Source organism: Seriola dumerili, unplaced genomic scaffold (assembly GCF_002260705.1).
Source record: "Seriola dumerili isolate Sdu_G_001 unplaced genomic scaffold, Sdu_1.0 BDQW01001124.1, whole genome shotgun sequence".
Lineage (NCBI taxonomy): Eukaryota > Metazoa > Chordata > Actinopteri > Carangiformes > Carangidae > Seriola > Seriola dumerili.
In genome coordinates this window covers 3,131,968-3,204,056 of record NW_019175379.1, presented here as the reverse complement: position 1 = coordinate 3,204,056, position 72,089 = coordinate 3,131,968, and the positions used below count along the sequence as shown (strand labels likewise).

The following is a 72,089-nucleotide window of genomic DNA, read 5'->3' as shown; positions in this document are numbered from 1 at the left end:
AAAATTCCAGCTGTGAAGTTTAGCCATTTGTTTTTGAGGTGCACCCGCCTACCGCATCTTCCTGCCTCCTGCATGTCAACTCGAGTTTGTCATTTCTGACATTTACTGGGATATGTCTTTTGAAAAGCGCCAGACAGCATGCTACACGGAGCTGTTAGTTACATGAGAGTAACAGTCAAGAAAAAATGGGAGTCATGTAGTACGCACATGTCCTGTAGCTGTATGGCATCGTGGTCAACTGAACCCACTGTTTGAGAAATTGGTCTCTGTCTTACAATGGATTTTTCTCAGTTTGATGCTTTAGATGGCTGAAAATGTTATCTTGCTATCAGTTGCCACTGCAGTTGGGATATTTTTCCAGATCAAATCATCAACACCGTTATCTGCAATACATGAATAAAAAAAAAGCAAAAAATCGAGACAGTTCAGTGGAGAGGTTGAAGTGTTTTAGGATGGACATTTTTCTATAGATGACAACATATTATTTCAAAGATTAGATATAATTAGGGAAATAGCTGCAGGCACAGAGCTGGTTTTGTGATTCTAACCTACACTCCAGCAAAACACTGCGTCCCTTCCTGTTTATTCTCTGGTGTGCAAAGCAACCAAAAACAGCAAAATTAATAATAATAATTTTCCTGTTTTTTTTTTTTTTTTCCTCCATTAGTTTTGTGATGGGAATTGCAAGTGCATATAATCACAAGAAAAGTCCTATTTGCAAAAGCAGTTCAAACCTTCAGAGTCATGTTTTATTTGCTTAGTGGACACTCTAATCTGTCATTTTGACACTGACAGCTTTACACATTTGGCATTGCCGCATGGATTTGTTTTTATGACTGAATGTTTATTAGAGCAACTGTAAATTACTTCTCTTGAGGGAAACGCTATAGCTCAGTCTGTTTACTGCTAATTACACAGCTCCATACACAACATTCACCGCGCTTTTTTTTTTTTGTTTGCAGCTCTGAAATCATAATCTGCAACTTTACACTGTTGTAATCAGTTATTGATGATTTGTATTCAAACAGAAGATGAAGAGAGAGACAGTGTGTGATTGTGGTTGTCGACAAGCCTTGCAGTAAAAGAGCAAAAACAAAAAAGTGAGTAAGAAAGACAAAGCAAGACAGAGACAGACGTATGTAAACAAAGCAGGCAGAGAAAAAGCGAGGAGGAAGCCTGCTGAGTGTCGGACTGTGGATTTGTCTCCTCAGTTGCTGGCTAAGTCTGTCATCTGTTCAATGGTTGAATCAACATCTGGTGAAACCCACATAAACACAGCTCTGTGAGCCACCGGCAGAGAGGCAGTGAGGGAGAGGGAGAAGCTTATACACTCGGATGGGTGTCACAGTCGTAAGACACCTATAGAGAAAAACACAGAATCCAGTGGTGGCACAACATCAAGCCTATTTTGTTGGAAGTAATGCATTATAAAGCAGATGTCTTACTGTAATCACATCACTGTTTCCTGTAATAGAGTAATGCTGGATATTTAAGTTCTAATTTTAGTCGTCACATTACATTTACTGATCTTATCAACAGATCATAACTCTTATTACACATCCAGTATTCTAAGTAATTCTGAAATATCATACCTGTTCGATTCTTGTTTATGTAGAGGATGCGTGCGAGAAAGACGAGAGGCAGGGAGATGAGAAAGAGATCAGACGTGATAGAGGAAGAGAGAGAAACTTCTATTAGCCAGAAGATGAGATTTAGCTGTGCTATCCTGTCATCTGGCAAAGCTCAAAGGGCATTTTCGGCATTTGCAAGGGTTAGGGGTGTGGTGTGTGGGGGTGTGTGGACTGAAATTACTTTGCTGTAATTAGTTCAAACCTGATCGGACAAAAATGTGATACTGTTTTCACACTGGGCTCATTTGTTTGAGTCAGGAGATGAGTTTAAATGTCCACTCTCCCTCCTTAATTTCACTCTGAAAGAAAACCAGTAGGGACAATAAGGCAGATACTAACTTATAAAGTGCATTAATTTATTGATATTTACATCATTTTTTCCCAGATGTAAATACAAATTATCCTATTCTTAGTAATATAATTAATCAATTGATATGACGTGGACCCAGATTAGCAGGAAATCAATACTAGCTGCTGAGGCGAGAATATAGGCCTACGTCCACAAAAAACTCTTCCCATATGGACCAGTACAACGTCTCTCAACACCCTGCCACCACATACCAAAAACAGTTCAAGTTAATGCGCTAATGAAATCTACAGCAGGCAAGATTTCTTTTTGAGAGAGAGAGTAGAACTACTTTTCAGACTTTTCAGATACCCTGCTTAACAATGGTATCCAATGTGGAAAGTTACAATTGTAATAATTATTTTTTGTCTCAACCAATATAAGGTGAACTGTATAATTCTTCCTTTCCTTACTTGCATTACTGCATCTATGTCACTATCTGGGAATATAGCAATTTACATACCTATATTGTAACTGGGAAAAGTAAGACAATAAAAATTAAACTAAAAGATAATTGAGTTTAGTTCTTTGGCTGAAGTCAGACTGGTTACAGGAGGTGATTTACATTTCTGGCAGCAATGGCAGCCATTTGTTAGAAGAACTGCATAATTAGCCTGAGCAGGGATAGCCGCCATGGCTGAAAAGGCAGAGTGCTATCTACAGAAACTAAAATTTAAGACAATAGATACCAGACCTCCACCAATACGGTTTGTTTTTTTGAGTTACTGTTGGTAATTTTGGTGCAGAAACAACAGAGATGGCAACAAGCCACCAAAGATGGTGCCCAAAGTTAAACAAAAACAATTCACAGATTAGCACTTTAAATGAGTGTGCAGACAGTGTTTCAGTCAGCCATCACGGGCCATCCTCAATGCATCAAGCTGTCATTCTATTTCTGGGCAGTGGGAGAGAGACGTCCTATATCAGTGCCTGTTCAGGCTCGCTTTATGGGAGACCTCCTCCTCTTGCAGTTCAAGTCAATTGTCAACATGATTTATGGAGATGTGAGCTATCTCTAGACGGGCTCCTCAATCTTCCCCTGACGAATTGGTACCATCAGCCCATGTAACTGCCGTTTGTTTTCTTCACTGGCCAATTTTCATCCTAGCTGACAAATTAAATCTGCCATGTTTTTGAGGAAGCTATTTTTTCCTCCCTTCTCCTATTCTCATATATGACCTGCTCAACAATTACCAGAGATGTGAGATTGACACCAAGGAATGAACTTCACAGAACAGTCCGACACGTATTTTTTCCCACTCTGATATGAGTAATATCCAGAGTTTTAATAGAGGTATAGTGTCATAATGTTTAATGGTCGGGAACTTAGTTTGGATGACACGTTCAGAGTCTTGCATCTCACAAAGACATGCATCACTTATTGTCCCAAATATCTCATATAGCTCTCCACCACCAATACAGCTTGATTAATGTGACTGGCTTTTATGAGCGGGATAAAAGGCTCTGCATATTACTGAGGCAATTATAATACGCCGGCAAACTCTTCTAAAAACAATAGAAAGCTCATGCAATCACTGTAAGTGGTGGTAACTTTTTAAAGTTTGGCTGTTTAAGTTCATAATTGACTCCTCTCCACCACCACTAAAAGGAAATGAGGGTCCAGTGAGCAGTCAGCCGTATCGTTATCCAGGAACTTTGTTGCCCTGACCTGCCTGCAGATTAAGGGAAATTAACTGCCGGTGGCAAGGTGGCTGAAAGGTTGGGGGAAAGTGAAAAGGCAGCAGCAGGTCTGATTCATGCAGCGGCCAGTGTGTTCATCTACAGTCTTTGAAATTGATCAACACATCTAAAATGTCAACACAGCTCAGGGGTTTTAATGCAGAACCATGTCAACAAGTTGTTGTCAGGAGTCCTATTTAATGTTACCTTAATGTAGTTGAGCTGTTATCCACAGAGAATTACAACGATACATATAGTGGTATGTAATTAGATAAGTGAAATCTCTTACCTAATGGTGGCACTAAAACGAAAGGTCTTTGGATCCTGAAAGTTATTAAGATTCGTCATATGGGCACTGGATATTTATACTACATTTCACTGAAATCCAACTAAAAGTTGTTGAGATATTTTAGTCTAGACCAAAGTACGCAGGCACAAGAAATTTAAACTAGAAAGCATGCACCTAATATGTCAAAAAAATTACTCAGTAGGTCGGATGTATGGTTCGACCAGACTGGGGCTAGCTGGTTACAATGCTAACTTCAGTAGAACAAAATAGGTGATAGAAATAGAGGCAAAACAAGTTTCCACCGCTGGAGACAGCTCTTGATGAATAAAGGAATGAAGTTTGATACTGAACTCATGTTTCTTCTGGACTGGTAAGGGAACAGCTTTTTAATGCTAGCTTTGGCTATGTAGCGATAGCAAAACTTTAAAATGGTTCCTTCAAATACAGGTTATACATAATGCTTTTAAAGTGATTTCATATGAAGAGGCTCATATGAGATCAAACATTTGCAGATATTAAATATTCAAACCGTTCCTGACCTTGTCTTCGGATTCAAAATTTACAGCCAATATAGCGCACAGTAGTTTGCCTTGCAGTCCAGCAGAGGGCGCTTTTACATTCAGTGTTAGCTTGATCTAATTCTGTCCTTTCAAAACAAAATTGGAGGATGCTAGCAAGCTGGTCGTACTAGTCGCATAATCACTACACCTAAACATCTGAAAAGCATTACACTATACGGGTTTAATTCAAATTAATTCAAACTAATTATATGTTAGTTCAAATTCAACTTTATATTTATGTTTGAGGTTACTGAATCAGGAAAAAATTATAAAACAAACTAACTGCCCAAACGCTCACTTTCCTACAAGAGGTATAATTTAAGATTCCAGATTCATGTGAGACCAACACAGCAAACAGAATTACAGAGGACATGCTTTGGAGATAATATAAGTTTTATTTCCCATTAGATGTTCCTGATCCACCTGCAAATATTTTCAAATTGAAACAAGATGCTACTTGTCAAAATTCCTGATGTTTTTCATGTTTTTGCTGCCCAGTAAACACACACTGAAGCTCAGCTGTGAGCACCAAAGTCTCAAGTAGGAATTGAATAAGATGTGGAGCACTGAAAGAAAGGTAATCAGGCTAAGAACAGCAGCGATGGTGATTCATGGGAGCTGGAAATTTCAGGAAACAGGAAGCAAAGCTTAAGGTTTTTAAGACACTTCATTTCCCCTCCCCAACCCCTTCTTTCCGCCTTCCCACAAAACAAACACATGCACCTCCGCACACAATCACACTTTGGAGTATTACCACCTCCAGTGCCAGCTGAGAGATGGATGGGGTGGCAGTGGGTTCCGATTTAGTCGGCACAATGTGGCTGAGTGATTTTCTCTGTGGTGCATATCTTGCTTCCCTTAACTCTGTGACGAGGAAACTGGTTGGTGAATCTTGCTTTAACTCTGTAATAGGCAAAGAATACTGGAAAACATGCTTACCTAGTTCTATGTGGTCTCTATCAGGAGCAGATGAGCGTATCATATGCTTTCATTCACACTGTATATATTGTGCTTCAAGGAAGTTACATAAACCAACTGCTGCCCTCCTTCATATGTTTCTATAGAAAACCCATGAATGAGTAAACAACAGCTAAGCAAAGGGAAACCATAAAGATATATAATAATAAATTCATATATTCAGGCACAAACACAAACAAATGTGTACCAACACTGGTGCGCCTGCACAGTGTGAACTGTACACAAGCATTTTTCAGCTTGCCTCGGGGTGGGAAACCCTCATTGTCATCTTGAACAAATGTGCCGTCAAAGCTGCATTTTGAAGATGAGACGTGTCACAGGGGGCATGTGAGAAGCCCGCTCGCCTAGAGGCAACACGGACAAACAGTCGGAAACAGAAGGATGGGAGGAGGAAGTAAACACAACAGGCGGCAGCAGCAATCCTTGACATTTCGCTACGAGCACTCGTCTTAACTGCTGCTGAATACATCATCTGAGAAGAAGAATGATAAATATGCTGATAAGTGAGAGCGTAAGCCAGACTTCCAGAGGGAAGAGTCACTGGGTTTGAGGTGAGGAGCTTGAGGCTCATGTGGAGTCCATCTGACTTTCGACCAAACAGAACCAAACCAGCTTTGATAGCTTTGTGCTCTGGGGCACTAGTCCACAACACTCCTCTAACTTTATAAAAACACCCATCTGAGCATGTTGATTCTTCTTCAAGGGGCATTAACTGATCCCAGGGTTCATTATGTTTGAGTTTTATGTATGTGAAACAAATCCGGGAATTTAGCAGTGCTTAAGAAAATCCATGAAAATGTGAAAAAGTAGTCCAAACTAAATGACTAAGTAGCTTCTTTGTCAATCTGTGTCATTTTCTAATCTGGCATCTGCATCAGGAGAATGACATCATTTGTCATTTCCTACCAAAAGGAAAGGTGTGGATAACTTTGACTGTTGGTAGGAATGATATTTTGTGTCAAAGTCAGACACTGTGTTGATCCAGCCATTCACCTTAACCTCATCTCTTAAGTTGTAATCAGAATGAACACGATGCAAAATTTTGCCTTGTTTCATTCATACAAATTTGTGTGTGGACTGTTTGTGCAGCATCTGTTTCTTGGACTTTTTTGTTATGGTCCTCCAATCACTTCTGTTTCTTCTTGTCTTGATTCATAAAGCATTTGGATGAACACAAATAATTTAAATGCTAACTAAAACGGCGTCTCAACTTGCACTTCCTGGAGCAAATTGTCATTTATTTGTTACAGGTTCAAGGTGGCGTTATTTGCAGCGTTACAACAAAATCATGCTACCAGTATAATTTTTCTTGTCTAGCCCTGTATCCCTGGGAATTGAGCCAACATTGGATGTAATTCCTCACAGTTCACAGTCTGCAAGTTTTGATGTCAGGGTGGTGTATGGGCATACAGCATAGAGTGTGTGTGCTATTAACATTAGCATTTTCAATAATCATAAAAATGATCTTTCCCAAACCTTAACCTGTGCAGATAACACAACACGTATATAATTTCAGTCTTCAAAAGCTTTTATATAACAAGTGACATTATCTCGCTGTGGCATCGAGATTGCAAACAATAATAAACCAGTGACATTTTTCTTATTCTACTGGCTGAATATTTCACTTGTTTTAAGAAAAGTTTTAAGGTTCAGCTGCTAGATTGAACTGTTTGTTGAGATGGGTGTTTTTTTTTTTCCCAGGTCTCCTTCTGTTATCCTATTCTTATGCCCCCTTTGCACCTCTCTCTATTTTGTCTGTCTAACACTCTGCCTCAGAGGGCTTTCATGCTTCAGTAGAAGCCTCCTAGATAGGGCTTCTTAAATGGGAAGATAGGTCAAACACTAACAGAACCAGAAGTGTAGTCGACGCAGGGCTTAGAACTGGACGCACAGGCAGTGTGGCCAATTATTTTACCTCTGCTCCATGTCAGCTTCTTTTCCTTTTCTTTTTCACATGTTCAAACACACTGATAAGTCCTGCGTCAAAGTGAAAAGTACCCTTCTCTTGTTAAAAGCTTTTAAAACGTGTTGAAGGGAGCGGGAATGTGTGTTAGCAAGCTGGAAAGGTGTGGGTGGACAGCTTTTTGTGCCTTTTTTTATCAGTTTTATCCATTCTGACAATTTTCCTGGCTATTCTGTCAGATGCTTTGGCATCCGAGGAGGAAACCAACCCGTGCTGGCCCCACTAAGAACGTGTGAAAATCGATGATGTTCAGATAAGCTCGCTATCAGTCCTGACATCTGCTCTGCCTCCTCTTCATCTTTTTCCTCCACGGAGCACAACAACAAGAAAAACAAGCCTCAGAAACACTGTGCTTTGTGTGCATGCATGCACATGTCGGATCGGAGCGTGTCGGGGCGAAATGGGGGTAGTTCAAAAACGTAGGGAAGCTAAATATTGGAGAAGTTTGGGGTTAAGTTAGCAGGCTGGGGAACTCTCACTTTAAATTATGCTAATTTCACTCAAATCCTAAACCTCACACCAACAGCGGTGGTGAGGAGTGGTCGAGATCTGAGGTGCTCAAAGTCTGGGCTGCAAAGTTTGCAAATATCACTGTAAGAGGAATGTTGGGTATACAGGAATGGACTGTAGGATGGAAATATTCACACGTTTTTATTTATTTTATCATTTTATTTTAATGTGTTTAGTTTTATTAATATGATTGTTTGCTTATCATTGAGAAAAATAAAATGAGAATAAGATAATATATATAAAATTTTATATATATTATCTTATTCTCATTTTATTTTTCCCTGTGTCTATCATGTATGAATATTTCAATTATAAAATACAGAATGATTGCCTTACATAATAACTATAGCCTTATTTAATAACATATTTATATACTTTGTATTCCATTTTTATATATAATTACCTCGGATATTAGTCTGTCCGTTTTCTAACTAGGATGATTGCATCACAAACCAAACAGTGTCCTTGCATCCCAGTCGAGTCACGTCTGCTGGTTGTACAACACGCTGCAGTCGAGGATCACAGAACTTATCGTGACATTGTGGTCCAGAGTTTTCTTTTATTCATTTGCTCTCCTTCCAGCCATACTCAGTTTCAGACGTGCTGTGCAGGGATTGAGACCCAAGATTCCCTCACCCCACCTTCCCATCCTCCCCTTTCTTCTACTTACACAGGCTAACATGAGACATGACAGGAGGCAGGAGATGGAAGATTCAGCTCCTGTGCAACAGGGTAGGCCTCAAATTACCAGATAGATTAGGACCAGCATCATAGGGGCACAACAACCCTCTCAGGGATCGGAAATACTGGTGTAAGGGGGTACAGGTCAACATCCGTGCATCCTAGAGCCACAGCTGTATATGGGCCTTGTTGTCAGTAGTAGATGACATGTGTTGTTACGTGTAATGAGGGATGAGAAGTACGTGGTGCAGGCTGGATGATAGGTTCTGAGGTTAAGGTGAAGGCCCGCAACCGGAGAGCAAGGCAGCATACTCATGTCTAATTTGGAGCTCAGTGAAACAGCAAGCTTCTAGAGGGGAGATAGTGTCCTGTTTTTTTCAACATGAAGAATGCAGCTTTTGTATGGGTGTGTGGAGAGGGAGGTGGACAAATGAGGAGTGAAAATGTAATCCTGGATCTGGATCTGAGGAGGTAGATGACACTACAGCTGTATTGTCAGGGCACTTCAGTATCTTTTTTTTTTTTTGAGGTGTTTAGTTACAGATTGTTAGTTTAACAACTTTCTCTCAGAGACAGAGCTACTCATGGGGGAAGAAATTAATTCTTTTTATGAAGTTCCCAGAGAGCCAAAGTTTTTACGTAATCAGCAGTTACTGTATCGCTGTTGGTGCAGAGGGTGAGCTCAGCTTCCACATGATTGGTTCAAAGGTGCAACAGATGTCTCACACCACACCCTCTTGTGAGTTTATGGTGATGTACTGTGCCACTGAAGTTCTCCAGCAAATGGTGTTCCTCATAGGACAGGCCGATATTCATATGATCATACTTTTAGTTATCGTATTATGATTGAACACGATACTATCTATATATATATATATATAGGATGACCCTGATTATAAGACAAACCCCTTGTCCACCAGCTGTTTCTGAGATAAAGACTTTTTGAGGAAAGTAAATACTTCTAGTCTTGTTAATCCAAGTAGAAGAGAGTCCTCATCATTGAAGCCCTGTCTCTTGTATAAGTGAAACATAAAATACAGTAATAACCTATGTAAAACCCACATTTGTGTAGCTTATCTATCAGTCACAGACTCGCACCCTCCTGTCAGGCTTTTGAAGCAGTCAGTTAGCATTTTTCAGACTTCAGTCTTTTTGGGGCTCATCATCTGTGACAGTCGTAATTCTTGGCTGTTTGACAGATTTTCTCCCCGGTTCATTACTGCAGTAAAGACGGCCGTAGACACTGTGAGCTCGTTTTCAGCCATCATGAATTTTTTTTCAACGTGGCAGAAAAACGCGTTACGCAAGCCTTCAGAAACTCCTGCGGATTAAATTGGGATAACAAAACACTTTTGGGGCTGACTGACTCTGAAAGACTAACTATAAACAGACTGAGAGCAGTTGCTAGCCTAGCAACATAAAGGCTAAAGAAAAAACATAATTTAACACTGGTATGCTCCCTGTTCAAAAAGAAACATCATCCATCAGCGAACGCTTCCGAGGGCAAAAAGTGGGCATTGGCGGGAATTATTTACTTCCAATTTCCATTAATCCAACAATGCTAAATTAGCAATTTTTCGCTTCATTTGGCAACCTTTTCGCAACTTTTTTTCCTAGAGTATTCTCAGTGAATGTGCTCTAATGTGGCTCTGTGGGTTGACTGTTCAGTAACAGAAGCAGCACCTTCGGTCGAACAACCAAGCAGCCAGACAGAAATGTGAATGAGCTTTGAATGTGTGTATCTAATGACCAGTCACTGATTTCTATCGACCAGAACGCCTTCCTCTTTGTTTTTAATCTAAATGATTTAACTTGACCATTTTCTCAAAATGCACAGATATAACAAGTCGTTTTTTATCTGGATCCATTCATGGATTCAGTTCCAGGTTTAATTTGAACATTTAGAGGTAGTTTTAGATGTATATTACGACTAATAAAAGCAGAATATTGCTGAATATTGCACATGCCAGTGTATACTCTATTATTCGCTAAACTGAAACAGTAAAGTTGTGGGTCCTTAAACCAAAATAATGAGCTGAAAAATGATAAAACGTTGCATAGAGATGAGGGGAATTGTAGAGTTGGTGATAGTTTTCTGTGGATTTGTTACCATGAGTGCCCCTTTTACATTACACATAATTATTTGATCCATTGTTAATGTACGAATTTTGATTAGAGTACCTTTAAATTCTTAAATTCTGTAGAGATATCTAACAAAGGGATTTAATGCTGTGAAATCAGATTAAATCTTAGACATGAGAAAGCTGCTCATGGACTAGAGGGGATGAGAAATAGGAAGAGGAAAGTAGGAGGCACCCTGTGGGGTTTGAGTTGTGTCATTTTGTTCAAACCCTGCTTTGTGCCACTCCTCATTCCCTTTGGGCTCTATTACGGCCTCTACCAACTCCTCCTGCGCAGCCAGATACAAACATAATCCCTTGCTGGTATAGTGAAGCCAGGAGCCCAGGACAGGGAGCATGTTTAACATCTCGATTCTTCTTATTTCACTGTGGGGGAAGCAGCCCTGGCAAGACCGGGCTCCAAGATCAACAAGAGGTTAACGGCCATCTGGTCTACAGTGCTGAAAATCCTGAAATGGCAAATACCACCCACAGCCTGGGCTCTGTCTCCCAACAAACACAGTGGCAGCAGGCTCCAACAATCAGTCAGGCAGGCCAGCCCCAACAGCAGACCAAACGGCCCCAGACCAAACTAGGGAGATTAGATCAAACAAACGGTCCCGTGTGTGGGAAGGTGGCACGTCTCTTTAAACAGAGAGGTGATTGGTTTTGTACTCTTTTATTTATAGCAGCGTTTATCTGAGGGAGAAATAGACTTTGTGAAGGCCAGGAGGCTCAGTCATCTGAGGGAGCAGGGTTTGTGAGCCAGTCAAGGCTGTGTTGCATCACGCTGCATGCTGGGTGGGAAGGAGCCGTGCACAGGGGTACTATTATCCTCCTTCGCTAACATGCCCTCTCTGGATCATCATTTCTATGAGAGCTGCTATAAATCATTTTTACTGCTATGGAAACATCTATTGTGATTGCCTGCCCTTCTATTGGCAAATGTCATTGTCATAATAATACCTGGGAGGGTTCGCTTTACTGTGATTATGAGTGCCACCCTGATGCGGCTAGGTGGGCAGCACCGAATAATCTGCGTGAAGAACATCCTCAGGGGAAGGATGACTTTTAAACAGTAGTTAGTGGCTCATGTGTTCTGTGGGAAAAGTTCAGTGTGAGAAGTTGAGTACAAACAGGAGGAATATCAACAGAAGCGCAGTGGTTACATCTATTAAATGCCCCGAAAAAACGCTATATATTCTCAGTTGGCCTCTTAATATGTGCATTGGGGTCCGACTGCAGATGGATACAAATTCTTGGCCTGTTAGAGAAGTTTTGGTTAGAGGTTTCTGCTTATGTTGTTTTTTTCTTCAGTGCACCACTCAGGATTTGAATCAAAATTTAACACTTGTTGGATTGTTTGCTCATGTTGCCGTGTTGCCACATATGTGTGTGACTCAATTCCAAGATATTAATAGTAGGTTATACAATGTTGAGTACATACTTATCATGGCAAAATTGTTATTAATTTTAACAAACATTTGTTTAAATTTATCTTTACTCTCAATCTTGGAAATAGTAGTTTGACAAAGAAGAAAAAAAAGCAGTGCATGATAAGAGCCCGACCGATATTGGATTTGTGTGTGTGTATATATATTTTACTTGAAAACAAAGGATCAAATATGCATAAAATGCTGCCTATAACTTGACTTAACCTGAGCATTTCCACTGCATTATTGATTCTTGATAAAAGTATTCATATCTGCGCGTATCGGAGAATATATAACTGTATCAGTTCAATGATGCCGCTGGGTTTTGTTATCCTTGATCATTCTCTGGAGCTTCCACTGACTCCTGTTCTGCTGTTCTGGTATTATTTTTTTCTGTCTCAAAGAGATTTTCCTGGAGCTGTTACACCACCATCAACAGCTTGATTTGTTTTCAGCTGTGAGTAGCTCTGTGCACTGCATTGTGGGACAATATTGTCCACCGACAACAGTCAAGCAGTGCTAGAGAGCAGTCTGATCATCTTTTAATCATCTAATTCTGTCACACCATTCTCTGCTTAGAATTAGTATGTGCTATGGTACTATAGGTAATTGCTGAAAAAGCTGTTATTTGCTTAAGTGCAGTGTGACACATGAAAAAGGCAAATCATAGGAGCTGTATGCAAAGAGAAATAAGTTTGCATTCTGCAGCGTGCAGAAAACCAGCTCCCAGCAGCTTTTTGTAAACAACATCTTCTGGGAACCTATATGTCAAACATTAGCATGCAGAGCTAGTGACGAATGCACAGAGAAATTCTGTTGTTTGGGACCTGGGAAGTGTCATCCTGAGTTAAGGATATGTCAGCCATGAGGGTGGCTTCCTGCTTCCCCATCACCCTCCACTGCATTCAATACATCTATAACTCCTTTTTTTTGCTGACTTTTCTTCTTCTCTTTCTGTCTTTGACTCCCAGCCACATATCTTGTTTTCTTTACTTAGACTTCCTTGGACAGAAGATCCTCCCTGTCTCTCTGTTCATAGATCAATCCTCCTGCCTGTTTAGCTAATTGTTGGCAATTGTGAACGGCGTGTAATTCATCCCCGGGCGTGATCCATCAACCAATCGATCGTATTGACGCGCAGAAGTCTCCACGTCTCGACATGTGTTTATCACAGTGCCGTGGAGAACACATGCAGAGAGGGGTTGATGGATGTTTGTCATGCTGATGAATATGGAACAATTCACTCTAGCAAGCCAAAAGTCAACATGATTATTGGTCATACTCAATATGATATAATTTCTAAGTTCATTTTTAACATTATTAGTATTTGTCACCATTTGAAAAAAGATATTTCTTATCTACTGCCTTGAGTATCCTTATCATCTTGGTTGTGCCCGATAAAGCACTAGTATGTAGTTTAACAAAAAAAAAAACCTTCACTTCAGGTCCACTTACTAGCTTTTTGGAGCTTAAGGCTTTGAAAAGCACTGAAATCTTCAGTTTGCAAGATCAAGCATGAACTTTAATGCTCAACTCTACTGTATTTATCTAGCTATGTATCTGTTTATGTACTTTATATGTTTATATTTCTATCTCGCTGTTTCAGTTTCTTTCAATCCACTCATCCTATACATTTATGCATGAAGTTTACTTTGTTCAGCTGGATATTAGGGCGGTAATGATATCAGATTTTCACTACACAGTAACTGTGTCCGATAGTTTTCATGATAAAAATATTATCATGATATTCATAGAAAATTTGAAAGAAAATAATAATCAAATTCTTCTTTGACTTTGTTTGTGTGTTTTTTTTTTTTCCTCTTTTTTTGGTAAATGATTCAGACTCAGATATGAGTGTAAGGAGGTGGAGAGTACGGGGCCCAGACAGAACAGCACAATGCAAAATCCATAACACAATGCAAAAGCCACAACACGAATGCAAAAGCCTTTGCCTGCTTTTGCATTCGTGTTGACCCATCTTGGTCACCGTAAGACAGAGTCTGTAACCATAACTGTACAAAAGTGAAAGATTACATAGAGATAGAGAAAAGGCAACCAGATGAACTGATGAACAAAAGATCCACAGGGCCAAACATCTACCCTCGCAATATCATTATTAAGACAGTATCACTATTTTCTACAAAAATGTCAACATTTGCTTGTTTTAGCTTCTCAGTTATGGTGATTTGCTGCTTTTCTCAGTTTTACATCAATATAAACTGATTGTTTTGTTTGACCAACAGTTCAAAACCCAAATATATTCGATGTGAAGGCACCACCTCAGAAAACTTATGCAAGCATGTTTGTACTATTTCATTACATTACAGTAAATAATCAATTGATTAAACACAAAAGTAATTTATAGATTAATCTTTAATGGAAATAAACATGAGCCCTAGTACAGAAGTCCTATTGTCTTTTAGGTTTATGTAAAAAGCCTCATTCTGTAGACAATACCAGATGCAACAGACAGACTTACAGGGCTTTAGAAACCTCAAATAGTTCCCACAAATCATTGTGTGTAATGAACAGCAGGCCCAGGACTCATTTTTTGATGGAGATGAATTACCAAGAAAGAAAGAAAAGAATAGAAGACAACACAAAAGCAGCCCAGACACTGACTGACAACACAGCCTCAGCACTCAGATCTGAAAGTCCAAGTCTCTGACAACAGCGATGGCAGCGCCTGCATTGGGTGACAGGCCCGATCCATTTGGCGCCGGCGAAGACACAAACACAAGCTGTCTAAAGGGAGTAAGGTAGACTTCAATCAGCTAAAAGGTGATAAAACATAATTAATTCAATCACCCACTCACCCTCTCTCTCTTTCTCTCCCCCCTCTCCCTCTGTCCTCTGAGAGAAAAGCAATGGAAAAAAAAAAAAAAACAGCAGTGAGCTTTTCCTCTTGTGGAGATGCATTCACACCAGCAAGTTAATGGGAAACCGCATTCACAGTTTCTTTCAAAGAAGCCTGCCCTTTCTCCCTATTTATCCAGAACTCAATAACAAGCTTGCAACTGATTCTGTGTGGTTTCACAAGATGGCTAACAATACACTCCATGCCATTAAACACACACTCACACACTCACCATTACCTGTGCACACAGATATAAAGAGAGATCATTCTTCATACACAGCATGTTGAAACCCTCTTTACACTTTTGCCTCCAGTCATTAACTGCAAGACCTCCAAAAACTGACGGGTGATAGACTGTCGAATGAGCAAGTGTATATGCATGTGTGTGCACTCATGCATCTGTTAAGCGCAATGCAAAGTAAAGCAGTGACCGAGCGCCATTAGTGCAGCTCGGTGGCTTCACACTGTCAGAGAGACCATTAACACTTCAACTAGTCCAGCCTTCGTCCATCAGGGTCAAGTTGGGCATGATTACACCTCTATGCCACGCTCCACATCTCGAAAAAGAGGAAAAGGCTGGGAGGCTGCGAAGGGTGAGACAGGGGGTGTAGCCTCTGAAAATGAGTTAGCATCAGATTTCTTGTCAGGCTGGTGTGAAATGTACGCTGGTAAAATTAGCTGTTTGTCTGTGAAGATCACAATGGCCTGAAGGTACATGTGGAAGGGATCAAAGCAGTGTGTGATTACTGTGTGTGCACATATTTTTTCTTGTGAGTCAAAATGAGTTAGTGAGCAGGTAAAATGTATGAGTGAGTGTGAGTGGGAGAGTGGATGTTCATTTCAGGCCATGCAGGCCGTATATCCCTGAGAACTGGTGCACGGGTGAAAGCAGAATCCACTTCCCCGAGGCGCTAGTGTCCCACTAGCGCAAGGTGTGAGGAATGAGAACAATAGCTGTTGAAGGCAGAGTCATGTTTCAGCACAATTCCTGCCCGCTGTAATACAAGGCCGCTACATCCTGTCTCCCATGACAACCAAGCCCTTCGCTCCAGGGACTGATTGGTAACATAGGAGAAGGTTTTTCCTCTCTGGTGTTACCTGACCAGTGGACAGTTGCCACTGGAGATGTTGTGGTAAAATAGTACCAAAGAGGAAAACAACAAGCTCCTCTTAATAAGGCAAACAAGCTAGTACAAGAAAAGGCATTAATTAAGGCTCTTTTTCCTGAGACTCTAATCACATAGCTGCCATCAGTCTGACACTACTTTCAATCACATTTTAGTCAATTTGGGTTTTTACAGGCCTAATGTTGCAGCTGTTATATGAGTTTCTTTTCATCTATTTTTAAAGCTGCGCTAATCAATAAACTGTTATGATCAATAAACATGAAATGACTACATGTAGTATGAAAGGGGTTGCTTGCAGCTGATAAACCTGCAGTGAATTTAGGCTATCACTCACCTCAACAAAGCTTTTTAGACTTTATTTTTAGTTGTATTTCACATTATCAGCATCTTTAGCTCGCATCACGCTCATTAAACAGTTTAACAAACAGCTCAGGTAAACCCACTGCATGCTAAATGTCAGACAAAGCTCACAATAAGCTAGCAAAGAAAGTGGAACATCCAGTGGCTAAAGAGTCAGTTTTCTCAAGAGTTGGTTGAAACCAAAGCTAAACAAAAGAGTTAATACTGGATGTACTTTCCTCAGCTAGAAACGGGACTCCAAATGTTTGCTAATGTTGGTACATGTCTGCTGGTAAATAGGCAACTTTTTGTCAACACATTAGTTTAAACGTGTTAGCAACGTTTAGCTCACAACTGTTGACAATTCGACCATTTCTTCCACCGACTCTGATAACAACAAAGAGGTGCAACGTCTTTAAAACTTCCCTGCATCAGTATTTGTATGATGATTCTGCCCCATGTTTTATGTATTTGTAATAAGATAACTTTTTTGCGAGCTCATTAGCCGAAACAAGTTTACAAGGTGATATTATATGTTAGGGCTACAAGGTTGTTTTGACATCTAATAGCCAAGAACCACAAATGAAGCTTTAAGCAAAAATAATTACATGTATTCAGTGTTTTTCCCCCAGAACAAAAATTGTCATGGTCAGAAATACTAAACCATCCAGATTTAACTCTGAATTAGCTTATGCTTTTCTGCTTCTTAAAGCTGAAGACCTATTATGTTGGGTCAACAGCAGGGAACTCTCGCTTTGATAAAAGAACTTACAGCAAACAAAACATTAAAAGCAGTAAGATAAAAAAGAAAATATAAAAATTTAATCGCATCTTAAGCAGATTGATTTTATGTCACAGCTGATTAAAATCCTAGATCAGCAAACTGACTTGACACAGACTGACCAAAAAAAAAGATTTTGGAGTTCTTTTTTTGTGCAACTAAGAGAAAATGTAAACTGATTTTCAGTGGCTTTGCTCTCCAACTGATGACAGATTACCACATCATAGTGCAATGTAGCATAGGACAGTAAATTATAATCTCATTATAAACAAGACATTTAGTTAATATTGAGTCTTTTAATCTTGTTTTCCTAAAACCAGGTCAAAAACATCTGCCTGTGGGGTGATATATTGAATACAAAGTTGTTATGCCTGAATTTCTAAGATGTAATATCCGAAATTGAGGCAGGTCACACCACAAAAATCACCTTAAATTTCTTTTTAAAAACAATTAAAATTATGATTTAGATGTTTTCCAAAGCAGAGATATAAGTTCTTGTTCCTTTTTTGTGCACCAGTGGGTGATGTTACCCATCAAGAAAGAGCTAAAAGACCAAGAAAGAAAGGGAGCATAATAGTTAGACAGAAACACACAATGAGACAGAGAGTGAGCGGAAACACAGAGAGGTTTCTGTCTCAATGTGGATAATTACATTTTTTACCTTTCTCTGGCAGTAGCATAGCCTTAATGCTTGTAATTAATTTCATTATTTTTGGCCCTGGCTGTTGAGTGCAGATTAGTTCTCTCTGAGTTGTGGGGATAAACACACGGTAATTGCTTATTACTCTCAGAGCCCGCATTAGATTATACTAAAGCCAACGAATTAGAAAATATCCAATCACCTTTAGCTAAAATTCAAAACCCACTGTTGTTATTGCCGTCGCTTGTTTTCATTTGTCGAATACATCTTTTACTGTGTGCTGGACACTGTGGATCAGCTTGTAATGCTTTGTAATGCCCCTGCTCCATTTGTTCTGTCTCTGTTGTTTTCATGCTATTATCCTCATTTCATTTGTATTTTTTAAGACTGTTTGCCAATAAGACCTTCAAAATAAATTTTAAATGGCCAGTTATACAAGAAACCAGTGTTTACAAATTCATTCTCAGTACAACAAATGTGTTCCGTTTCTTCAAACTCACCCAAGTCCTTGAGGCTTTTGTCCACTTGTACTATTTTTGGGAAGGTTACCAGAGCATTGCTGTCCTGTTTTTTTTTTTTTTTTTTGACAGTCTGAAGCCATTTTCAGTGCTCAGTTACATGCCCTGCTCAAGGGGACCTCAGCGGCTGCTGTTTATCAGAAGTTTCATACAGATAATTAACCAAATGGACTCATATCAGTAGCCTTCTGGCCACAACATTGGTTCGCCAACATCTGTCCAATAATTAGCTAGTGTGTAAAGTTGGTTACTATGACAATTTTCACCTGATCCTTCATAGATAACTTTATGGGGTATTAACAGCTCAACACTCAGGCATGGCTCTTTTTTTCCATCACACCAATTAATTCTCTCTGAAATCTTCTCAACATCTTTCTCATTACTGAAAGCAGAATAATCAGTGAATTGAAAAAGACACGCTTTGTATTATTTGAGAATTTCTAGAGTGACCACTGGCCCAGTTGCACTGTATGAACTCATCAATATTATTTATCAACATTGTTCAACTTGTATATATTTGCCTGGAGTCATTTCATGGTTGGGGATGAGTAATCATTTGATACTTTTTCTACTGATACGATTTCCTTATATGAACAAAACCCAGATTGACTACTTTTTTCAAAGGTCTGTAAAATATAAACATGTTTTCTACAAAACGCTCATTTTTTAAGTTAGATAGATACAGTATGTTATTAATCCCCATGTAAAATTGCAGCAATACAGCAGCAAGGTGAATGAATCATAAAACAAACCATTACTTTCAATTTAACAGAAGAAGCCAACGTTTTTGAAATATTAAATGTCAACTAAACACAAGGCAACTGAACTTAGCCTGAACAAAATCATGAAATAATGAAGGCTTGGGGTAGGAAAATATGCTTCAGGTTGTGTCCACAGGCACACAGCATGAGTAAAACACGAGCTGTTATCCAACCCGTGTAAACAGGAGCTCATCTGTTTCGTGAGACGGACAAAAAACACACAGTAGAAGAAGTAGCTAACCCCCCCCCCCATTGATAAGGCCGGTAGACACAGTCCGGAATGACATGGAGCAAATGTTCAGCCGGCCTGGAGTGCACTCGGAGACTCCAGGCCCTCAGCTAGGGCGAATGGTTAGGGCGACTCAGTTTTAATGATTCAATTTATTGTATCAGTCCCAGGGAATTTCTGCGAACAACATGTGCAGTAATATGTCCAGACAAAGCAGAATGTCAGCTGCACTCTGAAGCCTTTTCACAGAGCTCACACCTCTAATATACGGTCATCTAATTACACACATACAGTATTTGAAATCAAATAGACTTTGTCTACGCTTCAGTTTACAGTTACTGATAGCCATAGATAATGGATCAAACCGCAGCTGAGATGGGTTTGATGTAGACCATGTGGTGAAGCAACTGATAACACTAGAGTTGAACCAAGTATGTAACTCTTAAAATTCCACCCGAGAGCAGGCGTAGTAATCCATTATAACCTCCTCCTCTCTCTTTTAAGAAGTATCCTATTATCTCACTCTACACGTCTGTTGTGTGGCGACTCTTAAGTATCTCCCTGACTCGGGGCTCTATATGTGGTTACTTGCACTCAAAGGCAGAAACCACTTCTCTGTCACCACCAGCAGAAAACTTACCTGAGTAGCACATCAGAGCGAAGGCTGTTATGAATAGATCATAACTCTCGTAACGAGATCTCTGCATAGACACCTTGTGTTCCATCAGACAGGATAAAGGCTTGACACGGAATGAGGGCAGGACTTCTGACAATGCTCTTTTGTATGTTGCCAATGTTCAGTGTGGCTCAGTGAAAAGGCAACGTAACAAGATCTAGCAGGAGTTAGAGGAGACAAGGTAGACAATGACCCAACAGAAAGATTGTAAAAGAAGGAGACGAAGCACTATGGCAACGGAAAACAGATATTTCCAAGAATATCTCTTTTATTCCATCTGCTCTCTATTAACCTATTTCTGCATCTTCACACTTTGTTCGGACATTGTTTTCATGTTTTCAACTGGTGAACTTTCAAAGCCAACGAACATAGCACTTAAAAGGGCTGGTTCAACCAAAGTACAAAAGAATTATTTTTCCACTTTTCTATTTTACTATCCAGTCATGCAGATTCAATAGGTTGGTGTTAGTTCTGAGGTTTTTATATTCATCCCTGGGATTTCTGTCACCATCAGCACAATACAGGTGAGTGGAGTTTTGTTTGCTGCTCACAGCATTGGAAAATTGTATGGAGCTACTTTCTTCTAAAGAAATATGGTACAGTAGTTGAAATGATAACTGTTGATGGCTTGTTCTATGGATTATCCACAGTAACTGGGTCATTGTTTTTGGAAATGCTGGTTTACCAAACCAAACAAGTTTATACATATTTAATTTGAAATATGTTTCAGAATATGCACATTTTAATGCTGCTCTCATCAATAACTTTATATCAACAATGGATTAAATCTTTAGTGTAACGTGAAAGGTGTTGCTAGCAGTTGCAAACCTGTTTTCGTGTTTTGCTTTGTTTCTATGAAAAGGCTGTAAAAAACCGACTGTATTCTACCTGCCACAGTTTGAAACCATGACAAAGCTACAAAGCTAAAAGAAGAGTGAATATTGTACTTACATTTTCCCGTTGCCCAGAGGCAGCACTCCAACTTAACGCAAATGTTCGAGCAAATTTTTCACACAATGTGAAATAACCCACTATTTGCTGAAACGTTCACCTTATCGACTTTATAGGGCGATAGTAGGTCAGTGTTGTGCTTACAGGTGATTGTGCTGCCCTCAAGTGGCCAAAAACATAAACTAATGCAGTAAGAGTTTAAGAGTCGGTCCTGTTACATAATCTTGAAAACGGTCCCTATGATAAAATCTAATGTAAAAACCATTATATTAAAAACCCTGGATCGTGTTATTCATCTTTGAGAAATTGTACACATTGCACAGAGTGGGAGAAATGAAGGGCCTAATAGTAAGACCAGCAGCTCATTTTTGCCCTGGGGCACTGTAGCAGATTAATAAGGCAATGCTTTGCAGAAAGGCATGTTGCGGTTGAATTTTTTAATGTAATTTTCAAAGGTCCCATATTTTACACTTTTACAGTGTTTAATTTCAAGTTTTGATATCCATATGAAGGATATATTTATAGTATTAAGTACCAAAAACCATCTCAATATAGTTTTACATCTCCTCCCTCAGGCTTCTCTCTGGAGCTTTGGCAACAACAGCCAATCAGAAGAGAGGCCCTTAGCCTGACTGATGGCTTACTTTTTTTTGAGTGATCTAATAAAAATACAGCAGGTTTCAGGTAAACACTGAGAGAATCCAAATTCTGAGAGGTTGAATGGTGAATCCAGGTGGGTTGGGCTTGGGGCATGGCTGATGGCTTTGTTGTGACATCACAAAGTTACAGAAGTCCTGATGTTGCATTTCAAGGGTCACTTTCTGAATATGGGCTGTGTGCATTTCTCTGTGGACTGAGCGCTTTGAATACTTTCACAATATTAATGAAGAACGTAGACCTGCTTTATGATCAAAAAATCCTGGAAATCTAATTTTATACAATATTGGATCTTTAAGTTCTGTGAGCAAAATTCATCTCTGCTGTGTTGGGTCGGTGACAAAAATCTCTCCAGACCAGGTAAAGATAATCACTATCTTTGTACTGTTAGACACATGGGTAAGGACTTTTGGTAACTTGGGTAAACCAACCCTTTAGAGAATATGTGTGGGCAGCTGCTTTTTCTCCCTTACTGCATCTCTATGCTAAATTGTAGGGACATTTTCTTCTAATCACTTGCAAGCAATGGAACGAATGAACATAGCAGACAAGTAAAAAAGCCTCATCTACTTATGAAGGTTGACAGGCCGAGGTGCAATATGTCAGCTTATTAACATAACTTGACTCAACACGTAGATCAAATCCATACTCTCAATTTCTTACTATCAAGTCCACATGTACGTACAAACAGACTGCAGAATGCAGAGTGCGTCTGCAGAGATGCAGAACGGTTTAAAGCCTGACTAAATTTATTCTGAAGGACTGGGGAAGCACTCCTGGGATGCAACAGCCTGGCCCTGCCACTAAAGGTAATAGGGTCAGACAGCTACATATTAACTGTGGATCATCTCCTTTGACACAACCGTTGATCTCACTGGCGGCGGCAGCACAGAGACCGTACCTGTACCTGCCAGGCATATCTGTACTCACTTCAGAGATGGGGGGTGGGGGTGGGGGGTGTTTAAGCAGCGGGCAGTGAGCGGAGCGCCTTTTCCATCCTCACTTCCCCAGGTACACTTCACGCCTCGCGACTCTCCGTGCAGTGCTTGCCTTCGAAGACATTCTCACTCTCTGCACGTGATGGATGGCAGGTTTGTTTCATGCAAAATGCACTGAAGCAGGTATTCACACACGCTTATCATCAGCTACAGCATATACACTCGCTCTAATATTCAGCACCTACTCTCCATCCATGCATTTTCCTAGAGGAGGATAACTTGCAGGGAGATGGGAGGTCAGGCCATTCATTTCACAGAGACAAGAACAGATCAGACTGAGAGAGCTGCCTCTCCCCATGGATCCTCATATGAACAAGACAAATACAAGGCCTGTAATTAAAGATGTAACAAAAGCTCTGTCAATTGTTTCTCCTCACATCTCCACCAGCGCGTCGCCTTCCATTATGGCACAGAGCTTAGTCTGGCGTGCTCTACACACAAGCCTGCTAGCTAAGGTTCAGCTGTCCTCATATCCACTCGGCTAAAAAATTCCCTTGCCCCTCCAAGAGAGGACACAACACTACTATCGCTACAAATATTTCTCGGAGACGGAGCTTCTTTAGAGGTGGAAATAATCTCATTTATTTAGTTAAACCTCAGTGGGCAGAGCCAAAGAACCTCAGTGTTTCAGAGTGTGTTGAGGTAACTCCGGTCAAAATCTGATTTGTTAAGGATAACTTGCATTTTTTCCAGTTGGGAACAGACCGTTTAGCTAAATATGCAGAAAAGGGCCATAGGTTAGAGTTGAGCTCGGGCCACTGTGGTTAGGACTACGCCGTCATGGTACGAGGAAACACTTCCGTTGTGTTGTATTTGCAGCGCATGTGTTGTCAAAGTGATGAAGATGTTTTGATAAGTTGCAGTGGTTTGAGCTCTCAGGGCCATAGTAGTTAAACTTTTATTTATACATTCACACCAAAAAAATTGTTGCAGTTTATTACAACTATGATCCCGTTTTTCTATGTGCCTTTCTATCTTAAAGGCACCATGTGGAATTTTCTTGTAAACAAACTAATTTATGTTTATTATTTATTTTTTTCACATGTACCCTTGAGTGCTAACAAATGTGTTGAATTAATTAATTCTTCCTCATAAAACATTTGCAAATATAATTTAAATATATTTTTAAATCCTTTTTCAGATCCATATTTGCAAGCTAGCAGTTTTCTTCTTCACTGCCTTTGAAGACGCATTGCTGTGTTTGTTATCAAATCACTGACACCAACTTGATTGGTGGCAGGAATGGGCAATGTGTTGTGATAATCGCTAAACATTGCTCTATTGTGCTGCTATTCATCAAAAACATGATTGGGTACCTTTAAATGCTGAGATTGAAGAACACATTGAAAAGAAGTCTAACAAGTCTAAAAACACAAGCAGCAGGATGACCAGACGGTTCCCAATTCTTATCAAAACTGATTAATGTGATGACTAAACCTGCTGAAATAAGAGCCAAGTTGTGATAAAGTGGAATTTGCCTTTAACGGTGAGGTCACAGTGTATTGACCATGCCCTGGAGTACACTTCTACATCACTGCAGCAAGGCGAGGAGTTAAACAGCTGGAGGTCAGCAAAAACAAGCTGTAAGTAAGTTGCTTTTTAAGGAATAGGTGCAAAACTGAAACTTTCACTTTAATCTGCTGTCTTTGATGTTTCTTTCATCAATACTACAAGCTGCTTCATTCATAATGTAACTTACTGATACTGAAATAGGAAAAGCAGACTTTTTGTGGGTTTGAAGCATGCACTACAAGTTACTGGGTCACTTTTTCCAGCCATGAACTTTAAAACACCCTGACATTAACTGATATTCTTCCCCCAATATTTCATATCACTCTGACTTCCTGGCTACGGCGTCTCCACTAAATTTGCAGATGTCAATTTGGTGAATGTGAATGTGTCATATTATCCCATTTTGTGCACAGGGGAATGAATTCTGGTTTAATTTTCCCCCACATAATGCCCAGATCAGTCCCAGAAGTGTCACATCTTCAAAAGCTCATTCTTAGCAGCAGCAGCGGTGATGGCAATTAATTCCAACTTTGGGAGCGCCGGCCTGTTTTCTTTTACTTTCGTCAATACCAAATGTTTCCACATTCTTGGGATGGTTTTTGTCAGCTCTGTAAATGAGGTATTAAAATTTTCCTTTGCTTTCTGCGGCTGTCTATCCAGCACACAAATGACTCTCTTTTAGAAATAACTGACGACAATGTTTCTCAGGCGCCTCCGGATCCAGCAGCCCAGAATCCTGCTTCACCGTGGGACTGAGCACAGCAGTAGAGTCATTAGAGCAGTCAGAGAGAGATGATTTCAGAGCAGTCTGTCACCAACCCCTGGGTTGCAACCCCAGCATAGCGCTAAGGGAACATTATTATATCAGCTAGAAAAACAGGTGCCAGATTTTACTCTGAATCAAGCAGCCACTTAAACCACTGCTCTCTGTTTTCTCTCTCTGTTTCTTTTTCTCTTGATTCGTCTCGCCTGTAGCAGTGTAACAATACAATCAGCTGATCATTTGATAAGATACAAGGTACAGAGTTCATAGATCAATATGTGTGATATTTTCAACAAAGTTGGAATGAAAACAAACAGTGGTTAGATGAAATCCTTTATAAATTCCTTCTTAGGTGGAATGTGTTCAATATGCAAACATTAAATAGAAATAATGATACTACAACAGCTTTATTTAGTAGCAGATCTACCTATGTGTAACTACAACGAACAATGAATAATATATGGGTTAGTGTGTCCCTGTAAAAACTGTCAATCACTCCTTAAGTCCAGACTCTCATATCTCAGCAGTATTGGATGGGTTGACACAGATATTGAGGATCCCAAGAGGATGAATCCTTATGACTTTGGTGGTCCCCTGACTTTTCCTTTAGTGCAACCATGAAGTTCAAATTTCTCAAGAACCCTTGTATGGATTACCATAAGATTTGGAGCAAGCGTTCATTCCCCCCAGGATGAATTGTCTTCAAAGACATTTCAACTGACTGTTGTTTATTGTGGTATATTTACTTTATGTTGTGGCCATGCACGATGTTTAATGTTAATACTCTCCTCTTTGTCCTGGTGGACGCACAGAGACGGGCTGTTGTAAAGTCACCAACATGGAGGTCTTCAAAATAATCACTGTAAGTGCACAGGGGAGAGAGTCATGTTCTTTGGTAAAAGGGTTCATCGTCTTCAGTCCAAGATTCTCTGACCCTCCAGATTGTGCATTTATAAGAATAAAGCCTGTGGCAAAGCAAAGGTTCTGCAGATCTAACACCTTCTGAGATGAACAGGTCCTTTGAAGCTTTTAGTTGCCAGGTGACAGAGAAAAAAAAAGTAGTAAAAAAAAAAAGTATTTTCCCTCGTACAATTTGACTGAGCATGTTGTTACAGACTTTGGGAGCAAAACTTCAGGTGGAGGGAGGACTTCATGACTATCCTAATTGATTTTATTTTTCATGCACCAGTAGTTAATGAGTAGTTAGCCAAGATTGGATGACAGCTTAATCTACAGTGTTGCACAAGTTCGACTTCTTAGTGGATGATTAAAATGGAACAAATAAAGCATCCTCTCCTCCTGCTATAACTGCTGTTCCCTTCCTGTGTTTGGATCTATCATGTTTATGTAGGTGGAAAAAAAGAAAACAAAACCGAAACTTTTCACCCACGTATGTTTGAAAGGAGCCACTGGTTTTTCCACTGTGATAAGCCAGGTTTGTTCCGAGGTGCAGGGAGTGTGGCGGATGGTGTTGTTCAAACCCCTGCTGAACTATTTCTTCCTCTGATCACTGGATCAGTGTGGAGCTACAAACACACAGAAACCAACAAAGGAGACATTTATCCTGTGTGTGTTTGTTTCTGGTTAGACGTGGCTGCCTGTGCGTACACCCCCCGCATACCAAACGTGTAATGGAGCGCGCACACTCCCCCCCCTAATTGTTATTCTATTGACTCTGGGAAGTGGGGGTAGGGAGATAGTCTCAGTCAAACCTGCTGATATGAGACGCGTGCACTTTCTACCCGGGTATGAGCCCTTTAGAACTGGAGATATTGTGTCCATTAGTTTAGGTTCATTTAGAAGAGAAAAAACAGTTTTTATGCTCGAGTTTATAAAAAAAACAAAACAACTTCCCATATGCTGCCACAGAGTGAGTTAAAATACTCTGGACCGGGACGTTATTTTTCATTTGGAGAAACATGTTTTCCTTTATTCTTTCTACGCTCATTTTTGTTGGCTACATGTAAATAATTTAGCAGGAATAACATAGCAGACAGAATACATTCATAATGCAGGCATTTCATGTTCTGCGTGCATTTGTGTTTGTTTCTTGCATCAGTCACAACGTGTGTGCTCCCCCTTAATTTCTACTTCAAAAGTTACTTTAGCCTTTCATGTCAGATTCAGCAGAACAGACAGGGTCACAGGGACAGTACAGAAGAGTAGGGGTTATGGGGAATGACAGAACAGGGAGGGGTAAATATCAGGGTGAGGCACACTGTTCCTGAGGTTTGTGGTCCTGCTGCTCCGAGGCCCCACGTCTCCTCAGCTTCTGTCAGCTCATCAAGGCCAAGTCCCTGCCTATCCCCGCTGGAATACGCATCAAACAGCCCGGGGAGCCTTTTATCCCAAACTGAATGCCGCCTCTTGTCACAGCGGAGGCTCTGCAACAAGCCGCACACGGATGGCAAAGTTTAACACGGCGGAGTGAAAGTCAATACCCTGCCGAGGTAGCGTAGCTCAGACACGAGGGGGTGGGGGGTGGGAGGGGGACGGTGAAAAGGTCACCAGGAAAATGGGATCTTGAAAGACACAGCTTGTCTAAGACAAGAGCACACAAAGCAGGAAGCCAGATGATGCCAGGCAGGCAGTTAATGTCACGGTTCACTCTTTCGACCCTGTGCCAATTCTGATGTCTCACAATTATGGCCAAACATCTTATTTTTGGCTTTTACACCAATTACTGTAAAGGTTACAGTTTCAGTTGTGAACTTGGCTTGTGTTTACAAAATCCCCCTCTTACATGTGCATCTCTCTTCAACAAAGACACAATGGCTTCCTCGTCTAATTTCCCTTTGTTTCGACCTGTAGCCAAAATCAGACATGAAAAGGCTTGACTGCGCACCCCAAAGACACAGAAGAGCTCTTTGTACTCAGGCTTGTTCTGCTCCATGCCATTTTTAATCTCGGGCAGAAGGAAAGAGAGCTGCTCCTCTTATCTTAGATGACATGGAGGCTTTGCTCCCTCTCTCTGGCGCTCTCTCATCTCGTTCTTCTGAAACCTAACCCTCTTTCATGCTTTCCCCTAGTGGTGGATGTGGTGGCAAAGTGATACATTGAATGAGACTGGCTGAATTTTGTTTAGGTTATTCCATATGAAGGCTGCGAGGGTGAAGAAGGCTAGGCGGCAAGTAGGGTATTACCGTCCTGGGCTGTGTGCATCAAGTCTGCTGCACGTAACTGTTGTCATTATTTTTAATTGCCTATTGGATGCACCACACTATTAAGAGCTTATTTAACTTTCAATCTTGGGAGTGCAGGTCATGAGTGTTTATTCAGTGGAGGATTTTCTGCTTCCTCCAGTTCCAGGCCCTTGAAATGTGGCCTATTACTCTGGTGAATGGCTGACTGCTCAGTTAGTGATACCGAGCTAAACGTTGGTGTTGTTATGAAGGTGTGCAGATTCAGACAGAGTGGGCCATCTGAAATGTAACGTTAGACGAGCTAAAGCCATGACATCGCGTCCAGGCTAGCCTCTGTTCCACTTGTAACCCAATGCAATTTTTTATTTAACATCTTTCATCTGTCTTTATGAAAAGAAATGAAACGTTTTCCTGGGATTTACTTTGCATATTCTGAGAAAAATCAGTTCCACTCCAGCTGTTGCTATAAGCAACTGAAACCATCATGATTTTAGTCAAGTTAAACAATTAGTTTGTGAGCAGTGAAAAAAAAACTACAAGCACAGTAGCCCAGAAACTTTCTAGTTGTAATCTCTGTTGTCAACTGTGTCCTGTATTACAGACATGTCTGACCTAACCATGAGTCCTTGACTCACCCATGGACTCGCATCTTCTGTCAAGCTGCGACGTTTAGCCCACAAACGTATAGAAAATTATGTACTTAAGAATATATACAAATGACAATGTAAGACTGGTTAATGGACTGGTAATTGAGAAGGTAGCTACTTGTCCATAGAGGATATGAAACTCTAACAATCATGAAACCTGCCTTCCTGAAGAGTCTGTTGTAAGTCTTAGTTAAAGGTTCTCTGAGGAGACACTCAAGTCATGGCCTTTATAAACCTACAGCTGTAAACTTAAGAGTAGGCGTACTTGATCTGATCCGTGAAAGCACCGTGTCCCTATAACATCCTGCATATTACCACAGAACCAAAGTCCGGCAACATGCAGAACATAACTGTATCCAATCTATTTCTACGGCGGATCTGGGCCATTGTGAGGGGGCCGGAGGATTTGTTTTCCCGACGTCTACCACCTTAACAGACTTCAGAGACAGAGAGAGACCCTTCCATAAGCCCTATAGGTTCAATTTGTTCTGCCAATTATTGTCCTCTACTCTGCCACAGTGATGGAAGGTGTTGTTCAATGGGCCTGAATGCCACCCTCTCTGTGGCCCGCCCCTATAAAGAGGGAGCCCCTGCCTTTTTTCTGGGGGTCCACTCAAGCATTTGCTGACAGATTGGCTGGGGCGCTAACCAGTCAGGTCTTCAAAGAGACAAAGACGATGGGGACGGCAGCGGCGAGAGGGAGGGGGCGGCAAGTGGTGAAGAAGAATGACCTGCCAAATGAGAAAGAAGACATATTGAAAGGGACAGAGAGGGAGAGAGAAAAAACATATTGAACCGATAGAGAAGTACAACCTTTTGACCATCTGGCTCGGTGGGTGACAACAGCCTTCATCTGTATTTTTAGAGCTGTACAACACACCAAATTACTCTGTCAGGAAGATTAAGGAGAGTCAAAGGGCTGTCGAGTGGAAAAAAAAAAGAGCAAAGTCGTTCCAGTGGGCTATGAATACTGGAGAAATTCAGAAGTTTGCTAGCTTACATCTGCTGCTCCATCACGTTATTCTGACCATAAATATATTATGGAAGCAGCTCAGACGATGTAATGAAAAAAATACAAAACAAGAACCTGAGCATCAGCCCAGAACACTTCTTGTTTCAGTGTAATATATTCTCATTTCTGTTTAAACATGGTTGAGTACATCTCCAATATGATTTCATTTTCCCAGTCCCTCTACTCCTGAGGACTCAACTCTGAAAACCTCTTTTTGCTGCATTAATTCCATGATTGCTTAAATGAAACACTTGCTATTTTCTCGCTCAGTGCTAAACAGGGATCAGATCTCCGTGACCATGTCTAATCTTCCGCCGCACTTTTTGTGTGTATTGGCGTGCACCTAATTTTTCAGGATCTTTTTGCCAATTTGGAAAACTAATTGCTTTGACTCTGACTGGGCAAGCAGCGGAATATAATGTAGTTTAAAGCTTCATCTTCTATGCCCATAAATCCCTCTACAGATCCAGCGGTGTACAACACCGCCTCATTAAAATGCATTGGGGCAGGTTCACCGGCATGAGAAGGGAAGGTGGGTCCCCCCTCCCTCATCTTTTGCGCTTTCTACTTAGCTGGTCAGTGATCCAAGGACCCTGCACCCCCTGGCAATCATCACACACACACTCCTGAGTTTTCCTCCCGAGTCCCCCTTCCATCACTTTATTCACTTGCAAATATACCCTAAACTGAAACGAGTTGCCTTTGTGCCGCACGCAGGAGCATTTCCCTCCGCTGCTCACTATCTACCACCTCATGTCTCCCTCTTCTCATTCCTCCATCCCTTCCTTTCCTGGTTTCACCCCCACTTCTTTGATTCCAGCCCCCTCCCCTCGCGATAATTTCACCCCTCCATCCACTGCTCCTTCCCATTCCCGAGGTTGTAGATTGCTGGATTACACTGGAGCCGGGGGAGGCCGTCCCACTGATTGTAAAGAGAGGGACATTTGGTCTTGTAGTCTGATTGGGTCCCCAGATAGGCAACACTGGGGATGAGAGTGTGCAGACAGCTATGAGAGGCAGAACGCTGTGGTGACAGAGTGGAGGCAGTACGAGAAGATACTGTGTGTGTGTATATATATATATATATATATATATATATATATATATATACAGTGTATCTATATATCTATATATATAGATAAATAGATGAAAAGAGGGGAAACTTTACAAAGAGGACAGTGAGCGAGAGTGTGGACCCAAGGTGACTTTTGGGAAACTGATGCACTGCAGGCAGCAGCTTTCACAACTTTTACAAGGGAAATTTAGTGAGCGTGCAGGGAGAGGAAGAACAAAGAGGTGAGAGAAGAAGAAAAACGACTATTTTTCACAGAAGAAGGACTGAGAAAAAGGAGTAGAGTTGAAAAGGAATAAGGTAAGGTGTTGAATTTTTTGCTAAAATAGAATAATTCTTGACTTTCACCAGTCAGGTTTTGAAACACAACAGTGCCAATGATTCTTTCAAGCTGTAAACAGGGAATGGTGACGCTGATTTAAGGGTGACAGGGGATTTTTCAGCTGTAACTGAGCGCTGAAGCACAGTGGAGATGGAGAGATGATGGGAACACTGTATCATTACTGCACCTGATGAATAGATCACGTTTTGTGTGTGTGTGTGTGTGTGTGTGTGTGTGTGTGTGTGTGTGTGTTAATTGATAAACAATGTTTGCAGAGACAAATGTATCGTGTGTGTGTGGCTGTCAGAAGTAGGTCACGTTGAATGTTTGGAGAGCCTTGCCTCAGCCAAGAGGAGGGTTTGGTGGCACATTAAAAAACTTTTGTGAACACGAGCTCTGGCTCAAAGCGTGGCTCCAATTCTCAGCACGTCTGCACTGTCGCTACTTCAAACAAGTCATGCTGAAGGAGAGGAATGCCTATCTGCTTTACGGACTTCTGTTTGGCATTCAGACCTCATTCTTCAGCCAGAGCCAAGGTTTCTCAAGATGAGGACAGATTCATTTTTTTTTTTTCTATCAAACCCATTAAGCTATCGCCTGTCTTGTAACCTCGGGCCGACAAATAAGACACGAGATTGGCGTGTGCGCTCTTGCCGGGGCAGAAAGACTTTTCTTGCTATTATCAGTGTCAGTGAGAGGCGATGAAGAATCCTCTGAAAGGTGAGCATTGTGCTCGGGCCTTAATTATTAACAGCACCTTGAGGTTTCTGGTATGGCGTTTGTGGTTGAGATTCCTTACATGACATTCCAGCACAGGAAATGGTCTAATAGAGAGGAGGATTCTCCAGCTGCAGCCATGTGGTGGATGAAGACTGTACAAGAGATTCTCCTTCTAGACAAAACCACAAAATTCAAAAGAGATTATGAGTTCGATATTAATTTGAAAGGATCTGTCTCCAAGTCGCCGCTGTTTAATTTGCAACGGAGTGACACTGATTGCAAACTTTTCCAGATGACGCTTATGCATGGTGACATCATTTCCATGCACCAGTGCCTGGGATGAATGCCAGTTTGTGTGATTTAATTTCTCCATAAATGACAAGGCTCCTTTTACAGCTCCACCGAGCGATGAATGAACTAAATGTGCATTGGGGAGAAGGAGAGGGAGCGAGTCCAAAACCAGAGAAAGGATTAAGGAATTGGAGAGAAAACTAAAATGAAGTGCAGAGTTCAAATGATAAATGAACAGAGATGTAACACAGAGGTTGAAAAAGACGAGAAGTAAATAGTGGGGGGGTGAAATGAGGGGGAAAAAATTGAATGTTTTTTTTATCGTGTGTTATTGTTGGGAACAGAAACAGGAGTAGCAGAGGGTTGAGCAAACTTCTGAAGCTCAGCCGGCACACAAAAGCGCATAGAGAGTGCAGGGAGAGACGATTAATTAAACGCACCTTACAGTAAACGAGCCACAGGGAGGGAGACGCTCGTCACGGCACAGCGGTGGCGGCGCACACAGCTGCACAGGCTGAGGCCCGGGGAGCTCCCCACAATTAGAGAGCACAGCAAAGGCAGGTTCAAAGCCTGCCCCATGCCAGCGTCTCTGTCCTGAGGGGTGGCAGGGTTAGAGGAATGAGGACGAATAGAGGGTAGCAGCACAACACACACACACACACACACATAGGCATGCTGTGCATCCACAGAGAGCTCATATTCATACCCACACACAAACAACTGTGTGATCTTGAGAGAGTTTGGCCAGAATACACACCTCCCTTAGCCTGACTCTGCCTTTGAAGGCTGCCATCTCTCCCTGTGAGCCAGCTAAGGAAACTGGGTCCTTGCTGAAGGCAGTGTCGGTATAGACCCTTTGCTTTAGAAAAGCAGACCTGGTCATTTTATTCAGTCTATGTACCCACACACACACACACATGCACACGCACACACGCACACATACAAAACATACTAGAGGCCATACTGCCAGGAGGGCCTGTTTATTAAAAGTTAGTGTAGCAGCAGAGTCTGAATTTAATTATGTGTAAATAAGTGAGTAAACATTAGCATTCAGAAATTAAAAAACTACGCTTCATTGAGGAGTACGGCACGGCCCGGGAAGTGAAATTAGATTCAGCGGCTGTATTTAAGAAAAACCCTTCTACATTTTGCAAGAGCACCCACTCAGCTTACTGAGAGACGCTTTCTCATGCTAGGGCTTCTGAATCTCAAAAAAAAGAAAAAGAAAAGTGCAGCGATGCAGCCCCTCGCCTGGGTCGGAGATATACAGAGCCTTCGCGGTGGCGTTGCTTTCCACCATGCAAAATCAATTGTGGTTAACAAATTGGCCGTGACGTCTTGCCCTGCCGGGGTGGGTGGAACACTTCTTCATGGGTCCTCCCAGTTTTTAAAAGGACCTTTTCCACAGTCTGGGAGGCCTCTTTTTAGAGCTGAGGTGAGTGGAGCACAGACATGGCCACTGTGAAATCAACACTTAATAATGCTTCACATAGCACTTAAACACGGGGCAAACTCATACTAATGTACCACACACTGAGTTGGCCCTTGGTAACCTTGCTCAGTGAATGGGAGTTTGGTGGGCCAAAGGGTTTCTGATAAGTGGAACTAATGGTTATTTTCTTATGAATCAATTTAAAAATTAAGAAAATATTTTAAAATTCCCATTGAAATAACATAAAGCCCAAAGTGGCATGTTTGTCTGACCAACAGTCCAAAACCCAAAGTTATTCAGTTTGCTATCACATTAGCAGCCTACCTTGAAATTTAGACTACAACGAGGGAATGTTTGCTTGAAAAATGACTTAAACAATAAATAATTTATCAAAAAATGTGAGTTTTTGATCAATTGATCTGTTGTTTCAGCCCAACATTACATTAACACTACAATCTTTTTATTTGTTAGAGCTGGGTATTGCTTCAAACTTTTCATTACCAGTTTTTTGCGACAGGTGCCTTGTTTCACCACTGGTACCAAGCCAATACTTTACTGTGAGGAATTCAGGATTTCCTATAAAACCTGTGTATACATTAACCAAAAATGGTAAAACCTCAGATTTAATGCATCATCTAAAATTATTACAGGACTTGACATGATTGCATGACTTCCTGACAAAGCATCCAGTCCCAACTTTTAAGTTTTAACACATAAGAGTTTGTACCCTGCAGGTATTGAGTGTTTATTACAGGGGAAGTGAGTTATTTTAGTGACTCATTAATAATCTGATCAGTTACATTATGTATTGTGCCTCAGCCCAGTGGTGGTCGGTCAGTCATACTACTGCAGTTTGTTTTCCTCCATTGAAAGGAAACGTCCACCTCTCTCTCAAATAGGAGCAGTTTGTTATAGCCTGTTGTCGGATCTCAGTTAATGGAGCAGCAGGTGGACTTGCAGTAACATGATATAACAATATGGCCCATCATTTTGTCACACCAGCTGCTCCCCCTGACAATCACGTCTCCTCCACTGTCACTCACTTCCTTTTCCCTCTCAGCAAACACCTTTATCCTTTCAGGGCTTTCTTGCTTTTCAAAACAAACCATAAAAAGCCAGATGTTGCTAAACTTCTTTTGTCATTTTTGACGTCATTTCTTCCTCCAGATAACAACTCTAAATTGTGTTATTTTCTTTTTGAATACAAAAGGCAGATTTTCAAATGGGAAGAGTCTTTTCAGTGTGGTGGGAAAATACCTCCTCGCCTTAAGTCTGGCAAAGCTTTTTCATATGATTGCACCTCCACCCTCCACCTCGCTCCTCATCCCCTCATCCTCCCATCCCTTCTCTCCGGCCTGTGTGGCAAACACCAGCTGCTTTTTCTTTAAACAAGTGAAATGCCATAAGATTAGCAGAAGAGAGATGTGTGAAATGTTTTACCAGCACAATTACGTAGCATGTCACTTCATTAGGCACGACAAAATGGAGCAAAATGCTCGGGTGCAAGCTTTGACCTTTTGAGGGGAGGAGCTGAGAGGGGGGGGCCAGGGGCTTGTGAGCGAAGAACAGGGAGCTAATTTTACTTCATAATGGCAACCAGGCGGTTTGAATAGACAGAAAAGAGGGGGAGCAGCGAGGTCAAGTGTCAGCCGTCCTGCCAAGCGGCCCTCACAGGGTTCATCTCTGCGGAAACACAACACACACAAATGCGTGCGCACACACACACTCGGGCCCAGCCTCCTGCTGACAATGCAGCCACGCCCCCCCACCCTTGGCTGCCTTTTGTGCCTCTTCAACAATGATTAACTGAGTTTGGTGATTCAGAGAGTCTGCAGCAGCACAATGCACTCTCTCTTACAAAACATAATGGAGTCAACCCATGAGTCAAACAGTCTCTCTTTCTTCCGCTGCAGCCTCAAACTTTCCATCTCCCCCTGCTAACAGCCTCTTTGCTTTTCTTTTCTTTCCCCCTCCCTTTCTGCTTTCTCTCTGCCTTTTGACCATAAATCTGCCTCCACCCCCCACCCCCCCACCACCCTCAACCCCCCAAACTTGTTAATGCAGGAAGAGCGGGTAAATGCTGCCATCCTCCTAATACATAGAAACAAGATCCAGATGGAAAGAGGCAGCGTAGGTACCATGTGCTGCATGTGAAAATGTATTGATTAGCTTAAATCAATGCATAACCTTAAAAAGCATCTCCTGCAAGAAATTCACAGATTTGACCTCGCTGATCTTAAAGATTCCTATGATGCTCAAATCAAAAAAAGAGCAAAGCAGAGGGAGATGGTATTTAGAGGCATGAAATCCAGCATCCTGGCAATACCATAGGGGCCTTCAAAACCTGAGATATGGAAAAAAAACAAACAAAAAAAACAGTAGACTTGTAATGAGTGGTCTGCAGTGCTGAGGGGAAGTTACAGAACATAGTGTGAGTAAAGCTGGGCAGTGGTGTTAACAGAAACACTAAAATCTCAGAACATCACACCCCCAGGCCTTTTACAGGAGGTGTGAAGGAGCTCACCTCTCCTCATGACAGGAAGAGGAAAGAGTGTGGTTACACATTTTTCTTTTTTTCTTTTTTTTTTTTCTTTTTTTTGCCAATGTGAAAAGCCTGATTGTCCCGAGCTGGAGGGAAAGGAGCTGGAGCTGGTGGTATCATTTTGGCTTTCTCCTCCAGGCTCCAACAAAAGTGGCGTTAGTTATGTTTCCATAAAGGTTTTAAAGCAAATCTCTGGAACTGCAGTGAAAGGAAAAGTGAATTGGTGCCTCAGATTGTGAAGAACAATAACGATTTGGGAAATAAACATAATCTTCCTTATCTGTTTGTAAAGTTTGAGGCTAATGTCTGTCTGTGGGTAACTTAGCTTAGCATGAAGACTGGAGATGGGGCAAAAGCTTTCTCCAATATTAAAAAATAAGCCTACCACCACCTTCAAAGCTAAATTTGTGGTTGAAAAGGAAGTTACAAGCCCACAATTTCATCTTTTTTTTTGTCTTTTTTTTTTTTTTTTTTTACCAGGTTCTAGATTTTCCACTTAGTTACTTTTATGTGGAAACTCATAATGCTGAATGAAAGCAGGTGAAAATGTACCTATTGTCCTTGTCTTCTTCTCCTCTCATATAACATCGTCTCCTCCTCCATGTGACCTCTTCCACAGCATAAGAGGAGCCCCTCATTACAACTCGACAAAAACTCAGTAGTAGAAGGCTAATCTGAAGGCAGGAGAAAAGAAACCAAAAATGTGTCATGCACAGGTCTCTAGTGCAACACAGACCAGGGCTCAGTATGCAACAAAAGGATGATGGTGTCCAAACAGGACATGAATCTAAGACTCATCTGTTCTTTTCCTTTCTTCTCTTCCAGGACACAAACAGCAGCCAGAAAGAAGGGAACCAGAAAGCCACTGCAGTAACGAAAGAAAGAGGAACGGTCTTTTCAAATACTACTCTGTGCTTCACAATGGGAGTGGAATTGCATCTTCCAGCAGTTGCCAGCACCTTGCTCCCTGTGACCCTCTGCATTTTGACCCTTCTGCCTCACAGCCTTCTGGGTAAGCCTGCAGGGGAGGACAACGCAGGCAGCTCAGCACTGCTCCAGAGGGTGAAACGAGGCTGGGTGTGGAACCAGTTCTTTGTCCTGGAGGAGTACACTGGACTGGAACCACTTTATATTGGAAAGGTCAGTGTTAAATAAATGCGCTACTGTATGAACACGCACACATACAGTATATGCACATACAATGGAGGTATGACCTGGGGAAATGCTAAGCATACAGTTTTCTGGATCTAGGAAGGGAGCAACTTTTCTGCATGACCTTTCCACCTGATGCGTGAGCTGCCTCAGTGTAGGTGTTGCAAACTGTGCAAACTAAAAACCTGTAGAGAAACTCAGCAGCCTGGAGGTCAGCTGCAGCTCGGCCAGAGCTGAGCTAAAGAGAAGATCATGGGTGGGCAGAAGGAAGCTTCAACAACTAGAAAAAAAAAAAACCCAATTTAATCCCTCAATACACCGCGTCCATACTAGGACACCCTCTCTTCTGTCCACTTTGAACCAGAGCCAGACAGTAGTGATTGAGTTAATTGACCTGAACCAAGGCTTCACTCAGTCGGCTTCGTTCCACAGAAGTGGACGGCACGTCTGCAACACAGCTGACATGCTCTGAAAAGAGCAGACGACGGATACTCACAAAGGAGCACTTTGATCGTTTAGTTGCTGAAGTGAATTGAACATTTGATCAATAGGGAGGGCAGTCATCATCAGTGGAGAGACACAACAATCTTGCAAACTGAAACAAAAATTGCCACTACATTTTTGGTGAAGCTTTTCATGATAAGTAGTCCCACTGTGCTTGAGCCAGAGAGTTCCATTGCAAAAATGACTGTTGTGTGTATCAATGTATTGTTATCAACTTGTAAATTAAAGTGAGGATGCTCAAGAAATAGCAAATCTAGCATTAGCTGCCGGTGCATGTCATTTTCCACTATATTTTAATTAGATAGCAGATGCTAACTGACCGATAACGCTAGCAGATATTATGAACTGACTATTTCCAACAGTCGTCAGAATCTATAGTTATACTTTTCATCACAATGAAATAAATATTTTAATCACGTTTTATTAAGATCTCTATACGTTCGGGGCTAAGCAGTAGCGTGTCCCATCAGTCTGTGAAACTGTAACATTAGCTAGCGTAACATTAGCTCAGCAGCTAATGGTGTCAAAAGGATCAATTCAGATGATACTTTCAGCTTTGATTGTCAGTTTTGACTCACCAGCAATTATTACCATAAGTGTGTTAATTATGGCAGATCTTAGTGTGATAATTATTTTTAAGAATAATGATTGAGTAATTTTCGAAACCACAGCTGTTGTCAGACAATGTGAGTAGTTAATTAGCCTGGTTTTATAGCCCCACAGATGACTTGAATTAAAAAAGTAGGTAAAAGTTTTGTCAGTGGGACATTTCTAACCTGATGCGCCAGACGTTACACAGAACCATCTGGGACGACTTTGTTGGAGGTGATCAACATTTTGGCAGGTAATAGGATGAACCATCTGTCTATCATATGACGTCGTAGGACAGTGCCAAAGAGGAAACGCAGCACAACACCCAGCAGTCTGAGGAGCTGTGGAAGCTAGATAGCATGTTGGTAGACAATTCTTGTCGTCTGAAAGGAAAAACAAAAGTGCGCATATAAGCACTTCTTCGTAGCTGTCATAGTTGTTTTTTGTTTTTCTTTCCTAAACATACAAGTTTCTTTAGTGTAATTGAATTTAACATATCAAACATCAATTCCCATCATTTTAATTGTTGCACTCAACAGGTATACAGTTTTTGCTGTATTTCTAATTTTGCCCCATGAATGAGAATAAAATATCAATGGGCCTATTTGACACAATTTTAGACAGTCCTCGCTCAAACACTATATTGTTTTGCATGTAAACTGTGAAACTTTTCCAGATTCCTAAAAAGATATACTGCCCTGATCTGAAAACTCTGATTCCAAACCTTTGATTGAATTTTCATCAGTATTCCTCATTGGCTTTTAACAACACGGGAGCACTAACCGCTCATCCTCTGAAATTTCCCTTTGGGAATGATGCAAACCTACCTAATTAGTGTTATGGAATAATTTCACCACCACCGTTCGGGAATACCAAGGAAAATGTTGGATTCTGAAAAGTCACGTGGTCTGAACGGGTAGAAAAGTAACAAGTCCTGAGAGAGCTGCAGAGTGAAGTACTGTATCTGCTTATGTGACATGAAAAATTCCTTGCAGTCGCTGTAGCATATTCACTCCCATCTAACCTTCTCTTCTTTCCCATTTAGCATTTCTTCACTGATTCTTTTCAAGCCGCCCATCCTAATTTTTTCTAAGCTGGATGAAGTGATTTTGACAGGCCAGGCTACTACCTAGAGAGCCACTCAAGGCAGAAAGGCATTGTAGAATATGACAAAGCAGGAGAAAGATGTAATGTAGCCTTCCCCCTTAGGTTTTTTTCAGCCTACTTTGCCTCTCCTCTGTTGAGGAACTTAGTATTCAGAGCCGTTGGGATGTTAGAGTATTTGGGCTTTAGGCTGGGGCTGAGATGGAGCAGGTAATTGATAGCCTGAGTGTCAGACTCCTTCTTTTCATTGGCTTGGGTGGAAAGGAGGGATCAGAGCAGAAGAAGGCGGATGAGGCGAGGGAACAGCATCGGCCTGAGATATATCACCACGAGACACAGGGCTGAAGCCCACAATGGGGTGTTGATTAAAAAATCTATTCTGGGCCGAGCTGGGCCGCATGTCGCTTTAGAGGAGAGAGTTCAGGTGGGCGCGCTGTCCAAAGAGATAGGGAAAGCTGTATTGTCTGCTGCTCGGGAATGGTAGGTATTGTGAAGATTGCTGCCAAACTATCGCCAGAATAATGACAAGTGCTGTAGCTGCAAGCTTTCAGCAGTTCGACAGCCTCGGCGTGGTCATTCCACTTAGTGACCCCGGACTACAAAAGGCCAAAGCAAGTAACTTGAAAGGAGTGTGTTTTCAGCTGTGGAGGGGGGGTGGGGGTATTTTTGTACCATGTTGTGCACGCCTGTTGATTATGTACGAGACAGACCTCAATGGGGGCATTTAATTGCGTTCTGCCAGTGTCATCATACAGCAGAGACCCTTTAAGTACAAAGTAAGTGATTGCACATCAACAGGCTGGCGTTTGCACTTACAGGCCACAAAAGACTTCTGATTGCACTGCAGGGTCCATGGCAACAAACAGGCTGTAAGCTGTGATTAGAGACCAACTCACAGCTACAGTATTAAGGTATGCTTATAACTGCGTGCCATCCCTGGAGGTCTGGAGTTAATGTACCCACTGCTACAATTAGGGGGGAATATGTTGACAATTTTGTCATGTATATATACTTTTATGCAATGTAGCATATGGACTGAATGTGTCACGTTTTTTCGTCATTTCAAAGCAGTCCTGAAATCAAAATGAACCAGTGTCTATGGAGCTTAAAGTGCCGACTCACGGCTTTAATTTGAGGGTGTTTACATCCACATCAAATGAACAGTGTAGGAGTTTAAGCCAGTTTTACATAAAGAGACAGAAGGTAATTTAACAAATAAACTCTCAATTAAGGCAGTTCCTAAATATGATTTTCATTATCAGATAAATCTGTTTAATTATTTTCTTACTTTAGTAATTCATTGTTTAATCTATTAAGTGTCAAAAAATAATGTCAGGGCCCAAAATGGTGATTTCACATTGCTTGTTTTGTCAGAGAAGCAATCCAAAACCTGAAGGTAGTCAATTTACGAAGATATAAAAGAGTATAAAAAAAGTATCCAATCTTTGCATTGGAGAAGCTGGAACCACAAAATGCTTTGAATACTGAATAATAAGTGATCAATTTCCTGTTGAAATAATAGATAATACGCTCTACCAGGCCTGTGGTGAAGCTCCATTTAAGCTTATTCTCATTTCTTTCCATATTGGCTTTTTTGCTTACGGTCTGCTCCTCATCAAGTGAAACACATGTTCATTTGGACCGAGATCATGTGGCTGACTTGGACAGACAATAACTTTCCACTGTTTTGGCCCCAAAAAGTGCTTTGATTGTGTTGTTTGTATGTTTAGGATCACTGTGCTGCTGCATTGTTCTAAAACCAGAGGACTGTGACCCAATTAAACGTCCTCAAAAACACTTCACTGTCCTAATACTTTGGACTGCGCCATATGCTGGTTAGATTCCTGTTAGTTTCAACTTGTGAGCACACTTTTTTGATGCCATTTTATCTGTGTTTTGAATATGTGTTCGTGATTTTTGAGACTGATTGCAGTTTGGGCTCAGATTTGACCATATGGGAACACTGTTGTTGTTGTCCCACGCTACTCCTGAAACCCTTTAGATGTCCCCAAAATAGTTTAAATAGTTTACTTTTGGGTATTTGCATTGTGGGATAAAACCTTTTGACTTCCCTACAGCTTCACTCAGACATGGATAAAGGCGACGGCTCCATTAAGTACATCCTGACGGGCGAGGGAGCTGGCACCACCTTCACCATTGATGACGGCACGGGGGACATCCACGCCATCCAGAGGCTCGACCGGGAGGTGAAGGCCCAGTACATCCTCCGCGCCCAGGCCCGCAACCGCCTGACAGACAGGCCTCTGGAGCCTGAGTCCGAGTTCATCGTCAAGATCCAGGACATCAACGACAACGAGCCGAAGTTCCTTGACGGACCCTACCAGGCAACCGTACCTGAAATGTCCAAAATAGGTGAGTAGAAGGAGACAGAAAGGCAGACAGATGGACTAAACTGTTGCCTGTGCATGTTTGCGGTGTTTGTTTTGAAGGGAGCGGCTGCTGGAAGTTTGCAGCCGTGGTGAACAATACCAAAGTACATAACAGCCCTGCAGAGTTATCGCTGTCACTTGTTCTTACAGGCTCGTCTCCATCTGCTTCATTCACTATTCATAAACCTGCTTTTGTGGTTACTTTGAAGTAAATAAGCGTAGTTCATTCCTGGAGCTGCTCCAGCCACAGATAAAAATAAAAAAAAAACTCAATTCAAAATGATTTCTTTGATTAAAATGTTAATTTTGACGTAGCTGATCACTATCTTCCCTTCTCCTCCAATTCTCATTTTTCATACTCCTCCTCACCTTTGCCTCTATTTGTATGCAGGAACATCTGTGATCCAGCTGACCGCCACAGATGCGGACGACCCCACATATGGCAACAGTGCTCGCGTGGTCTACAGCATCCTGGAGGGCCAGCCTTACTTCTCAGTGGACGCTAAGAGCGGTACAACTGCACACATGCTGCTCAACTCTTTTTAAAACACATTCTAAAACGATAACCAGTATTTTTATCCATTACATGTTGAGTGTGATGGATTTCAAACTTCACCAGACACTTTAACTATTTTATGAGCTCCATATCAATTTGTAATGAGTAGGAATGATGTTAGATGATGTGATATAGTCGACAAACTTGCCAGCATTTACTAACACCTGATAACTGCCATTAATTCCCCACCTTGTTTCTAATAGTCTATCTCACTGTAATAGCACCATAGTCTGATTTTAGCTGTCCACACTTTAAGCCCCTGACTATAGCAACCAGCTTTGAATGTGGGAAGCTCAGCATGGCTCCCGTTGTTGCTATGAGACTGCCAAACACTTGTCTGGAACACTGCACGCTCTTATGTTGCAACTTGCAGTATTTCAAACTCCTGGCACTCAACAAAAAAGACGCGCTAAGCTCAAAGTGTGACTTCTCTGTTGAAAATGAGGACAGAATAAGACAGACAGCCCCCTTCGCGCTGAAGTGATCGAGTGGTTTTAGAAACTTTCCCACAGCTTCAAAAAGATTCACATCAGTTTCCATCTGGCATTAAAGGGCCATGACTGTGATTTTACTGTTTTTTTGTCTGTTTATTGTACATCAGACATAATTTACATTGCTGCCAATCATTAATCAAACAATGCCAATGTGATTTCAATTTTTTTATGTAACTTTCCAGGCAGCATTGACACCCATTAAATTCAGTATTTTATGAAAATCAATAAGTAGATCGCCCTGAGATGTTTAATCTATCATAGTGAACATAGAATCTGTATTTAAGCCACATCCTCATTAAAGGAATAGTTTGACATTTTGCAGAAATCTTCAAGAAATCAAGGTGAGAACGTCAATATCAGCCTCATGCCTGTGCATCAAGTACAAAGCTAGAGCCAGGATGCAGTTAGCTTAGCTTAACATAAAGGCAGGAAACAGCTACCCTGGCTCCGTCCAAAGAAAATCTTACCAAATTCACTAACGAAGCCTGTACACAAAAAGAAATTTTATTTTTGAACCGGCTAGTTGTTTCTCCCTGTGTCCAGTCTTTAAGCTAAGCTAAGCTAATCTAACTGCCTCCTGGATCTAGCTCCATGCTTACTGGTATAAGAGTGGTATCATTCTCCTCGTCTTATTCTCTACAGAATAACTGAAACCTTTATTTCTACAAAGTTAACCAACAAGAGATGCTAGCTAGAAGATAGCAAATAATATATATAAATACATATAATTACAGCTGGTTTTAGCAAAGAATTGCAAAGTAAACGGACTTGCATTACAGTTTGGTGTGGAAGACTGTGACTGGCTTGCACAGAACCCTGACCTCTGTCACATCCAGCATCTTTGGGATGCACTGGAACATGGACTGTGAGCCAGACCTTTTAAGCCAGCATCACTTCATTAATGCTTTTGTGCCAGAATGGGAACAAATCCTTGCAGCAAGGTTCAATATGTGGTGGAAAGTCTCAAAGCAGAGTAGTGGAGGCTGATATAGCAGCACATAAATGGCCACGGTTTGGTGTTAAACAACTGCAAATAGGTGTATTGCTCAGGTGTTTACATATGGTTTTTCCAGTGTCCAGATACTTTTGGCCACATAGTCTAACAAATAAAGCAAAGCAGTAGCAATAAAAAACTAATTATTCAAAACATCTAAATATGCAGCTAAAACCCCTTTAACTTTAATATCTAACTACAGCATTGCAGCTCATGGTAACAGCCGTTACAACTGAAGCCACCACATCCAAAAATCCATTAGCTTCCTAAAAGCAGAGAGTCACTGGCCATTGTTTACCACAGCTGCCTCATTTCGTTGTTTGTCAGCACTGAAATCTGTTGCCAAACCTCTCAGGCTACTCTGCCCATCAGCTGCCAGTCAGAGTGCTGCTGCTGTAGGTTCATCCATCACTGAAACACAAGTGGCTCTACAGCTATCAGTCAGCCTCCCTGCCTCGGCATAAGCACGGCAGTCAGGGTTTTATTGGTGTGGAACACAATGTAAAACTTTAACACATACAGCTCAAAGTCTCACCAATCGACCTTGGTTGGATTATGCTGCATGTATACTAGCTATGTGTGGATTTCTTTGGTAATAGTACACATTTACTGTTAGAATCAAACATCCTTGAAGGTTATGTACTGGTTAAGGCAGGTTTAATGTACTGTAGTCATCTGTTACTGTAAAAACTGCATTTACCTGGATGAGGCCAGTAATAAGGTTTCTCCTCTGCCCACAGCCACACTTCTGAACCAATAAGGATGGTTACCTTAAGGCTTACTCGTGACAATGGACACTGCTCTCTCGAATGTGTTAAATTATTATTTTTCTGTACTGACAGAGCAGTTAGATACCAGGACAGAGTGTGCAGTTTTTCTCTTACAGTGCGAATATACCTGAATTTTATAAACTTAACTTCTAGAAGCAACAATCCTTTACCTCAGTTTCAGTTTAAGTCAAAGTTTGGATTTGCTTATTTTGGATGCAAGGATGCACCGCCACAAGTATTGATTTTTCCTTTTATCCTGCCTTGCTGCCATCACAGTGATCCTTTCCCCATCTTAAGTCTTTGTAATGCACCTATAAAGCTATGGTAGAAACTTGATTAGATATATATGAGACCAAGTTTTTACCTGCAGAAATCTCCAAATCCCTTAAAGGAAATTGGGGTGCTTTGGTTGAACATTAATTGTGGGGTCAGTGGTTTGATTCCCATCTCCTCTTGTCAACATGTGGAAGTGTCTTTGAGCAAGATAATTGCCCTATATCTTTGTATGTGAGGAAAATATGGTAAACATGATGTTTAAGAAATCCTACACCCAGTTAAACCGAAGGTACAAGAAATGAAAAACATTTAATGTTACCTAGTGCAGCTAAAGCTCCGACATGCATCTGCTTTACATGTAGTTATTGTAATTTTTACATACAGTAGATCCTATATTTACTGGTGCAGCTTTAAAAATTGAAATATTTGTCACATAATGGGCAACGATCACAGTTAGAGTTTGAAAAAAAATATAAGGTGTGATTTATTTAAGAGTTCAAAAAAGAGAGAAAGGAATCTCTCATTGGAAAAAAAAAAGTTCCATTATAAAACTCTTGTGCAGCCTCTTGTCTGGCCCATGGAGAGCATTGACATTCCAGGAAAACATTGCTTGGACACATGACCCTAATCTGTGTCACCAGTTTTCTGTCGCCAACCTTTAATTCACCTCCTGTGTCTCCGTTTGCCCTTTCTCTTTCTCTTGGTTTTCCCTCCTCAGGCGTGGTCCGTGTGTCCCTGGCAGACATGGACCGGGAGACCAGAGAAAACTACACTGTGGTCATCCAGGCCAAGGACATGGGCGGCCAGCTGGGGGGGCTTGCCGGCACCACCACCATCAACATCACGCTCAGCGACATCAACGACAACCCGCCCATGTTTGACCAGAGTAAGGAACAGTTTATACTTCTTCTCTCCTGTTTTTTTTATCCTTTACTTTACTCCCCAGCTCTACCTCAACCCACAGCAGCCTTTTCTAACCCCGTCTGATGCTCTCAGAGCTGAAAACGGAGCAAAATGTAAATTTTGACAGTTTTCTCTCAAAGGTAGAGAAACAGCGCAGCAAGGTGTGTTTGAATACATTGTGGCACAATACAAAAACGCTATATATGCATTGTGCACCTTTAAAATGGATCATATTATTACCTAAACCTTCCCAAGTTACTAATTGTTCCTTGTATTGGGGCTGCAGCAAAGCATTATTTCATTATTGATTAATCTATTATCCATAAAATGTCAAAAAATACAAAAAAAAACTCACGTGTCCATCACAGTGGAGAAACCAAAGATATCTTGTTTACGATGATGAATAACAAAGAAAAACAACAAATTCTCACGTTATGGGAGTTGGTTAAAAATGATTGATAATTAATTAATTCTCATGTATTGTATTTTTATTTAATTTTCAGTTTAGTATGAAGCAGATGAAGTTCTGAATGTAAACTAGCATCTTTATTTTTAATGTAGGAGATTCTTATATTTGCATTTTGCACCAACCATATCAACCCCCTTCACATCAAAGGACAGAATAAATAGGTATTTGTATTTGTCACAGTGTGTTTGTATGCCGCCATCTTTGTGAAAAAAAATCGCGAGTGTGTGTTGAATATCTTACTTACCATCCAACCCTATATGGAGATGTTTGTGACCCCAACTCAAAGCGCTCGAATGACCCTGACGTTCGATTGAATTTCAAAAACAGCACACTGTTTTGCTTCAGGGTTGATGCTTGATGCTTTTGAGTTACGGTTTCCAGTGCATTTCACTGAGTAGGAGAAGCAGCAGTGTGGTATGCATGCAAGAACATGGGACTGCAGCATCTCGACGCCATGTACGAACACTTAGAACATATCAGTGAGAGTTTACAAGTTTCTTTGGCTCCAGAGAGGATCAGCCCCCCAGACAAAACCACAGATCTCCTTATATATCCAAGTTATTTCTCTTGAGCATCCAAGCCGTTAGCCCCCTCTGCCCTTTTCCCTCTGTCCACTTCTGGCAATCAATCCCCAGTCATTTACCCCCTGGCCTCCTGCCTCCCCTCCTCCTCTCAGCCACCAGTCGCCCCCATGCTGTCTCTTTGATTATCCCCATTTCTGCTCCTCTCATTACCGTCCTCCTGAGGTCAGGGGTTGTCTAGCTGTCCGTGGTCATCTCAGCCTGGCCAGCGGGTGGCTTCACTCCTAGACAAAGAAAACACCCGCCGCCGTTGCCGCCCCACTTCCACTTCCACCACTCGTCTCCCACCAATTAACGCCATCACTTCAATGGAACTTTGATCGGTTGTGAAGAGCTTCAGGGATTCCCCTCTGTCAAGCACAATGTGCAGGCATTTCACTTTGGACTGCAGGGAGCACCACAAATTGGGCAGCTGCCACCTCTTCTTTGAGGTTAAACAGTAGATGAAATTCAAGCCGACCCGCGAGACTGTGTATAACCCATGTGTGAGGCGTTTATGAAGCCATTTATTTCAGGCTGCCTCAGAAATGATGTTGGGAGGAGAGAACGGCAGTAGAGGTGATGGAAGATGTTTGGCTCCCTCTAGAGGATAGAAGAGTAAAACAGATGGAGAAAGGTATGACAGAATGATCACTCTGTTAATGTGTATCCTCAGGGTTGTATCAGATGAGCATCCCAGAGTCTGCTCCAGTGGGTTCAGTGGTGGGTCGCATCTGGGCGAAGGACAGGGACATCGGGGTCAACGCTGAGATGAAGTACAGTATCATTGATGGAGATGGAAGAGACACCTTTGACATCAGCACTGACCCCACCAACCTTTTTGGCATCATCATGGTGAAAAAGGTACACAGGGAAATTGATCAGTTTTTATCAAATCACACAGGTTACAGGTAATACATAATATAGACAATTTCACCATTGAGAAAACTTATTTTACCACAGGCTTCTACAGATTCTGTGATATTTGTTCACACATGCACGTCACTTTGATGCTGTAAAGTTATATGTTTGAATAATATAACATAGGATTTATGATAAATTTCATAAAAGTAGACAAAGTGACTTGGGTCTGTACATTTTATTTGCGTACAGTCCTGATACAAACACCTGAAATGCTTCTTCGTCACACAGGGAGAAAGTCACAAAACTCCATTGAAAAATATACAAGCATTACACACCTTGTCTACAACCCACTCTTGATTTTAAGTTACTTTTGGTAAATTCGGCACTAAAATAAATGCTTTAAGTTTCACTTTTTTTGAAGAAACATCTCTTCACTTAATCTGTATGGTCAACTTGTGTTAAAATCTTCAGCCAAAGTGCAGCAGAAGATCAGAAACCATGAACAGAGTCATGTCGTCTGTTTAATGGCTTTGTGTATGTTCACCCTCCAGCCGCTGAACTTTGAGAACAAACCCAGTTACACTCTGAAGGTGGAGGGCGCCAACACCCACCTGGACCCGGCCTTCCGCCAACGCGTGCCCTTCAAGGACGTCACCATCGTGCACGTAAGCGTGGAGGACGTGGACGAGCCGCCGCTGTTCGACTTGCCAGCGTACTACATCGAGCTTCCGGAGGACGCAGAGATCGGGACCTTGGTGAAGACTGTGTCGGCGAGGGATCCTGATGCCGCCAACAACACTGTGAGGTGAGGAAAACGCTGTAGGTGAGGAAAACGCTGTAAAAGTACAGATGTATTAACAGTAAAATATGTCATTAATGGGTGAGCTGCATTTTGTGTGTCTTCTGTCCATAACATTTCTGTCCATAACTGGGTTGTAAAAAGCTTATTGTGCATTGCATTTTTTTTTTTTACACTTTTTACAAAAAATTCAACCCAATTCCAAACTGAAGTGACTAATTCAGAGGGAGATTTAGTGAAGTACAGTATTTCACTCTGAAAGCTTTTAATATGAATGGAGCACAACTTACTGTGAGTTTGCAGACAGGATTTTCTTGCTCAAAGTGGGGGTCAAACTCATGTTTTCTGGCCCTGCTGGTGTAACATTACCTGACCACCAGCAGGGGGCAGCATCACAACATGATTTCTCAGAGCAGGCCACAGCTTCAGGCTCTGTAGTAAAGCAACATGTCGTGTGTTTGAGAGCTCCACTGACGGATACTGACAAAACTGAGGATGAGGAGGACCAACGTAATAATAATGATAATAACAAATCAGACAAGTTTCAACATCCAACAATGAGTCAACACAGAGAGACTAGAAGCCGAGGACTTTCACTTCTGTCAGTCATTGGCGAGTAAGTTTTATGCTCTGACAGAACAGATGTTGTGCGGTGGGTTGACTGTCCAGACTGCACCTCTCACAAACTAATTAGACATAAAGCCTTTAATTAGGCTATTAATCATTTCACATGGCAAAAGCTGCACCCCGTCCCTGCCTCGGCCCTTTTACAACCTCGGTTAGTGGCTAAAAGAAGCTCACAGGAAATGGATGTAGATGACATGGTGGCTGCTTGTGTGCGTGTCTGCTAAATTCACACTCAGCAATTAAAATGCTGTGTCCTTTTATGTCTTTTTTATCCCATTGTGGGACATTTTGAGGGCAATACACTTACAAAGTTCAACACTTCAATAAAATGAAATGCTGGAAACTAAATATACGGCACTCATTCACTCATTTTCTGCTGCTTCTACTGGATTGCTTGTGCTGCAGCTTAAGCAAGGTATCCCAGAGGTCTCTCTGCTCAGCCAAGTCCTCCAGCTCTTCATGGGGGATCCTGGGTCATACCCAGGCCAGATGGGATGTTTAATCACTCCAACTTGTTCTGGGTTTTTCCGCAAGAGTTTCCCTCCAGTTGGACATGCCTGGAATATACCCAGAGACCTACAAGAGGCAGATGAATCCAAAGCACGAAAGCCCAAACCAACTCAACTGACTCCTTTCAGAGTTTCTGAGGTTGATCAGACCAAGTTGGACTGAATCTGTTCCGGTCAGTTTCAGTTGGTCTTGACTATCAGGATATATAATCATAGCGTGTGTTGAGTTAAAGGACTATGATAGTTTGTCTTCTGATCCAGTCGCTGATTTTTGGACAGCAAAACTGTCAGGAAATGGCAAGCAAGCTAGCCATGTGCTGTGAGAGTAGGTATCAGCTTTTCGCTCAAATCTAACTGAGGAGGTGAAGCTGTGTGAAGCTTTTGTTTTTCATCACTGACTGGATTATGTTCAGAGGCAGTGTTTTTCTTTTCCTTTTTTTTTTTCTTTTTTTGAATGAATGAATGAAGGCTTACATTTATAAACTGCATCAGAGTCGCTAGACAGTGGTTGGGGTGGCTAGCAGGCGCACAAAGCACACAACTGTCACACCAGAGACCAGGGCTCACACCCACAGCTCTGCCCGTGACCAAGACAACAAAAGCACCTTGGTAAAAGTGAGGGGGCAAGAAGATTATTAAGAAAAGTTGGCAGAAATTGTTTTTGTGTCCTACTAGGTTTGGGCAATATGAAGATACATTCAGTGAGAAATTTGACAACTACCATACGCTTATATGCTTATATAAAGTTATGTGTTCCCTCTACAGTATGTCTTTCTCTTATACTATAGTTGGCCAGTGATGGCTATCAGTTAGCAATGTTATAAACCAATGATCTTGACTTCAATGTGATGAAGCTCGGTGATTTATTAGTTATTTAATTCTGCTACTTAATGTATACAATTTCCCTATATCACATTTCATTTTTGAATCTAAAATCACATAAAACAAGTCTGGATTTTATATATTTCCCTCCAGTATTTCCTGCCATAGTGACTGTCTTTCCAACCCTTAGATTCATAGCCAGACCAGCCCTCCTGTACTGCTCTAAGTACAGTACTGCTCTGCTTTGATGCTTTAGGAACTCCACTGATGACAATTAACTAAGAAACTCTGCTGGAGAGAGGGCGGCGGGGTGGGGGGGGGTCAGAGCAGTGAAGCACTGATGCAGCTAAAGCTCCAATCTGAATATCATGTTTCACTGAAATCCCCAGAGCTGGCACCGTGTGCTGGCGGTGCATCAGTAAGAGATTTTCAAAAAGCCAGTTTGGAGTGTGAGCAGAGTTACGGCACAAGTGGCAGAAAGCTGAGGAATCAGTTGAGGGTGAGTGTGAAGAGCTGGGGCCGGATACTGCAGCAGCAGCAGCAACAACAACAACAACATCACAGGACAAATGAGGACAAAAAGCAGCAGGTGACCTTCAGTCTCTGTCTGTCTCATTTCCATTTTACATCTCTCTTTCCTTTACTGACTGTAGCATGACTGGCAGATATATCTGAACACACACACACACACACACTTTTTCACCTGCTGTTTCTCACATACACACACACACACAGACAGCAGCCCCTCCTCATGACTGTGGAGGAGTGATATTAATAGAGATCCTTCAGGGAGATCCTTGCCAGCCGTGGATGTGCAAGTCACGACTGTTCCCTGTCAGCACACAGTCCAACACACACACTGCAAACAACCCTACAGACATGAACACACACATAAACACTGCTGCCAAAGTGACTGTAGTATATCAGTTTGACAGTACCAGTCTTTTATAAAACACTTCCGCAGATGTGATGGAGATACGTAGTTTGATCGTGGGTTTTATATGTCAGTTAGTCATTTAAAGGCAGCAGGTTAAGGAGCTGCCTGCTAACCCCAAAAACAGGGTGGTTAAGGTTGTTTCATGATGCATTTAATGCCGTTTAAGATTATTCCACCCATGAAACACAAGAAAACACGGATTATAGAGTCCTGTTGAAGAGTTTTACTGGGCATCTCTACTATATCTTACAGAGCCCTCAAAGTCCTGGAAGATGACTTTTTATTTATCGTGAGCACACAGGATGGATGTAATGGCTCTTGTACATGCAAAATAACAAATTATGTGCACAACATTACTTTGGTAAAGAAATGGTTTTCCTCTTGTGAAGAACCTTCATTTGCTCTTCCAATTACTCTGTTACCATTAAACTTTCATTAAAGCCAGAATTGATAGGATTTCAAAATTTACTAATTTTCTAAAGAATAAATTAATGATTGTGTCTGTCTCGCTAATTCTCACCAAGATTGTTTGATCCGTCTACAAACAAAACATTACGTCGTTGGAAAAGTTTGAAAAATTAAATCTGCTGATTATCTGTTGATAGATGCCACTTAGGTGGTGTTTTTGGTTTGCTAACCCTCCCTTTGAATCAGTTTATTTTTATATTGATTACATTTTTATATTTTTAATCAATGTTCTTATTGAAGTATTGTTTCAGTAGGCTTGGGCACTTGTGTTGGATTTATGGGTGGTTAAAATGTTATAAGTTTGGACCTGATTTAGTCTGATTCAGCTCCACATACACACTGTTACCTCTTCCAGGTGAGAGCAGCTACAGGTGACCTCAGCCCATGTGTGAACACTTCGTGGTTACATAAACAGGTTTCTGCTCCACAGCCTGGAAGAGGATGTGCTCTACATTCTGCTGTTTCTCCTCCCCTTCTGTGTGTGTGTGTGTGTGTGGCTGTTGTTGCATGTCGCTCTCAGAAGAGTGTTTTGGAAATCGGCCCGTGGTGGCAGGAGATGAGCCAGGGCGGCACGCTGCAGGTCTGTGTATCCCCGGCGTCAGTTTGGCAGAAGAGGAAGATACTCTGATTAAGCCTTATCTGGAGCCTCTCCTTCTCATTGTGCCCCCAGAATCTGCCAGCCTTCCGCCTTATCGCACAGATACACACACGCCGCACATGCTGTATTGTGTGTGTGCACACGTGTCGCCTTCAGATAGGATTACAAGATCCCAAACACGCACAAAGGTGTATTTTATTCAACGCTGATATTCACATGTTTCTTTTTGTGCCGCCAGGTATTCCATCGAGAGTTCCAGCGACCCCGAGAAGTACTTCTACATCGAGCCCACTTCCGGGTCGCTGATGACGGTGCGTACGCTGGACCGAGAGGAGATCGGCTGGCACAACATCACTGTCCTTTCTATGGAAATGAGTACGTCACATGCAGGGACACAAACACAGACATGATCTCCACCTTATCAAGTCATTGCTGTCTATAATGTGAATATTTCGTGAATATTTCCTCCTGTTTCCGATCATGTTGTTATGTCTAGAAATGAGAGTCTGTATCTTTACAGAAACAAGGAATAATAAACATAGCTGTGCTGGAATCAAGAAAAATACACTTGATTTTGAAAGAAAGGCTTTCAAGTAGAAGTGAAAACTCTCACTTTTGTGTACAGAAATATAAAATGATAGTATTGTTATTATTTTCTCATTTTTCAGTTGAGAACAGAAGGATTTTTTGGATGTATTTGTAGAAACAGGTGCACCAGTATAGCCCTGTAAATCCTCTGAAACAAACTGAATTAAAGATGATTTTCCCTTGACTAAATTCAATATTTGGGCGAACACATTGTGCTAGTAAATTTGTATTCCGCCCAAGTCCAAGGTGACGTCTTCAAATGCCTTGTTTTGTTCAATCAACAGTCTGAAAACCCAAAGATATTACGTTTACAGTGATTTAAAACAGAGAAAAACCTCAAATCCTCACAAAATTTTTGCAATTATTTAAGCAAAATGAAGCAAAAAAGACCTAGCATTAGTTAGTTTGGCTTTTAGGACTTTAACTCCAGACAGCATTATCTGATAAGGAGATTCGTGCTGTGTGTTTACACAGAAAACAACCAGATGGGTGAACATACTTGCACTAATGCAGAACCAGTGATTTTGGAAAACAACTCCTGCAGAGTTATGTAATGTAGAGCGGGAGATGCCCTACAGATCTGCACACAGCTGGTAGCACCGAAAGTCACCTTCATGCTCCCTCCCTTTGCTTTGTTTTTCTGTGTGTCTCTTTGTTTGGTAGACACACCAAAAGGGAGACGGTAATTGAATTAATGACTAATTAAATAACGTCCCGCATGGTGGCTAATTAAAGATGTGATGGAGATGAAGAGGGCGAGGGAGGGCACAGATAGGAAGAGATGAAGAAAACAAAACAGCAAAGAAGTTTAAAATTAGCTGGAACAAACTAAAACTGATGATTAAACAAGAAAATGTCTTGGAAGTTTTTAAAACTTGATTTTATAATCTTCTTTCTTTCATTTAGAACAAAATGTCCATTTGTTAAAGCCAGTCAATCAATATTCACATTTGCTTTGTACTGTACTTTATCTCAAATAGATTTTCACATTGCTGATTTCACTTCACGTGGGTAAAAACCTCAGCACAGCTACAGCACTTTCACTGGAGCTGGACATTAAATTACTCCTCTGCGACCCTCAAACTCACACATAGACACGCACGTTAACACGAGGCCGCTTGAGCTTCGACCTCCAGAGCCAAAGTCACACCAATGATTGATCGATCATGTGATGAAGCCTGAGAAAGTAGTTACTGCCCTCTAATTGCGTTTCTATTGCCTATTACACAGCTGGTTAAGGTATGCAAATTGCTGATTGGTAATGGAGAATAATAGAATTGTGATCTAAGCGTGAGAGGCCCTAATATGCCGCAGGCTCACTGTAAATGAGGGGAAGATTAAGAGAGGCACAAAGTGAGCTAAGCAGGATCCCCAAAGAGTCATTAATCTGAGTCCATCAATGCATCTTACAGCTTCTGACCAATGTGTGTTTACTGTGTGTGTGTGTGTGTGTGTGTGTGTGTGTGTGTGTGTGGTGTGTGTGTGTGTGTGATTGTGGTGTGTGGTGTTTGTGTGTGTGTGTGTGTGTGTGTGTGTGTGTGTGTGTGTGTGTGTGTGTGTGTGTGTGTGTGTGTTCCTGCAGATAACCCAACACAGATCTCAAGTGTGTCCTTGGCTGTGAAGGTCATGGATGTGAATGATAATCCTCCCTTGCTGACACACTACTTGGAGGCTTATGTGTGTGAAAACGCCAAAGCCGGGCAGGTATGAAAACACGAATTATCTGAGAGTCATCTGGAAAAATTGTATATGTAGTTCATTAGTAGTAGATAGTAACGACATGTACTTAAGTGCAGCTCTTAAACTCAGATTTGAGCCACATTTCATGCTGCTTCATACTTCTCCTCCACCAGACTCCATATGGAAAATACAAAACTTTTTACTCCACTACATTTTTAGAGCTACAGCTAATGTTTTACATACATGATATATTATTATCTTAAAGAGCATCCTGCATCGTGACCACCTGTAGTTTGCTTGTATACAAAAATCTGAATTTCACAGTAACAGATACAGAACTATGACTGTAAAGCCTCCTGGGAGCTGCAGCTGCTCTAATCTGTATAATGAAATATGTTTACCCTAATAAGAAAAGGGATGTAAATACATAGTAAACTGATGAAAAAGCTTATGTTACATAATGTATTGCTTACACCACCACAGCTAAAGATGAGTCAGTGACTTTCTCCCACTGGGCTCTAACTGTGTGTTGATGTAATCCCAGTTGATCCAGACAGTGACGGCGGTGGATCCAGATGAGCCGCTGGGTGGACAGCACTTCTACTACAGCTTGGCTCCAGAGGCCGCGAACAACCCCAACTTCACCCTGAGAGACAACCAAGGTAGGTTGACGGTTTTAGTCAAAATTTTTTGTTTGCATTGTTTGTGGGATTGTAGCATTGCTATGAAGCCACTGTCTTCACTGATTTCTCCATATGGAGGGTGATGCCTGAGGGGCAATGCAGAGTCCCTGCATCATCTTCTATCATCACATACCCTGAAAGCTTTAGCTCCATTTTTAATGGAAGAATAGCACCGCTTTTTTTCTGTTTTGCACTTTAAACTACACAATAGATTTCCGCCAAGTCCGACTGGGTTACAGAGTGAAGTGAATGTCAGCAGGGGTTCCCATACGGTCTAGCTAGCAATCACAACAGCGGTCAAGACATGAAAGCATCTTGACAATTTAAAAACAAAGGTAATATAAAACAATACAAACAATATGGTAGAAGTGTAATTTCTCAACTCTGTGCTAGTGGATAAAAACTGTAGTTTCAGCCCACTTGGTCTGGAGCAACTGCACCTCTAGTGGGCAACATAATCCCATATGGTCTAGCGGTTAGGATTCCTGGTTTTCACCCAGGCGGCCCGGGTTCAACTCCCGGTATGGGAACTACTGATTTGTCGCTTTATGTATTGAGTTTACTATAGGCTACCTGTATACAGAATCTTGACGTGAACAGATGTTCCCTCAAAATCCAGCTCACTGGGTCATAATCTATAAATTCTGGAGGTTGGGATCCTTGATTATTACTCAGGTGGCCTGGGTTCAACTCCCAGTATGGAAAACAGCCTTGCAACATCAATGCAATTCAAAGGCATTAAGACAAGATAGGAGATGAAACACAAGGTAAAATATAAAAAAACAATTCAGTAGTAGTTTCATTTCTGTTTATATAAAGAGAAACATTTCATTTCTGGTTCAAAATTTCTATGCATTGCGGAACACTTTTATAACTAGTGTTAAAACATTACATAAAGCATATTTAATCATCACTATTTCTCACAAGTCTATGGTAGTAGATAAAAACTGTAGCTTCAGCTTAGTTGCTCTGGGAGAACAGCACCTCTGCTGGGCAGCATAATCCCATATGGTCTAGCGGTTAGGATTCCTGGTTTTCACCCAGGCGGCCCGGGTTCAACTCCCGGTGTGGGAACTGTAGTCTTGCCATTGTATAGTCATGACAATTATGCATTTCATTACACATCCAATATTTACGTTTGTGCTCTTAGCAGTACTTGCATAGGAAAGTACCAATCACACCACAGCCCTGTATGTAAAGTACAGTAGCAACAAGTACAGAAGGCCAGTACATAGATACTGTATTTGAAGTGAAGGAAACAGTGCTAAAATGCTACACAAAGTGTCTTTAATCATGTATCTCTTATGACTCTGTGCTGGTGTGGCTAAAAACTGTAAAAGGTCAAAGATAAAACATCAGCTTCCTCTTCCTCTTCCCTCCAAATATGACTCAATAACTTAATGTTAAAGCTGTATGTCCCATATGGTCTAGCGGTTAGGATTCCTGGTTTTCACCCAGGCGGCCCGGGTTCGACTCCCGGTATGGGAACTACTCTTTTACCTTTGCAAATACTCCTGAGACTGACTTCTTTACCAATTTTAGCATTAATCCGTGGGGATATGATATGATGGAGGCCACAAAGGCCAAAGACAGGTTTACATTCTGTTATTAATATAATAATGTGAGTTTAAGTTAGACTCTGATATAAATATTTGAAGGGATTCGGTACAGAAGAGTGTGAGGAAGGCTTTCAAACTGCATCATGTAGAAAGATAAAACTTAAAGAAACCATAAGCCAGCTGTTAAAGTAATGAGAACATTTCACAGGGTTTTGTTTTGGTAGCTAATTAGAAATGTCGCACTTGGGCATTTGGACCCCTGACTTCAGCATTGACAAATTATATATACTCTCTACTACAAGTCAGCTGACTTCTCAGAGCTAGTTTTATAAGTTGACAGTAATGATCATGGTGTCTCAAAATAACAAGCAGTGAGTAATTGGTGTTACATTGCTGCATATAACATCTATAGCATCTTCAATCTTCACTTCATCTTCACAGCTGCACAAATCTTCAATTCACAGCATCACCCCCATCTCCCATGAGTCTGTGCTCATCCACCATTACCTGTAATCTTTAATGTATACTGTTCATGCCCTGGACCCTGCTATCTGTGAAAAGCAGCCATTGCAGAATAAGCGATCTGAGCTCAGCAGACTCCAAATGTCTTGTCTCTGTGTCTCTGTATGATCACTCAGCCTTTCCCTGACCTCTTTGTCTCTTTCCAGACAACACAGCGTGGATCCTGACTCGGCGTGGAGGCTGGACACAGCAGGACCAGACCGTGTTCTACTTGCCTATCTTTATCTCTGACGGCGAGCAGCCGGTCCAGACCAGCACCAGCACGCTGACCATCCGAGTGTGCAGCTGCGACCATGAGGGCAACGTCATGTCATGCAACGCCGAGGCCTACAGCCTGCCTGCCAGCCTCAGCAGAGGAGCCCTCATCGCCATCCTGGCCTGTATCTTTGTCCTGCTGGGTGAGTTATGATCTGCTGCTGTGATGGTGTGCAGAGAGGAACCAGTGGCCTTTTGTCATGTAATGGTATTTAATCTGATACAGTATCAGGCAAAAGCTCATACAGCCTCCTGGGTACCTGCAGGTCTAGAAAAGCTGAAAGTCGCCTTACAGCCTCAGATATGATTATATTGTAAAATTCCTGTTTTCAGAATGAGCCAGACTTGAAATTGAAGACATTTTTTTATGTGACTTATGACGATTTATGATGGATGGGTTCCCCTTGAACAGCAGCACAACTAACCAGTGATATGTGTGAGGTTTTCAGTGAAACTGATGGGCTCATAACCACTAAAAAACACATATAAAATATAAAAATGGATACCCCCACCTTCCTTTGAAATCCAAATTATTATGTCTACTCAAAACAGCGAGCTCAGGCTCCAGGCAGGCAAAGATGTTTTAACTAAATTTATTACTCCCTCCCAGTGGAGCAGAGTGAGTCAACCTGCTGAGCCGTCCTGCTCACAGTTACTGGTCTGCAGGGAGAGATAAAGTGGGTTCATATCAGCATCCAGGGGAAAAGAGAGTGTGATGCTACAGGGCAGCTGGTGCTAACGAACACTAGACTTTTGCGAGGATGCAGAAGGAAAGCCATATTTAATCCTGCACAAATCATGTCACACTGGGAGATGCCTTATGGCTGGCTGCTTCTCATGCTCCCGTGGAGTCTCTTTTTTCACTACTCTTTGTGTTTCATATCATATCTCGTTCTCATGTTGTGAGCAAGTGTGCAGCAATAAGTCAGTCACGGCTGAGGTGATAAAATCGGTTAAATAATATCTTGATAACATGCATATTCATCAGTCCAGAAGATTTGGTGTTTATTTTCAGTTTGAAAGTCGATCATTTCCCACTAGAGGATGCGTCACAAATACCTGAAAGTAGCACACCCACTGGCTGAAAGGTCAGAGTGTAAAACAAAATGCTGGAGTGATTTAAATCAAGGCCTACTGCTGCCCGGAGGCTGGCCCTCCGTCAGCGTTTTTACATTCTACTAGTCAACAGTTGAATATGCGGTCTGACTAGGAAAATGTTTTCTAGCCACATACTCCACCTAAAGGCAACTGCATGATGTTTTTTATGCATTCATGCTACGTATGTATTTATTTATTTATTATCTTACGTTTGTTCTGTCAATGAGGCATTTGTCCCAAGTTAGATAAATCACAAAATGCCATTTGTACAAGCAAGGCTGTTCTCCTGCCAGCTGTCCTGCTCCTGTTGCAGACATGTTTAGTTTGGTTTATTTGTTTATTTCTCAGGGACTTTGCACATTATTATAAATATGCCAGTATTAGTAAGTTTAAAACAGTAATCATAAGTTGGCTCTGTGTGGGACATAAACAACTTCAACCCCTGAAATAAGGTCATCGTGCCGTTTTCTGAAAGGCTGGACAGTGGGTGCAGGTGGGCGGGGCTTGGGGCATGGCTGAGAGCGGTCTGCTTTGTTGTGACATCACAAAGTTAAAGAAGTCCTGACGGCTCATTTTTAAATCTCACTTTATACAATATGGGACCTTTTTAAAACATTAAGTGATAAACAATATACAATTAAACAGCTTTCAGACTTTACAAATTACTTCTTGGATTTCATAAATCGCATGTATTTGACTGAAAATAATTTAGTAGCTTGACATACATTAAACTTTAACGTCTGTCTCTGCAGTATGCTGACCGTTTTTGTTTATTGTTCTTCAACAGTGATGATTCTGCTCATGCTTTCCCTGCGGACTCATCGTAAGAAGCCCTACCTGTGTGATGAGGAGGAGAACGTCCATGAGAACATTGTGCGCTACGATGATGAAGGCGGTGGCGAGGAGGACACCGAGGCCTTCGACATCGCCGCCATGTGGAACCCACGTGAGGCGCACCACCACCTGGGTAAGATGAGACAGGACATGCTGCCAGAGATTGAAAGCTTGTCGCGCTACGTCCCTCAAGCGTGCGTAATGGGTGGCGGCGGGGACAGTAACGTTCACGGATACGTGCTGGCGAAGCTCCTGGAGGCTGACATGGACCCGTGCGCCCCGCCTTACGACTCCCTGCAGACCTACGCCTACGAGGGGGAAGGTTCGGTCGCTGAGTCGCTCAGCTCGCTCCAGTCAGGAACCTCCAACACCGACCACGAGTACGACTATCTCAATGAGTGGGGGCCTCGTTTCAAAAAGCTCGCTGAGATGTACGGCGTGCTGGAGACAAACAGTGCTCCAATGTGGTAGACCTCCTGAACCTTTGCCTTTTTATTCTTAAACACACTACAGCAACAAAAAGAGAAAAAGAGAGACAAAAACACATCAGAGAAGTGACATAAACAGACAAACCGTGTGTGAGGAAGACACAGTAAAGCCAGGATCTGCTTACGTCCACATCCATGACTGTTAGCACTTGAATTCCTGCCGAAGCTTCGATTCTCCACAGCTTTGGAGGCCTGAGATGCCCGCAGCAGCAGCAGCAGCAGCAGCAGCAGCAGCAGCAGCAGCAGCAGCAGTAGCAGCAATGTGAGCTGGTTTTTAAATCTCCCCCAGAGGTGGGGCTTCAGAGACGGGCTGGATTGGCAGCCTCATGGGGCCCCACAAAGGAACGGCTTCAAAGCACATGTTAACTCCCCCGCCTGACCCAGCCACAGGCAGAGCCCCTTTGGTTCAAAGTGTTGAGCGATTTATGCCAGAGATGAAAACGAGAGAGCGGGGCTACCTTACTCACAGCAGAACAGGAGACGAACTCTGAAATGCTGATCCACTGTTCTGAGTTTGTGCTTTTATACACACTGACGGACCACGAAGTGAGTGAGGAGTCATTGCTGCAATCGGGGGTGTGTTGTTGTTTTTTTTGGGTTTTTTTTGTTTCATCTGTGGCAGGTCTTAATTTATTTCTTTGTTTCATGTGCTGTATTTATATTTTTGCTAAATTATTTGGGTACTTTAAAACCGACACTGTACTTAAACTGCCGCTCCGTGAGGAAATCTTTAAAAGATCACATATTTGTTGTAACATACATGATGTAACTGCCCTTGTTTTCAGTCTATGTGAGAATAAATAAAAAAAAAAATTCCATGCATCTCCAAATGTCATGTAATATGCACAGGAGATGGTGATGCTGTAAACCCATGTGGGTTTTCCAGGTTGAGATGTTTATTGTATTATTGTTTTTGTATCATTTGTAGCTCTTTGTATTGTAACTGTGTTTTTTTTTTGTTTTTTGTTTTTTTTGTCCCAAAAACGCAAAGCAGTTACACATTCATGAGCAGAAGAGGGAAGTCATTTTTAAAAAATCTTTTGATGGAACTGGACATATCTCAGCAGACGGTCACACTTTACACAAGATGCATCCCTGTACCTGGATGTGCACATGACCGCTTCGCCTTTCATTTCGGATCCACCGCCGTGCCAACAAGAGTCCGACAGCAGCAAGGCTTGATCTGTCCTGTTAGAGATACTGTGTTGTTTCTCTGCCACCACACAAATGTGGCTTAATCCTCCAATCCTGTGGACTACAGAGACACTGATAATCTACATTAAGTGCCAAATGTAAAAAGGACAAAAAAGACATTTTGGGAGAAAAAAAAAAACAAAAAATGAATAAAACACAAACACCAAAAGACAACAAAGGATTTTCCGAACTGGGAGAGAATTGATGGTACATTTTGATAATTCGATTGGGTGGAGTTTACTTGAAATCTATGTGGTCAGTCATGCTACAGTAAGTGGTATGTGAATGTAGATATTTTTTGTATTCTTGGTAATAAAAAGTTCAAAAATGACATTACTTTTCTGTCTTTAAACCACCTGGAGTTGAGGAAATTGATGAAAGACTGTACTGATGCAAGACCAGAAAGTAGCCTTCCTGAGCATCTTGGTGGCAAAAATGTCACTAGTTTGGGATAAACTGCTTCTTTTGGCAGGAGAGAACATTATGCAATCCCCTGAAGCATGACAGAAATGTAAGTCCTTCAAAAGATGAAGTAGTTATTTAAATTTGCAATCACATGCTAAATTGTCCTCCAAAGTGTTATTGCAGATGATTCAGTTTTCATCACAGTTTCCCTTTAAAGTACATAATTTGCATGACTTATATTGTTTTGCAACGATAATGTTTAGCATTGATTAAAACTCATCCCCCACAATGCCTGCAGTACCTGAGCCTCGAGCCCCGGTAGCACCTCGTAAAATTGTTCCATCTGATTGCTTTCACTATAACATTTATATGAACGAGTGGAATATTTGCCAATGGGAACCGATCAATTATAAACAACAGTCTCGACTTAATTGCTTGTGTCAATCAAAACGATACAAATGAAGGACAGGAGAGGCTAAATGAAAGGGAAGGAGAAAGGAGGCAAGAAAAGTGAAGTAAAGATGCAATGAAAAGAAAAAGTTTTGGTAATGTATAAAATGAAAGGAGAATCAAAGTGATAATCTACCCCGTATGTTATTTTCTACTACTCTGAATTTCCATTAACGGTGTCAAAACAAATAGGCAAGAAATAACTCTGAAATCAGTGGCCCTGGCTTACCTGCTGGGTGGCATTCAGCAGTGAAATTGCACAGAAGATGAGCCCATAATATTCCTCAGATTTAAATGTTCACTTAAATGCCCTCACACGCCTCCTCTGCTCGCTGAGCAGCACACTTCAATTACACACTGGAGATTTTTTCTCTCATTTGTCTCTCTTTGTCTTAACAGTCCACACAGGCCTTAGAAATCTTCATGTTTCTCCATTTACTATTTTAAAACTAACACTGTAACCTCCAATCATCTTATCAGTCAACTCCATGTGTTCGGACCGGCTCTGTCGGCCATTTTCTGTTGTCTTTCTGCCCTCTAGTGGTCAAAAATGGCTCCATACAGCTTTCAGTGTTACTATTTAAAATATTTTCAAACTTATAAACGGATGCGACAGCACTGATGTACAGCGTTTCACTTATAACTCTATGTTTGTATATGTCCAACAATGTAATAGTACAGACTATAACTTGTTGTGTTTGCTAAAAGTGCTAATGGTAGCTGCTTAGCAGAGCTAGCAAGCAAGACCACTGGTTCAATCTGGCTTAATCTTAATTGGTACAAAAACAGGAATGTAAAAGTGACGCTGTGACTGTTTCTTGAGAAACCACAACTTGTGCTTTTTTTTTGTGCATTTCAGTCTGTGTTTGTAAGTGTATTTTTTCCCCCTTTTGGTTGGATGCAGCCAAGCCTCTCTTTCCATATGGAACCCGCCCACTTTACAATAGTAAGAGGAGCACAGACAAAACCTGAGAAATCTGTTAAATGTTAATGCAAAAAATTTCACAGTTTACAAAATTGGAGATACATGCATCATGCGAATGTGGCTGCAAGTAATGATTATTTTATTTATCGGTTAATTCTTGATTTTTTTTTCTGTTGTGACAACCCTCAGAGACAGAGGGTGGAGTCAGCTCGTCAAAGAGATTCAGCTCACCTGGACTGTCTGCATATAAGCTAGAGGCAGTCATACAATCCCCCTTTGTCTCCCCTGGCTTTCAACCCTGGGCTTTGTTGTATTTAGGTTCTCTTTTGGTCACGTAAAATAAGACTACTTGTCATAATTGGTGTGGGGTCTTGGCTTTGTCTGAGCCCAGCTGTGACACTCTCAAGGACGTTTTCACACCTATAGATTGTTTTACTCTGAAGATGATGAGGATTTCCCCTTGGTTCATTTTCTTTTCACACAGAGACACATCCAAACAGACCAAAATGCATCACTACAAACCACATCAGAACATTCACTCTTTTGATTGGCCGGATGTGTCTGGGGCGGGAATAAGATAGTAAATACAGAAAGAGGGTCCTGCTCTGGACTAGCGCATTGCTGCAGTTTAACATGGAGCAGCAGCAGACTTGGCGTCTGCTCAAACTGAACAAGGGAGCTAATATTAGGCACGCACAGCAACATGCTAACTGTTAACATGTCTTTTCTTGCCATGAATCTACCTGTAGGGTAGTTGGCTACAGAATACTTCATCATCATTCATGAACTGTGCATCACACTAAGATGAGGCAAAGCACACCTGGCTACCAGAGCCTTTGAACTCAAACTGCAGAGTGCACCTGGTAGTTGGGTGGACTCGAGGTTGGATCACGCTCCCACCATAAACGAACCCGGCCAAACTGAGACCATCTCCTATTAAGGGGCTCAGTGCAGTTGTTCTGGAAGCACCAAGGGGGAAAATGAACCAGAGTGTGATTTTTAAAGTTTGAAAATCCAGTCTGGTGTTTCAGGTCATAAGACAAGCTGCAAATCCTCACTTTTGAAAAGCCAGAACTTGCCATTTTTTTGTCATTTTTATTTGATGGAAATGACTTAAAGGATTACTTGGTGCATAGAAATTCATGACAGTACCTTTTTTTCCAACTGAGACTCATCCATTTCAAACCAATAAGAGAAGCACAGACAATAATCACTAAAAATGTCCAGGTATAAACTCAAGTCCATCAGTTTCCCATCATCCACTTCGTTTTCATCCATTTATTTTCAACAAAAAATTTATAGACCAAAAGGGTTTCAGTTCAAAGCTGCAAATCCTCACAATGGTGATGCAAACTCACAAATGTTTGCTGTTTTTTATTTGATCTGAAAGGATTAATTGCTTATTAAAATTGTTTACTTTGTCTGTTGATCCACTAAAAGATTAATGAACTATCTAACTCGGCCGTGAGTCTCGGTGCGAAAGAAACTTCATGTTTCAGCTTCTAGTTTTCCGACAGACTGTGGGGAGTTTTATTATTCTGTGAATGTTATTCTCTAGGTTAGAAAACTCTTCAAGCACTCCTTCAGTCACAAAGACGAGAAGGATCTACGCTCGCTGTGACCTTATTCCCATCTCTCACCATAAATCTCTCGTCAAGAGCATTTGTCAGCATATAGAGCTCATGTCCTGCAGTCTCTTTCCTCCTCAGTGCCCTTCTCTACACATAAATTAAATCCTAACAACCCCTCGCGTGCAAACGCCCCACTGCAGCCTCCCTCTCCTTCCCATTTTGCCCCCTTTGCCAGCCTCTCCCAGGGCCATTTCCAGGCCGGAGCAGTGCCATCCGAAAGGCACTGAGGGGGCAATTTGTCTTAAGCTCCGCTGCTCTTTCTAACAGACGAAGGAGCTCAAACGGTAGAAGATAATAAGAAGCCTTCCAGCTCTAATCCTGCTGAGGGTAAACCGCAGCAGACCCAGTGAATCATCCCCTAATGCGAAGTGGAAAAACACACTCTGCTCTGCTGGAAATTGAGGGGCGGAAAGAAAGGCAAACTCCAGGCCCTGGGAGAGAAGAGCAGGTCCAACCCATTTGACATGTGGAGTTAGAGAGTGAAAAAACATACAGACCCAAATCGCTGCGGGGCTTTCCCTCTCTGATCCTCCTCTTATCTCCATCCGTCTCTCTACCTCTTTCTTTTCTCCCTGCATTTTAACTCTAATTCTGTTTTTCTCCACCTTTTTTCACTCCGGTGTTTTCTCCCGTACCAAGTACCCACCATGTCTGTTAATTCTCTTCTCTCTCTCTCTCTCCCTCACTTTCTCCTCTCCGTCTTTGTCTTTCCCACCTCGTCCTCCTCTCAGCCCAGCTCATGAGTGCAGCGATGGGTTATTTCCGCTTTATCTCTTTAAGCTGCAGCAGAACACGAGCTTTTGCCGTCAGGCTCTGTGCTGTGAGAACAGAGCGTCTCCTGAGCGGAACAATCATCGGAGTCTCACAGAGGTTTACAGCAACTTCACACTCAGATGCAGAAGTTCGTCCATAGCTTTATTTTATCGCAACAATCTGCTAATTTTGTTTTGTTTTCCAGCCTATCAGCCCTAAATCAGTGATGACATCAGTCAAACTGAACTTCTATCACATTGACATTCGTAAGAAATAAAACTGAGGCCCTACAGCAAAACCTTGACTAATATCTTATTATTCCATTTGCCTGGACATGAGTGGTACAAATTTCTGCCCTTTTTTTTTTTTTTTTTAGCTGCCTATATAAAGAGCATTTCCCACAGGATCAAGACTGTTGAGGGTTAAAATCGTCACTTGACTTTGTCTGAAGATTCTCAGTCATTCAGATCACGGTATTCCTAAGTGCTACACGAAGGCCGTTGTATTTGCTGTGAGATGTTTCACCTCTCATCCGAAAAGCTTCTTCGGTTCTAAAGCCCTGTTCAGACCTGGGATTAACATCCGCCTTGAGATATCTGATCACAAGTGGACAGTTTTAAGTAGGTGTGAGGACACATCTGTACTTAAACACAGTGGCTACATTCTTTTAGAACTGTGAATGCAAATGCGTCCTGGGCCACACTGAAGGACCGCCTAGTCACTTACTCAACTGATGTCCTCTGCATAAGCGGAAGGATGTAGTCGAGATGCATTTCAATGCCAGGTGTGAACTGTTGTACTTAGAGCTGTCCACTTGTGATTGAATCACCCAAGGTGTGTGTTAATACCTGGTCTGAACAGGACTAAAGTGAATGGTGGGGAGTCCCAGGCATTTAATCTCGTCTGCTGATGTCACGTGAGTCGTTGACCCACCCGGCCATCATGAGTAGAGACTTGTTTTTAGGTGCAAACACAGGAAACCAGAGAAACTACAATTGCTGCCTTGCGTTTGTTTGCCTCCGCCGACCAGCCAAGTTACAGGAAATATGGTCACAACCTCCCCTTCCTTAGTTACAGCATTGAATGATCGCCAGAAGTGTTTTTGCAGAACTTTTTAATGTCGCAGAGAAGTTGACCTTTGACCATTTGGATATGAAATGTCATTTCTTCAATTTATCCTTATAAATATTTGAATTAAATTGTGTCATAATTGGCGTGTGAATTCATATGACCAAAAACATGTTTTGTGAGGTCAGTGACCTTTTGACCTTTGACCACCGAATTCTAATTATTTCATCTTTGAGTCCAAGTGAGTGTTTGTGCCAGATGTAATGAACTTCCCTCTGGGTATTCCTGATATATTGCATTTAGAACTTGAGGGTTGCTGTGATCACATTCATGACAACCAGAAGATATATGACTTTAAATAAATAATAAAAATCACACAATTTTGTTTGGCTGAAATGGTAAAAGTTAGTAAATCAATAAAGATACAAAAAAAAAAAAAAATGCAATAGAAATGGGCTGGGTCAATAAATGATGACATATATGAATCACGTGCAGATGAAAACTAAAAACCAAGAAACAGCAGGGCGTGAACACCTGAATTTAATCCCATTGTCTTTTGCTGATTTTTTTTTTTTTTTTTCCCTGGATATTCAGTTGAAATTTGAGCTACATTCGGTTGGAAAGCTGGTTTGGTGTGATGGTGAGAGCAGCTCAATCAAGCCACAGGAAAGCTGGCTGTAGTTAGAAGTCTAATCAGCCAAACGGCGTACACCTGTGTGAGCTGGAGAGCCTCGAGAAAGCAGCTTCTGAGGGAGACTGGGTGAGTGAGAGCCTGTATCATAATTCCACAACCATGCAGTAATACTAACCTGTACTGTCTCAATACGCACTCACTACCTTTTCTTTTTCTTTTCTTCTTTTATTTGAAAGACATTTTAGACCACATGGAAAACATTTTTCACTGGTGCCTTGAATCTTAGAGGGACCGGTCACATGTTCACCTTATTCTTACCTCACCTGTAGCAAATGTTTTATATAATACCTCCTAATTTATCTTCACATTCAAGTGTTTCTGTCTTCATCCACATGCCCTTCATGTCCTGTCTGATTCTTAAAGTTTGCAAGTTACACTAGAACTCATTTCTTTCCCCTAAGTGTCTCAACTTAACCACTGAAACCAGGAAGGCTGAATGTTTTACAGTCAATTTCCTCCTCATTTCATCCTCAGTCGTTTTTTATAAAGAAGTCCTTTGTTTACAGCATGGACTGTAATAGAAATAAACACCGGCTTTCTCTGTGTGATTTCAGTAATATGTGACATTGTTTGCCTTGGATTCTAGTTTCTATAGTTTCTTCTTTAATCTTACTGTCTTTCTTTTGGTCTAAATACAATTTCCAGAGGAGACCTACCAGACTTTGATGCTTGAAACTGCGTGTTAGGTGACGAAATTGACATTTGTTTAGATTTAAAATACTTGAAATATCTTTTCTATGAATCCCCGTCAACTGGCACCAAACAGCTTTTGCCTGGAGCTACATAAAAACAGAAGAGCCAAAAATCAAAAGCTGCATCAAAGCATCCCTCCCACTTCAGGGATAAAATAAGAGAAAAATAGAAGCATCCTCGCACACAAATATATATTGGAGACACTGAGAGGCCGTCAAGTATTCTCCAGGTAAAGATGGCAGAAACATGAGAGGAACACGAAAACATGTTCTACTTTCTGTCTTGTACTAGTTTTTTTTTATTTCTTTAAATGATCCAAGAAAGGGACTCTTCTTCAAAATGATCCTGTAAGATTTGTCTCCGTGCATCCAGTCCTGCCTGCTTTGCACATTTTTATTATTAATGGCAGCGACAGACACCTTCATCTTACGGCCTACATATGCGAATTGAAACGAATCAGCGGGGGGGGCTGAGGTGGGATATAATCCAGGAGGTGTTAACCACAGTTGTCAAAGGCAGTGGATTAGAGGGAGGAGGGCTAAATGAAAAATATCCCCCGCTGCTCTTCTCCATCCCTGCTACTTCCCCTCTCTCATCCTCTTTGCGATGACCAATTTGTTTGGTGGTTTCCTCCATCCCAGGAGAAGAACCCCAACACACTTCCTGCTCTGGCAAAAAAAAAAAAAAGTGAAGCATGATAGCACAAACTCTACCTGACAAATTGGACTTGGCACAGTGTATTAGATATCCGGGGCCCTTACGATGAATGCCACTCAGTACAAATAGAAAAAGACCAAGGGGACTGAAGGGAAAGTGATGGCAGTGTTGAGAGCGGGTAAATATGAAGTGTTTGTCAAATCAGAGCTGGATTGGGATATGGCCACAGCGCTGGTTGTTGTACCCGTGATGGTGCTCTTATTGAGCTACCGATCCAGGAAATCCCAGCAGCACTGTGTGTTTACCAGCTTTCTTTATATTTTGTGAGACCATAGAGATTGAAGTGTGTGGATGTGACTTCCTGCAGATAGTGTGGTTTATTTAACCCACATCTATTCAAGTCTCATGTTGACTTTTGCTTAGAAAAATTTCATTTTTTTTTTTTTTTTTTTAAATAACAAAACCTTACAGTCCAGGTTCAGAACTGATTTTCATTCAAAAGCAAAATGAATGAGTCATTTCTGTGAATACGGTTGCAGTTTTGATAATCTATAAAAAATTATGAAAAAAATGTTTAAATGTTTTATAAATGTGATCTTTAAAAACATTTGAAATGATTAAAAACTCCTTTCCTTTTTTTTATTTTCTTGTATTAAGACCAATCACTGTGAGAAGTCACGGATAGGAACTTGTATGTTGTTGCCGGCTATACTACGTATACATATACTACTATGCTAGAAGATTATATCCATGGCAAAAAGTGGAGTATCAAAGTGGATAGCTGCTTAGCAACAGGAAGAGTTAAGAAGAAAGAGTCAAGAGACAGATGGAGAATCGGCAAGTGCCCCCACCCACCCACTCCACCCTGTCAAACAAAAGAAAAATGGAGCTTCTTCTGCTTTTAGTTTTAATTCTGAATGTTCGATAGTTTTCATTGAGATAAAAAGTGCTCTGAGAACATCATTTGGCCTCCGTATCGTTATGGGGTGGGATGTGGGTCGCCAACGTTTTTGAATTTCAAGTGGGCTGTAAGTTGGACGAGGTTGGGAACCACTGCACTGCATAAACAACCTTGTCACTTCCAGAGTAGATGTAACCGAGGCAACAAAGTTGTGAAAGTAAAAGTGAATCTGTTAAAGCATGGATTGCACGGAGGGAATCTGTGTTCTGCAGAATTATGAGTGTACGGACCCAAACCTTTATTAAGGCCTGGACTGAAAACTGCCAAATCCTTTAATGCCTGGTTGGTCATGTGTAGCGCAAAGCTAACAATTAATCCTAATAATGTAGCTGCAGAGGTTAGCAGCTTCTTTTCAGCTGTGTTATTCCACATGAATTTCTCTAATAATCTGTTTTTGGCCAACTCAAAACACCTGGGAGGGACAATCGTGTCCTACTTTGGCCATGTGCCAACAAGTCCGCAGGTTTCCATTTCAACCAGTCACCTCAGCAGGCGACTCCACTGAAGGTGCTTTCTACTTGAGTGTGTGCTAGTCAGGGAAATCCACAGGTGGAGTGTTTTGGTTTGAATTAAATCCTGCAGGCTCTCAGCCCTCCTTGGCACATGATTGTCCGTCCCCAGAGACCCCCACCAACCACGCACGTGGTTGAAGATGGGCAGAGGACAGGCAGCTTGTGTGCTGTCTCTGTCACGCACACATGTAAACCCAGCTGTGCAGGCACATCAGGTGCATTTAGTAGCGGGGGGGGGCTTGCGTGCACACACTTGTAATGCACTTGAGTGTCGACTAAATCGCAGCAGAGCAGCAAAGTGGATGAAGGAGCAAAAAACAGGGAGACGAGGAAACAAACTTGGTGAATAAATCACGACATTCTTGAAGCGTAAGACTTTAACGTACATTGAAAAGATCTGTGCAGCTGTAACCTTCCTCAGATTAATACACCAAACAAACAAATGCCAAATTTTCATGTTTCATACAGTTTTTCCATCATATTCTTCTGCAACTGTTTAGTGTCACCCGACAGGAAAATTTGTCACCAACAAACCAACTCCTGATATTTGCTCAACAGTAGTGGATGAACCTTTTTTCCACCTTTTTTTTTTTTCCAAAATTTGGTTAAAATTTGTACATTCGGATGGAAGAACATCTCTTGTCTCTGCAGTGAATGAAAAGGACTTTATTTTTACTTCCTAGTAACTTTCCTAACTTATCTACTGATTACAGGTGATTATTTCACATACAGCGTCACGGGTGGTGCACGTCTGTACAGTCCATTAGAAGGTGTAAGAGGAAGTTGAAATTGAAATTTTCTTTAGATGCGAGTTGAGGAAATGTTGAGAAAATGTTAAAAATCTGTGCAAGTATATTTATTTCGAAGCACTCGTCTCTGTGTCTCTGTGAAGAAGTTTTAAAAGTCGAGGCTGAATTAGAAAAAATGAAAGAGCCCTTGAGTTCCTGATGAGTTATGACAAACGGATGAATAAAGCAAGGTGAGAATGATCTTACATTTTCCACTCTTATTGTGTTTGGCACGCTCGGCTTATTTTACTTTATTTGCTCATGTATCTCATTTTGTTTGATTAGATAGGCGCATCATCAGACTGGTGACAGCCAAGGAGATTTTACAAACTACCAGAGGAAGGCTGGAGGGCAGTTGAGGGGCTGTTTTCCCCTTGACGCAGAGCTTCAGAGGTCAGTCGTGACAAACTCCAACTTCCGCCTCCTCAGGTGAGGGGAAGAGCCGGCGGGGGCATTAAAGGGCAAGCAGCGAAGGGCGCGCCTCGGGCTACATCGTCTGAGAGAGACAGGGACTGATAGGAAGGGCTTTCATATTCAGGCCAGGACTACTCCTCAGAAAGCTCGGCCTGCGCTCGGTACGTCACAGAAGCTGCCAGTGCACATCACTCATCGGCGTACTTCACGGAGATCCTGCCATGTGAGTGAGGAGCAGCTGCCTCCGTTTGGTCCCACCTGCTGGCTAGTTCATCCACTGGGTACTGTCTGATAAGGTGTAAATTTTAAGCCCCACCCTCCCCTCCCAGCACCATCTTGATGTGTGAGTACACACGTCTGGGTCTGTACATTCCAATTATTTTCAAAATATTCTCCCAAAACATTTCCTGGAAAGAAGGGTATAATGTGGTGCTAATTACAGGTGAAACACAGTGTGATCAGCTGGTGCTAAGCTAACACAACTCAGACCTCTTTTTCAGAGGACGGCAGGTGAGCCAAAATGCAAAATGTGAAGTGTGTCAGCAAAATATTCATTTGGGTTTAAATTGAGCAATTTCTCATGTTTTTCCTGTAATTGGATTCTACATGATACTTTTCAGGAAACTTTCAAGAAATTATAACAATAACTGACCCATATTTCCCCATATG

The 72,089-nt window shown here is 41.6% G+C and overlaps 1 protein-coding gene and 3 non-coding genes across 4 annotated transcripts; all 4 read left to right on the top strand.

Annotated features, from left to right (window-relative positions):
- The first annotated feature begins 37,102 nt into the window (after positions 1–37,102).
- Positions 37,103–60,429, top strand: LOC111237846 (cadherin-20-like). The gene is made up of 11 exons (XM_022767123.1): positions 37,103–37,321; positions 41,611–41,905; positions 42,314–42,433; positions 45,731–45,898; positions 47,621–47,808; positions 48,360–48,613; positions 52,807–52,943; positions 54,739–54,860; positions 55,381–55,498; positions 57,747–57,998; positions 59,741–60,429. The coding sequence occupies exons 1-11, from the start codon at positions 37,103–37,105 to the stop codon at positions 60,256–60,258; spliced, it is 2,391 nt and encodes a 796-aa protein (XP_022622844.1). The 3' UTR covers positions 60,259–60,429.
- trnae-uuc lies at positions 55,978–56,049 on the top strand. The gene has a single exon. It is a non-coding gene; the product is annotated as a tRNA-Glu (tRNA).
- Positions 56,522–56,593, top strand: trnae-uuc. The gene has a single exon. It is a non-coding gene; the product is annotated as a tRNA-Glu (tRNA).
- trnae-uuc lies at positions 56,936–57,007 on the top strand. Its single transcript has one exon. It is a non-coding gene; the product is annotated as a tRNA-Glu (tRNA).
- Positions 60,430–72,089: the final 11,660 nt, after the last annotated feature.

Excerpts from the sequence above, each read along its gene's own strand:
- LOC111237846 (XM_022767123.1), top strand. The coding sequence starts at position 37,103 with ATGGGAGTGGAATTGCATCTTCCAGCAGTTGCCAGCACCTTGCTCCCT. Across the intron at positions 48,614-52,806 it reads GCCGCCAACAACACTGTGAG|GTATTCCATCGAGAGTTCCA; the intron begins GTGAGGAAAACG and ends TTGTGCCGCCAG. Across the intron at positions 52,944-54,738 it reads TGTCCTTTCTATGGAAATGA|ATAACCCAACACAGATCTCA; the intron begins GTACGTCACATG and ends GTGTTCCTGCAG.